The 72,089-nt window shown below is 38.4% G+C and overlaps 1 protein-coding gene and 1 non-coding gene across 4 annotated transcripts; both read left to right on the forward strand.

The window, feature by feature from the left end:
- The first annotated feature begins 10,928 nt into the window (after positions 1–10,928).
- Positions 10,929–11,032, forward strand: LOC113198252 (U6 spliceosomal RNA). Its single transcript, XR_003302818.1, has one exon. It is a non-coding gene; the product is annotated as a U6 spliceosomal RNA (small nuclear RNA).
- Positions 11,033–34,380: 23,348 nt separating this feature from the next.
- Positions 34,381–59,259, forward strand: Ybx3 (Y-box binding protein 3). 3 transcript variants are annotated; one of them, XM_026410884.2, is made up of 10 exons: positions 34,381–34,873; positions 39,135–39,198; positions 40,127–40,160; positions 42,580–42,669; positions 44,560–44,682; positions 47,595–47,801; positions 53,760–53,857; positions 55,584–55,755; positions 56,086–56,186; positions 57,346–59,259. In XM_026410884.2, exons 1-9 carry the CDS (start codon positions 34,615–34,617, stop codon positions 56,149–56,151), a joined length of 1,113 nt encoding a protein of 370 aa, XP_026266669.1. In that variant the 5' UTR covers positions 34,381–34,614; the 3' UTR covers positions 56,152–56,186; positions 57,346–59,259. The 3 variants fall into 3 exon arrangements, with proteins under 3 accessions (XP_026266669.1, XP_077654879.1, XP_026266670.1); XM_077798753.1 differs by lacking the exon at positions 47,595–47,801 and adding an exon at positions 35,014–35,049 and having other exon boundaries at positions 34,388–34,873; XM_026410885.2 differs by lacking the exon at positions 47,595–47,801 and having other exon boundaries at positions 34,389–34,873.
- The last annotated feature ends 12,830 nt before the right edge of the window (positions 59,260–72,089 follow it).

Genomic DNA, 72,089 nt, shown 5'->3' on the forward strand with positions numbered 1-72,089 from the left:
CCCCCTCAGTAACTTCTTAAGTTAAAAAAAAAAAATTAAAAGGGCTAGTCTGGGGATATGGCACAGAGATAGAGTACTCCTGAGTTCAATCCCTGATACTCAAAAATAAATAAATAAATAAATAAAAGCAAGAGGCACGCTGTGGATGAAAGAGAGTTCAGGGTTCAATCCCAACACAAAATAAAATAAATAAATAATAGATTTGCATCAAAATGAAGACACTTTTATAGCAAAAGAAGCAAAGGGACTAGGGAAGAAGAGCACGAGAAGAAGACCAACATTAAACAAGGATGAGAGGTGGGAGAGAGAAGGGAAATTGCATGGAAATGGAAGGAGACCCTCAGGGTTTTACAAAATTACATACAAGAGGAAGTGAGGGGAAAGGGGAAAATAATACAAGGGGGAGGAATGAATTACAGTAGTGGGGGTAGAGAGAGAAGAGGGGAGGGGAGGGGAGGGGAGGGGGGATAGTGGAGGATAGGAAAGGCAGCAGAATACAACAGACATGAGTTTATCAATATGTAAAGCAATGGAAGTGTAACTGATGTGATTCTGCAAGCTGTATACAGGGTAAAATGGGAGTTCATAACCCGCTTGAATCAAAATGTGAAATATGATATATCAAGAACTATGTAATGTTTTGAACAACCAACAATAAAAAAAATAGAAATTAAAAAAATAAAATAAACTGAACCTGTTTCAGCATCTAGCAGAGAAGTAAGGGATTTGTATTATGGTGATTCTTGCAAAATTCATGTTGAAACTTAATTCCCAATGCAACAGTATTAGGAAGTGTGATTTGGGGAAGTGAGTAGGCCTCAGGTGAAAACCACATAAACAAGTGCTGAGAGCCATTGCCAAGTAGGAATGACTCACTCCATGTTGCTTAGAGGAAGGACTCTCCATTGTGGAAATGGGCTTGCCTTTGGACCCAGGTCATTTGCAGTGACATTGCATGTATGCTTGAGTAAGGTGACTTTGCTCAAGGACCAGGGCGGATCCGGTTTAGGGCGGATCAGGTTTTAGGGAGTATCCTGCTCCTTCGGTTTAGAGCGGTTCCAGGTTTAACGTGTACCCTGCTGGGAATAGGGCATATCGTGCTGCCTCAGGAACGCCTGCTCCTTAAGTTCCCATTGAGTTCTCATGGGATTCAGAGAGTATTTGGAATTCAGAGCTTGGTGGAATACGTGAATTTTGCCCGGAATGTGGATTTCCCCAGAACGTGTGTAGAGTGCCAGTGTGAGTTCGGGAATAAAGAGTTGCTGTTTGAATCTACAAGGTGTGTGGTGGCTCATGATTTTGTGCCCAGCCAGACTGTGGCAAACAAGATTATAAAAGAGGTGAGATTAAAGAAGTGCAGTCTTTCCTTTCCACCACATGAGTGTACTCTGTAGAGGACGAAGCTATAAGTGCCATCTTGGAATTGAAGACTAGGTCTTTACCAGACAACAAAACTGCTGGTGCTTTGATTTTGGACTACCAACCTCTAGAACTGTGATAAACAAGTCTCTGTTTTTTTTTTTAATAAATTACCTACAAACAGAGATATGAAAAAATTGTAGTATATATGTGTATTAAGAATTTTAATGCAAAAAAATAGTACATGTATAATGGCATAATTGGGTGTGAACAAACTTTATATACAGAATTACAAAAATTTATGCTGTAAATGGGTAATAATGAGTATAATACATTCCACTATTGTCATGTATGCAACAAATAAAAAATCAATAAAAGATAATAAATAAATAAATAAATAAATAAATAAAAGAAGCAATGGGAGGGCTGGGGATGTGGCTCAAGCGGTAGCGCACTCCCCTGGCATGCATGCATGCAGCCTGGGTTCCATTCTCAGCACCACATACAAACAAAGATGTTGTGTCCGCCGAAAACTAAAAATAAATATTAAAAAAAAAATTGACAAGTGGGCTGCGGTTGTGGGCTCAGTGACAGAGCGCTCACCTAGCACGTGTGAGGCCCTGGGTTCGATCCTCAGCACCACATAAAAATAAATAAATAAAATTTAAAAAAAAATATTGTGTCCAACTAAAAGCTAAATACTTTAAAAAAAATTGGCAAGTAACTCAATTCAATAGTGAAACTGTTCCAATAATCTAAATTTAAAATGTCCAAGGATGAAAAAGGCATTTCTCAAAAAAAGTTCAAATGAACAAGACACGTGCAAGCTCACATACACACACGCACAAAAGACCTAAGCCTCACTAAACAGAAAAATGAAAATTAACATCACAATTAGATATCACTCACTTGTTAGGGTGGATTTTATTAAAAAGGTGAGAGATAAATTTTTACTAGGATGTGAAGAAAAGGGAAACTTTGTACACAATTAATGAAAATGCAAATTAGTACAGACATTATACAAAACAGTATAGAAATTCCTCAAGAAATTAAAAACAGAACTACCATATGATCCAGCAATCCCCTCTTGTGGGTATATATAAAAAGAAATGAAATCGGTATCTTAAAGAGACATCTGCACTTTCATGTTCATCCCAGCTTTATTCACAATAGCCATTGAAGGAATTAAGTGTGAAAAATGGATGGATGGATAAAGAAAACTGTGTGTGTGAGAGCGTGCACACGTGTAGGAATGAAATATTATTCAATCTTTAAAAAAAAATAAAAGCGCAAGCTGGGCATGGTGGCACACTCCTGGAATCCCAGCAACTCAGGAGGCTGAGGAAAAAAGAATACAAGTTCAAGGCAACCTCCGAGACTTAGTGAAGCCCTATCTCAAAATGAAAATAAAATAAAATTTTAATTAAAAAGAAAAAGGAATCCTGTCATTTGTGACTGCATGGATGAATCTGGGATATTATAGGAGGCAAAATAACTAAGACAAAGACAGATAAATACTACACTAACTCACTTATGTGTAGAATCTAAAAATGTTGACCTGAGAAAGAGGGTAGAATGGCATTTACCTGGGGCTAGAGTTGGGACTGGAGAGTTGCAAGACAGATGTTGATTAAAGAGTAAATATTTCAGTTAGAGGAATAAGTTTTATAGCTCTATTGTATAATATGGCAACTATGCTTAGTTATATCTTATACAATAAAACATATTGTATAATTGAAAATTGCTAGTAGATCTTAAATGTTATCACCACCCATACACAACCCTCACACACACATCAAGAGATGATTATGTGAAGTGATGAATATGTTGATTAGCTTGATTATGGTAATCATTTCACAATGTATATACAAATCAAGTCACATTGTGTATAGTAAAATACACAATTTTTATTTGTCAATTATACGTCAATAAAACTTGGGTGGGGAAAAAACCCTATAGGAGATACCAGTGATAAACACTGTAATATTTCACTAAAAGTTTTTGGGCCTTATTCTAAGGTTAAAGTTATATAGAAAGAGGAGCATGATACTTTGAAAGAAAGCTAAGTTTGTTTAGCCCTATCTTGCATAAAAAAAAATACTGTTGAGAACTCATACTCCACTTCCTAGGACGATGCTAGGAAAATAAGGTTCAAAAAGAAAATGGAAATTCTGAAGTCTCTCATATGGGAAGAAAAATCCTTTTTTTTTTTTTAAAGAGAGAGGGAGAATTTTAATATTTATTTCTTTTAGTTATCGGCGGACACAACATCTTTATTTGTATGTGGTGCTGAGGATCGAACCCGGGCGGCACGCATGCCAGGCGAGGGCGCTACCACTTAAGCCACATCCCCAGCCCAAGAAAAATCCTTAATTAAACCATATACAGTGTTTATAAAATTTTAAAGATACTGTTGCATTATACTCTCTGAAAGAGTATATAGATTATATTAAGTTTATAATTTACAGACTATGGACAATCTGGTAGAAATTAACTGACAGTCTAAGATGGAAACAGTATTTTCTTCCTTTTTATTTTTTCTTTTTGTTTGTTTTTCTTTTTCCATTTTCCTACATCTGTGATTGGCAATAATAATGAAGGCCTATTTCTTTTTTTCATTGAATGTTATTGCTCCAGGCAAGTTTTCTAAACTTAAGTACAGAGGTATCTTTAAAATAATATTTTTATGGCAATTATCCTTTTTATTCTTCAGAAAATGGTAAATGTAAGAAGCTATGGGTAGAAAGCAGGAGAATATTTTTCAACTTTGTAGATTCAAGGACCTATAATACTCAAGTAAAAGATGGCTCAAACTTAGTTGCAAAAAAAGGAAAATTGAATCAAACTGGGCCTAAATAAGATGAGCAGAAGATGACACTCGAGTGCGGAGTATCTTGAAATTTATGGCTTCAGAATTTTAATTTTTAAGTACAAGATTTTTTCTTTAAAACAATTTATAGAAGGAATTTTTCCTTTGGTGGTGTTTTTAATTGTAAATTTTAGGTTTGTTGTGTTAACTAAAGAACAAAGGCTTTGCAATGGATAATTAATAAAGAGAGAGGCATGTATATCCTTCTTCATATAATTCTGTCCTTTTTTTGTTTATTTTTCAGTTGTAGTTGGACACAATACCTTTATTTATTTTTATATGGTGCTGAGGATTGAACCCAGGGCCTTGCATGTACTAGGCGAGCGCTCTACCACTGAGCCACAACCCCAGCCCCAAATTTTGTCCTTTATTCCATGTTTCCAGTCCTCTATCTCCTCTTCTGCTCTCTCTCAGGAAAGAAGTATTCACTAATCTGCCTGCTCAGAACCAAGGGTCTTAGGATATTAACTACAACAAATGTAAGCAGTATATTTGCTCTTTCAGAATCCATGCACAATACACTCTCTTGTTATCTATTTCCTAAAAAAAAAAAAAAAAAAAAAAATCCAGCTGGGTTTATTTCCTTGAGGCAGACTGACTATTCTGTTATTCTCTTTTTTTTTTGGGGGGGGGGGGCCGGGGGGAGGTGTAAGGGGAAAGGGGCTATGTGGTACTGAAGACTGAACCCAGGGAGCTCTATCCCTGAGGTACATCCCCAGTCCTTTATTTATTTTTTTTTTTTTTTGAGAGAGTGAGAGAGGAGAGAGAGAGAGAGAGAGAGAGAGAGAATTTTTTTAATATTTATTTTTTAGTTCTCGGCGGACACAACATCTTTGTTGGTATGTGGTGCTGAGGATCGAACCCGGGCCGCACGCATGCCAGGCGAGCGCGCTACCGCTTGAGCCACATCCCCAGCCCAGGGTTGAAATATTTTATAAAACAGGGTCTCACTAAATTGCTGAGACTGGCCTTGACATTGCAACCCTTCTTTCCTGCCTCAGGATAGAAGTCACTGTAATCCTGAGTCACTGGGATTAGAGGCATGTACCACCACATCTGTCAGACTGATTATCTCTTCTCTCCATCATTCTACTAGACCAAGAAATAGGCAAGGCCAGACACAGTGGCACACACCTGTAATGGCAGTAACCAAGGATGCTGAATCAAGAGTATCACAAACTCGAGGCCACCTTGGGCAATTTAGCAAGACACTGTCTCAAAATAAAAAAGAAGTAAATAAAAAGGGTTGGGGATATAACTCAGTGGTAGAGCACTCCTGGGTTCAACCTCCAGTACCACAAAATACACACACATAACACACACACTCACACACACACACACACACTCAAGTATCTCCTTGTGTTCAGTCTTCTCAAGACAGAAATAGACGTAGAGTGTTCACTTAGGCCTTGGTATTGCAATCCTGTTCATATAGTACTGCAATACCCAGTACTTACCCAGATAATTTCCATTACAATGGAAATTTTCCATAAACACATTTAACTTATTGAAATGTTGCATATATATTGATTGTCACTTGCACTAAATACAAGTTGAAAAAGAGTTAATAAATATCGGAAAACCTAAGGAAATAATGCACAACTGATTGAATGATTTTTTTGACATAGAGTCAAAAAAGAAGTAGAAGAGAGACAGAAAATAAGAGGAAAGTTGAGGAGAGAAAAAAGTGTATGGTTTATGTGAACCATACATGTGAACAATGATGGATTTGTCAATATTCTTGAGAGAGAAACAGAATAATTAAGTAATGTCATAGAAAAAAAGTGACTAGCTGGACCAGATAGTTGAGGCGTGTAATTCCAGCAACTCCAGAGGCTGAGGAAGGAAGATTGAAAGTTCAAGGCCAGCCTCAGCAATTTAGTGAGTCCCTAAACAATTCATTGATCCCTGTCTCAAAATAAAATTTAAAAAAGCTGAGGATATAATTCAGTGGTTAAGGGCTGGGGATGTGGCTCAGGCGGTAGCGCGCCCGTCTGGCAGGTGTGCGGCCCGGGTTCGATCCTCAGCACCACATACCAACAAAGATGTTGTGTCTGCCGAGAACTAGAAAATAAATATTAAAAATTCTCTCTCTATCTCTCTCTCTCTCTCTCCCCTCTCTCACTCTCTCTTTAAAAAAATAAAAATAAAAAAAAAATAATTCAGTGGTTAAGCACCCCTGGGTTCAATCCCCAGTATCATAAATAAATAAATAGCAAGGCATGGTGGAACATGCCTGTAATCCCAGCAATTCAGGAGGCTGAGACAGGTGGATCACAAGTTCAAGGATAGCTTCAGCAATTTAGTGAGACCCTGTCTAAAAATAAAAAATGAAAAAAGTTTGGCAATGTAGTTCAGTGGTAAAGTGCCCTTGGGGAATTGGTTCAATCCCCAGTACCAATAATAATAATAATGAAAAAATAAAATCAGAAACAGGTGCCAAGTACATGGGGCAATTATGGAATTATCACAGGAAATTATGTCAAAGTGGTTTTCACCTGATGTGGTCCTTATATTTTCTGTTTTGTTTGTTTAAATGTTGGGGATTGAACTCAGGGCTTACATATGCTAGAAAAGCTGTTGGCCAAAGCCACCAAATCTTACTCTATTTTCTAAGAATACTTCCTTAAAAGACTTTTGCTCCCCTTCCATTGTAACCTAGCTTCAACTACATTTTGCTCCATTAAGGATACTCTGGAGAATTGAACAACAGCAGATGAGGTAGAGAGGGAAGATGGGAGGGGAGGGGAGGGGGGATAGTAGGGGATAGGAAAGGTAGCAGAATACAACAGTCACTAATATGCCATTATGTAAAAATGTGAGTGTGTAACTGATGTGATTCTGCAATTTGTATTTGGGGTAAAAATGGGAGTTCATAACCCAATTGAGTCAAATGTATGAAAGATGATATGTCATGAGCTTTGTAATGTTTTGAACAACCAATAAAAAATAGAAAAAAAATTAAAAATTAAATAATTAAATAAATAAATAAATAAATAAAAGGATACTCTGAAAAGGTTCCCCATCCTGTCTCATGCCCTGAACAGTCTTGCCAGAAAACAGGAAACTTTTTTCCCATCCTGACTTTGATTTTTAAGTTCAAAAGCAATTCCATTGAAGTTTACTTTCTTTTCGCCTTCTCTGAGACAGGGTTTCACTGTGTTACCCAACCTGGCTTCAGTCTCCAGCAAACAAGTGATCTTTTGGCCTTCCTGCCTTAGCCTCTCTAGTAGCTGGGAAAAAGGCATATGCCTGCACCAGGCTCTGAAGTGTGCTTTTCTTTTGTGTACTGTTCTTTTCATAATCTCTTCAAACAGGAACCATGAGGCAACAGTCGGAGTGGCAGGATCTTGGATGACTTTTTTTTTTTTTTTTTTTTTTTTTTGGTACCAGGGATTGAACCCAGTGGTTCTTAGCCACTGAACCATATTCCCAGCCAGTTTGTTTTGAATTTGAGACAGGGTCTCACTAAGTTGTTTGGGGCCTCTCTAAATTGCTAAGGCTGGCTTTGAACTTGTGATCTTCCTGCTTCAAACTCTCAAATCACTGGGATTATAGACATACCTGAATGACTATTTTAATGACATCTAAAGCCACCAAATTTCACTCTGTTTTCTAAGAATACTTCCTTAAAAATCTTTTGCTCCCCTTCCATTGTAACCTAGCTTCAACTACATTTTGCTCCATTAAGGATACTCTGGAAAGGTTCCCCATCCTGTCTCATGCCCTGAACAGTCTTGCCAGGAAACAGATGACCTGGGTGCATGGGATCCCTGGTGACTCTGCTGGAACAATAGACCTGACTTCAAATGAGCCTACAAGTGTAGCTGCTTGTTGAGGGGTAGGCTGTGAAGTACCTCCGCACATATCCTTGAGACAACAAGAGGAGTATCTCAGCTTTCCATTTCCTTGACTGAAGCTCAGTTATCTTTAGTTGTCTCTCAGCTCAATCATCAGAAAGAAGCAGGGACCTGTTCCTGATCTCACTCTAGAAAAACAGAGTGAGCAAAGAACAGTGGGTATTTTCTACTGACTTATTTGAAGGTAACTTAAGGTCATGTTACCAGAGACTCTGCCTGGATTCCAGCTGGCTGGATTTGGCTGTCTGCCTACATAAGAAATAGGGGAAAGATGGGAAAAAGGAGAAATGAACTTCATGCAGTTTGATCAGCTGGAGAGAAGCAGGTAGACTGCTTCTTTATCAGACATCTTTATCTATTTTGCTCACTAATATACCCCAAATGCCTAGAAGAGTGCTTAGGACATGGTAGACAATCACTATGTATTTGAAAATTTTATATAATGGTAATGATTAGAAATCTCACATGGATTTTTTGAGGATGAATTTAAAATAAAAAATTAATTATCTGGGTGGGGGTATAGCTAAGTGGCAGAGCATGTGTTAGGATCCCGGTTCTATCCCCAGTACTGGAAAAAAAAAAAAAAAAGAGTCTAAATTATTAACCATATGGAAAAAAAAATAGGAATGTCATTAGAATGCCCCCCCAAAAAATGTTTCTATACGTCCAAACAATAAAAATCTGGCAGGATTCAACTGTGGAAAGACATCTAAGAACAAACACAGAAACCAGATAAGATGACCCATGTGGGTGAGAGTCGTTCTTAAGACTCTTCTAATTCATAATTAAGGGAAATAAAGAGGAGTAGGGAGCCAAGCACAATCTTGAGGTGACTGCTGACAGACGGAATGCAAGCAGTCAGGCAGGCCGGCCCTGTTCCACACCCCCCACGCAAACAGAAACAGGCACACTCGTAAACAGCAGCGCTGCACCTGCTTCCGTTCAGAGAAGTTAGTATAAATAACTGGTTCAAAGAAGCAATGAAGGCGGTGTTCCAGGTGGCCGGCCTTCCCTCCTGCTCCAGAAGTTTCTGTAGGGAGTAGATCTCCTTTCCAACACTGGAGGCCGGGAAAGAGGAATCTCAAATACAGACAGAAACCGTGATCAAAAAAGGTCCAGCCTGCTGCAGTGGGGCGAGCCTGGATCACGAGTTTACAACCAGGCTCAGCAATTTAAAGGAGGCCCTGAGCAACTCAGGGAGACCCTGTTTCTAAATAAAATACAAAAAAGGGCTGAGGATGGGGCTCAGTGATTAAGCACCCCTGGGTTCAATCCTTGGCAAAAAAAAAAAAAAAAAATCACAAACCACACAGGGAAATAATGATTTCACTAAAGAGCAGATCCAAATAGATGAGTGATGAGTTAAAAAAAAAAAAAAAAAAAGCCTGAATATACAAAAAGCACCAATATTGGAAAGGAAAGAGTCAATAATTATAGGTGATAGTAAATTAATAAACAAGTTCACCAGAAAAAAAGATTACTGAAGGATTTAAAATAATGCTTGGTGGGCTGGGGATGTGGCTCAAGCGGTAGTGCGCTCGCCTGGCATGCCTGCGGCCTGGGTTCGATCCTCAGCACCACATACCAACAAAAGATGTTGTGTCTGCCAAGAACTAAAAAATAAATATTAAAAATTCTCTCTCTCTCCCTCCTCTCTCACTCTCTCTTTAAAAAAAAAATAAATAAAATAATGCTTGGTGCATACTAAATATTATGTAAGTGTTAGTTATTTAAGCAGCAGTAATTAATAGAAAATGGAAAGTTAAACCCTGTTCACAAAATCTCAGTGTGAGAACTTTAAAAGAAAATGTCATAAATATTACTGAAGGACTTAATGAAGATGTAAAACAAGTAGAATTATAAGTCAGGTTTAAAATTGAGAAAATAAATATTACAAAGATATTAATTCTCCTTGAATTCTTCTATAAATTCAGTGAAATTCTAATTCAAAATTATCCTCATACAAATTTTTTTCCATAAAATTTACAAATTCTAAAATTAATCTGAAAAGTTTAAATGGGTAACCATTGTATCCATTAAGAACCACCATCCCAATTTAAAGAACTGAGGATTCTAGATAAAACAAGTTAAAAAAAATAGTGTTAAGTGCATGGCTGCATTAGTAAAAAATAAAAAGAAAATGCTCAGAGTTTTATCAAAATAAAGTAAAACTAAGCCCGAAGGAGAAAGTAAAGCCTGATATTGGGCTCTGCCCTAAGGGTTTCTGCCAATCCAGGATAATCTTGAGCATCCATTTGTATAGCCTTAGGACAAAGGACAGACAGAAGCCAAGTAGCCACTCAAGTTGGACTCATATAAAAGTTTGAGTCAAACTGGAAACTAATTAATGGAAACTGCTTCAGTACATACGAATAAACCCAGAATACATAAAAGCTACACCCTCACTATAAGGGTGAACTACAACCTAACTAAACATATTCCTTCTCAGATTGGGGAACCACAAATTTACTATAGCTTTCGACATTGCAAATGAGGAAAAAGAAGAAAAATCATCTCCACTGAAAATTTATAACCACAAACCAACCTTTAAATATGTTTGCAATATTTAGTCCCCAAAACCTCAACCCAGAAATTTGTTTTAAAGTGATGCCTTCAGCCAGACAACTGATGAATGCTCAGAGAGTTTAAAAGGCTGTGGCAGGAGGATAGCTCATTCAAAATCAGCCTCAGCAAATTTGTGAAGCCCTGAACAATTTAGGAAGACCCCATCTCAAAATTTAAAATTAAAAAGGCCTGGGGATTTGACTCAGTGTTTAAAAGCCCCCTGGGTTCAATACCTGGTCCAAAAAATAAATAAAAAACCTAAAGTTAAGCCTTTGGTGCTCACATGGGCAGCACCTATACTAAAATTGAAATTATACAGAGATTAGCATAGCCCCTGAGCAAGAATGACATGCAAATTCATGAAGCATTTAACATTAAAAATAAATAAATAAAGGGACGCTTTCATTTGTGTGTAAGAAGCAAAAAGAAAATCTTCTGTAGAGAAAAACAACTTCAACACAGATCCCAAAGAATACACATAAATTCTCCACAAAAGAAAGTGATGGGGGAATCAAACACAAGACATAGACTCAACACATACATGCTTGCACAGAATGATAAAGCAGGTTGCCACAAGTGAAAATCAGAACCAAAACGCAAAGATCTGATACCACATAAAATAGATCATAGCCATTGCTGCTGTTGATGTTGCTTGTGCTTACTTGGAGACATGGAAACATGACAAAAGGGGAAAAGAAAGCAGAGATGCCTGCAATGCATCAATAAATGGGGATTAATCTTGTATACTTTGAGAATTCAAGTACTTAGTAATGTAATTAAGACATAGCTCTATTTCAAAGAGATCATAGTCTACCTAAAGACATAACAGTAGGGGCTGGGGATGTGGCTTTAGCCGTAGCGTGCTCGCCTGGCATGCGTGCGGCCTGGGTTTGATCCTCAGCACCACATACAAACAAAGATGTTGTATCCGCCGAAAACTAAAAAATAAGTACTAAAAAAAAAGTATCTCTCTCTCTCTCTCTCTCTCTCTCTCTTAAAAAAAAATAACAGTAAACGGGCCTAAATAACTTACATAAACTGATAATATGAGACGCCCAAAGAGGATCATGAGCCACTTTGGCCTAAAAGGCTCAGAAGCTTTTTTAAGGTGGGACTTAAATTGAACCCAGAAGAAAGAGGTTTACACAATTTCTTCAAAGTAGACAGATGTTTCAGGAAATATGAGAAATACACAAAGGTGGAAATTCTCATGGAGTCTTCAGCAAATAGGGACAGCCCCTTTTACTATCACCTAGTACAGTATGTCACAAAAAAAAAAAAAAAAAAAAGAATGACAGAAAATGGAAGGAAAAAAATTGACAACACCCGGAAATAGACTAGAAAGTGGCAAGATCACAAGTAAATGTAGTGCTGAGGCCAGTTAGTTAGCTTCTCGATTAACTGTTACTTATAAAAATAAATAAATAGTGGAAAAAATAACCATCAGCTATTCATTCAATCATGTAAATAGGAAATACGTTAGACTGGGAGTCAGAGGAGACCTTAAATTATCTTCCTAGATTTAATACTTGTCATCCTTGAAATTCAAATTATTTGTGCATCCGTTTTTATTTTTTTAAATTGGGGAAAAGGGAGAATTAGTGGATTCCACATTCATCTTTGCAAACCGGAAGGCAAAGACAGACTGTTCGTTCCTCAAGCTGTCAGAAGAGGGCGCTCACGGTGACAGTCGGCATTCCCTTCAGTAGCAGTTGATTCAATTCTCCTCCTCTCGTCCTGAGTTTCATTTCCCAAGAAATCCACAGGATGGCAATAACACTGAACTAAAAGCAAGTTCAGAGTTGAAATTCTAGGAAACATTATTCTCCATGGCCACTGTTTATAAATTTTCCTTTCCCTGTTTTTATGAAGTCATCAAGGCCACGGAAGCTGGTGGAGCAAAAGCCACACACAAAGCATGATCCTGAAGATGATGAGCCCCAGAAGAACCAAGTAGTTCTTACTGAAATACAAAAAAGTCTTCATCATTCTCATGTCACATTTATGAAAAAAAAAAAAAAATATATATATATATATATATATATATATATATATATATGATCAAGTAAGTAATCTAAGGTGCAGAGGTAGTAAGTGATCTAGCCAGAATTCAAGCTTCAGTCTTGGATCAGTGTCCAATGTTCTTTGGACAAGCTGAGAGATCTGAAAAAGACCCATTTGGCCTTCCATAGATGGTCTTCTTCACATCAACCTCCTCCTGGATGCAGGAATAAGACTATTTTACTATTTTTACTATTTTACTATTTTCTTTATACCTGAGAGGAAGCGTAAAATTTTTTATTCAGCCAGGTGTGCTGGTACACACCTGTAATTCCAGTGACTCAGAATACTGAAGCAGGAGGATCACAAAATTAAAAGAAGAAGAAGACAATTGGGAATGTAGCTCCTGATAAAGCGACCCTAGTTTCAATTCCTAGTACCAAAAAAAAAAAAAAAAAAAAAAAAGATTTGATTAAATTTTAGCACAGGATAATGTGGATAACTTTCCTTGTTAACCTGTCAATAATAAATAATAATTTGATAGCTGCAGTAATTTTACTTGTTCAGGTATATATCAGGGTTGTTCCCATTTCTTTCCTGGTACTTAAATAGCAACAAGGAGCTGGGGATGGAACTCAGTGGTAGAGCATTTGCCTATTAGGCATGAAGCCTGGATTCAATCCACATCATAATAAATAAATCAATAAGGAAATAAAGAAAGAAACTTTTTTTTCATTAGCTGCAATTTTAATTAAGGCACTTTGAGTTAGAAATAATAGAATTTCAATCAAATTGAGTTAAGGGGGGAAAAGAAGATGGCTTTTCAATGTAATTATGAGACATTTCAAAGACTCTAAAGACAAGAATCTTTTTTAAGTGATGCAGAAGATTAAAATCAAGAACCAGAAAATCATCAGGAATTACAATTCATGCAAGTTGAGCATCCTTAATCCCAAAATCTGAAATTAGAGATGATCCAGAATTCAAAAGTTTTTGAGTGTCAACACAAGTGGAAAATTCCATACCTGATTTCATATGATGAGTCACAGTGAAAACACAATTCAAATATTATATAAAATTACCTTCAGGCTGTATGAATAAGGTATATAGGAAACAGAAATAAGTTTCATGTTTTGACTTGGCTCTCTTTCCCATTGATTCTATGATCATATGTACACAGATTTCAAAATTTTAAAAAAATCCAAAATCCATTATATTTCTGGCCCAAGCATTTCTTTCTTTCTTTTTTTTTTTTTAACCAGGGATTGAACCAGGGGGACTTAACCACTGAGCTACATCTCCAGCCCTTTTTATTTTTTATTTTGAGACAGAGTTGCTTAGGGCTTCATTTAGTTGATGAGGCAGACCTTGAATTTGTAATCCTCCTTCCTCAGCCTCCCAAACAGCTAGGATTACAGGCATGCCCCACCTTACCCCACCCAAGCATTTTTGATAAGGGTAATTCAGGGGCTGGGGATGTGGTTGAAGCGATAGCGGGTTCGCCTGGCATGCATGCGGCCCAGGTTCGATCCTCAACACCACATACCAACAAAGATGTTGTGTCCGCCAAAAACTAAAAAAATAAATATTAAAAATTTTCTCTCTCTCTCCCACCTCTTTCTTAAAAAAAAAAAAGGTAACCCAACCTGTACTTCTGTGTTCTCTGGACTTTTCTCAAGACTTTTCCGGTCTGGACTTTCTAATGACCCTTCTAATGACCTGGGACTTTCTAATAAGCCACTTTCTCTTCCTCTTTAGATCCCACAGCTTCTAAATTGTCATGTTGCCAGCTCTAGTAACTGAAAGACTGACCCACATCTTTGATTCCTTTTTACTTTACTAATCTGTGAGATTTCATCTAGCCTGGCTAAATTCTAGAATAACTAAGTGAAAACAAGAGTGATGATATCAAACAAAGTACATAGATACCCAAGAAATGATTGGATAAATATTTTTCTCAAAAATTAAAAAGTTCCTGGTGCTGTGGCACACACCTGTAATCCCAGCAACTCTGGATGCTGAGACAGGAAGATTGCAAGTTCAAGACCAGCCTTAACTTAGGCCCTAAATAACTTAGTAAGAATCAGTCTCAAAAAAAAAAAAAAAAAAAAGTAAAAAGTAAAAGATTTGTTTCCTGGAAAATCAGTATGAAATTCTAAATCATTTTGCATGTCCACATCCCCCTTATATTCATGATAACACAACACCATAATGTAGGATGATGATTTTGTTGTTAGTCCAAAATTAGAAAATTTCAGATTTTTACGTATACCTACACCTCACTTGCCTTTCTTGCCTTTACTTATTTTTTTTTACCATGGTAAATAAAAACAAGAGCACCTTCCCCATTTTGTTTGTTTGTTTTGTTATTGTTTTGGTATCAGGAATGATTGAACCCAGGGGTGCTTAAACCCTGAACTCATCTCCATCTCTCTTTTTCATTTTGAAACAGGGTCTCACTAAGTTGCTGAAGCTGGCTTTGAACTTGCAATCCTCCTTCCTTAGCCTCCTGAACCAGTTGAATTATAGACATGCACCCACCATGCATGGTCATTCCCAGCTTTTTAAAAAATTATTTGAGAAGGTTCTCACTAAGCCACCAAGGCAGCCTCAAACTTGCCATCCTCTCGTGTCAGCCATCTGCATCATTGATGTTACAGATGGACCCTATCCTCCTAGCAGTTTAATCTATTTTGTATGAAATAGATTGAATTTTTAAAAATGTATGCACTGAGAGTTGGGCATGGGGATTCATGCCTGTATTCCCAATGACTTGGAAGGCTGAGGCAGGAGCATTGCAAATTCCAGGCCAGCCTAGGCAACTTAGGGAGACCCTCAACAACTTAGTGAGACCCTGTCTCAAGATTAAAAAAAAAAAAAAAAAAAGGACTGAGGACATAGTAAAGCACCCTTGGGCTCAAACTCCAGTCCCTTTGCACCCCCGCCCCCCAGCAAATGCAGTGGAAACAAGTATTTTTATTTTTATTTTTTTTTAAATATAAAAAGCATGCAATGAAATTTTGGGTTTATATTCTAACAGTTTCTTTCCTAAAAACAGGAGCTATTTATCAACAAGAACTACATTTAGGTTATTCTTACAGGAGATTTGAGGCATTGATTTAATGCTATGATGGATCTATCAACTAATACAAATGTGTGATCACAAATTCTTTTTAGATCTAGCATTGGATAGAATGCATCAAATACATAATAAACCTGATCACTTTACTAGTTGTAATTTTTTTCTGCCATCAATTTCACAAAGTCTTAATCTAATTTTTCTCTGCCTTTTTTACCATGATAGCCTTCTTTGAAAAATACTATATTTTGACTGAAATTATCCCTTTCATCTTTCTTTTCCTTTGTCCTTCCAGTATCTTATTCCCCGCCCCCCCCCTTTTTTTTCAGCACTCATTGCTTTTGGGATTCTTCTTACTCTCCAATCAACAATTGGTTCTTTCCATGCTTAACCTTGCATAGTGTGTGTTACTTATTTTCCTTTCTTTCACCAGACTGTCATTTTTTTTTTTTTCCTGAGTGAACAGTTGCTCATCATTCTTTTGGTGTCTTCTTTGCATCAAGCACACTGCTGGTGCTTCAGAGACTGTATTGAGGAAGGTCTAGTGATGTCGGAGGAAGCACTGAAGTGCAAGGTAGTAGGTAACGTTCCACAGAGAAGGGAAAGTTGGTGCACAGTTTTTTGTTTTTTGCTTTTATGTCACCAGGTAAGCATTCTGCTGCTGAGCTATTTCCCCAGCCCTGGCAGAGAGTCTTTGTGTGTGTGTGTGTGGGGGGGGGGGGGTTACAGGGATTGAACTCAGGGGCACTGGACCACTGACCCACATCTCCAGCCCTATTTTGTATTTTATTTAAAGACAGGGTCTCACTGAGTTGCTTAGTGCCTCTCCTGGCCTTTGCTGAGGCTGGCTTAAAACTCGTGATTCTCCAGTCTCAGCCTCCATTGCCCGGCCAGACACAGAGTCTTGAAGGGATGTTGAAAGCTCTCAGATTTGCAGAGGGGAAAGGTGAAGGGGATTCAGATAAATGAAATACTAAAGATGAGCCAGGAGCATGAAGTTCTTTATTGTCTCCAGCCAGTCTTGAGCATTTCCCTCATGCTCCACCCTTTACAATCTGAAACTACAGAGTTATATGATACCATATTGTATTAGTTAGTTTATGCAGTCATAACAAAATTCCGTAAAACCAGTACCTTTAAATTCCTTAAATAACAGGAATTTATTTGAAGTCTGGGAAACTCAAGGTCAAGGTTTCAGAGAATTCTTTTTTATAAAGACCTTAATCCTATGAGGTCCCCACCCTGCAGGTCTCTGAAAGCTAACTAATTTTCAAAGGCCTCAGTGCCAAATACCACTGCATTGGCACTTAGGACTTTAACATATGAATGGCGGGGTCACAGACATTCAGTCTAAAGGCCTGCCATTGTTAATTCTTGATAGGCACTTCAAGGTTATTAAAGTCATTAACCATTTTTTATAGGCTACTCCTTGGAGCTTGCGGAGAGACTAATCAGCATGGTCTTTTAAAAATAGTAAAAAAGAAGTTTCAGTTTAGCATGTTATTTTTTGTAGGGCTGACAATAAATACCACTTACAACCAAGGTCTATTTTGTCTTTTGATCAAATGCATTGTATTGACCAAGGGAATTTAATAAAATGATATTATTTTCTTAGTTATCTTGAAAGTTTATTAAGCATCCACAGTATTTTAGACTCTGCACAGACAGATCTGAAATACATTAAGATGACTGAGAAAATATAACAAATGTATAGTGGCCCATATTTCTTTGATATATTTAATACGTTTTATATTTTAATTCATGTTTAGACATGGAAAGATATTTGCACTATGCTTTTCTCCCTTATGTTGCTTTGTTTCCTATCCTGCCAGGTGATCACAAGCTTCAGTTGGCCTACTTTTTTTTTTTTTTCATCCAAAGTTTTATTCATCTTGAGAAAGAACTATGTGACAGAGACAGGAGAGTTCCTGAATCCTAGTAGAGAATTAGAGTGGTGTTCCCAGCCCATAGATCACCTGGGGTGTTCTTAAACAGTGCTTATGCCTACACCCCACCTCAGACCATTTAAGTCAGAATTTCTAAGGGTAGAGATGGGCCTTAGATAATGCAAAGTGGCAGCCCTAGTTGAGAACTTTGGGTAGGCTACACATACTTGTACATATACAGAATTTGAAACAGTAGTCCTAGAATCATGAAACTGATAGAAATAAGTCTACGAACTGATATGCTCCAGTTCGGGACCCCCAAAAGACCACTAGAGACCAAGATCGATATAAGCGGCAAAGAGGTGTTTATTGCGGTCTAGCTCAGTCCTCTGTGCACACACACAGCAACTGGTGACGCTGAGAGGCCCCGAGCCCAGGATTTGCAGCAGTTTTATACACTCTTTGGGGAAGGCAGGGAATTCACATACATCATAGCATCTCTTAGCAAATCATCACACACTGCGGGAAAATCATAAAACAACTCTAAAACATGATTAGCACATTCACTGGAGGGAACAAGTTGGGTAGGGGTGATTGGTTAGTACAAGAGAGAGATTCCTTTGAACTAATTGGTTTAAGCCATGAGGGGTGTACCTGCTAAACTTCATGGTTTCCCAACATGTTATCAACCACCATAAACTACTGGGGGTCATCTGGCATCCCAGGTATTTTCCCTGTCTCATGCTGATTGGTGGTTGCTAGGGAGTTGCTATGGGTCCTCACCTAACCTAACTGAGTCAGAGACACCTGGCAGGGCAGATCTCTCCTGTTATTTACAAACAACTCAGTAGGGTGGCTATCTGCCTAGAAGTGCTCTGTGGGTTTTTCCAAAGACAAGGGTCATGTCCCCTTCCTTGGACAGGCTTTACTCTGAGGTAGAGGCTGGTTTCCCAAAAAGAGAGTCACACCAGTTTCTCAGAATAACCATGTCCTTCAATCCCATTCTTATTTAGTTCTGTCAACCAAGCTTAGGCATCTCTGTACCCATTTTATTTTTATTTTATTATTATTATTTTTTACAAACCTAGGTTTATATCATTATTTTTATCATTTATTTATTCTAATTTGTTATACATGACGGCAGGATGCAATTCATTTCATATTACACATATAGAGCACCAGTTGGCCTACTTTCTGCTTCTAGGCCTTATGCTTCTTGGTTCACTAGGAGCCACTCCAACTCTTTGTTCTGTGCCTTGCTGTGTGATTTTATTTTATTGTAAATCCTAGTGACTCAGGAGGCTGAGGCATGAGGATCACAAGTTAGAAGCCAGCCTCAGGAATTTAGTGAGACCCTCACAACTTAGTGAGATCCTGTCTCAAAATAAAAAATAAAAAAGGGCTGGGGATGTGGCTCAGCGGCAGAGTACTTGAGGGTTTGTTGCAGGAAAGCTCAGTCCTTGTCCCCATGACAATCCAAAGAGGACAAGGTCTTGAGAAAAAGGAAAAAAGGTTTTATTGCTTTGCTAGCAAAGGAGAAACATGGGACTCCTGTCCCAAAGGCTGTGATTCTGTCCATATACAGAACAAGGAGCCTTTAAAGAGGTGATTCAAAGGGTACATTCCATTCAGTTGGACTTGTAATTCATTTGTTAATTTGGGAGATAGTCATTTCTGTTCTATTCTGGTACCATCCCCAAAGTCTGGATTACTTGGTTCCTATGGTAGGTGTGTACAAGGACAGGCAAATCTGCCAAGGATGGGAAAGAAAAATAATCCTGTTTTCCCTAAGATTAGAGAGGGGGAGAGATTAGAGAGTAGCAGTGAAGATTAAAAAAAAAAAAAAAAAAAAAGTCCATTTTTTTTTTAATAAGTTGCAGTGACAGAGCAACAAGGGCTATAATCAAAGCATAAGTAGACCACTGTTACAGGTTCAATACTTGTTACCATTAAAAATTTTTTTTTAAAAAATTGGCCTTTGGGTGCAGCCTAATGGTGATGTGCCCTGGCTTCAATCTCCAGTACCAAAAAAATAATATATAAACTTCTACAAATTTCTCATTATATCAGTTTTAGATACAATGCTTTTATCTGATCTGCCACCTGAATTCCAGTTTTTTCAATTTGTTGTCAAAAGATAGGTCCTTGTCCCCAATGCCAATCCAATAACAAAGACACAATTTTGATAAAAAGGAAAAAGAGGGTTTATTGCTTTGCTAGCAAAGGAGAAACAGAGATTCCTGGTCCAAAGGCTGTGATTCTGTCCATCTGCAGGAACAGGCGGTGGGGGGGGGGGGTGGTTAGAAGTGATTCAGAGAAAATGAGATTAGGGAGGAGAGATCATAAAGAAGAAGATCAGGGAAAAGAAGATCAGGGAAGAGAAGTTTAGGGAAAAGAAGACTGGGGGGGGGGGGAAAGCATGTAAGTTTCAAAGCTACAAGGGGTATAGTTAAAGCATCAAGTGAACCCTAATTATAGATTGTTATGCATATATTGGCTTCTTTTATTTTTGATTTTTTGGTACTGGGGATTAAACCCAGGGGTGCTTAACCACTGAGCCACATCCTAGACCCTTTTTATTTTTTTATTTTTACTTTTTTTTATAGTTGATGTACCTTTAGTTTTTATGTATTTATATGCAGTGCTGAGACTCAAACCCAGTGCCTCACACATGCTAGGCAAGTGCTCTGCCACTGAGCCACAACCCCAGCCCCTTATTTTTGTTACTGGGGATTGAACATGAGGATGCTCCATTGCTGTGTTATATCCCCAGACCAGGGATTGAACCCAGTCATGCTTAAACAGAGAGCCACACCCCCAGATACATATCTCTTATGTATATAATTATTTATTTATTTATTTATTTATTTATTTATTTATTTATTTATTTATTTATTTAAATTTAGAGACATGTCTCACTGAGTTGCTTTAGGACCTGAATAAATTGCTGAGGCTGGCTTTGAACTCACCATCCTCCTACCTCAGTTCCTGAGCTGCTGGGATTACAGGTGTATGCCGCCATGCCCAGCCCCCAGAACTTTTTATTTTATTATTTTTTTTTATCTTGAGACAGGTTTCACTAAGTGGCCCAGGCTGGCTTCAAACTAGCAATCCCCCTGCATCACCCTCCAAGAGCTAACTGGGATTAAGGCATGTGTCACCTGATCCATCTGTTTTTTTTTTTTTTCCCCCTAACCAAAGGAAAAAGAAAATAAAGAAGTTGAGAAAGTAAAGTTCCCTGGGGCACTCAAGAATCAGCGGGAAGTAATAATAGCGTGGTCTGGAGGCAAAGGACCTTCCTAAAGCTCTGTGTCTCTTTTAAAGTGTTAACCTAAAAAATGTTTGGGGAGTTACACTGATGACTCAAAGTCTTCTTTTTTTTTTTTAGAGTGAGAGAGAGAATTTTTTTAATTTTTTTTATTTTTTAGTTCTCGGCAAACACAACATCTTCGCATGCCAGGCCAGCGCACTACCGCTTGAGCCACACCCCCCAGCCCAAAATATTTTTTTTTTTTTTAGTTATACATGGGCATAATACCTTTATTTTGTTTATTTATTTATTTGTTATGTGGTGCTGAGGATCGAACCCAGGGTCTCACACGTGAGAGGCGAATGCTCTACCGCTGAGCCGCAACCCCAGCCCCTTCAAAGTCTTGAAACTAATCTTGTGATCAACTGTCAAGTATTCAAATCAATGAGTGCAAGTTAGATCTACAGTGTAGGGTTTAAAACCTAGGAGAAACTAAATTAACTGTTAGGAGACATCAAACTCAATATGTCATCCTACTAGACTAGCAAAAAGATTAATAATTTTATATTATAACTCAACACTGTTTTACCTCATTCTCACTATTAATCTTACATCTCTATAAATATGCTCCTATTCTGTTGGCCTCTTCTCAGGGTTCATCGGAAAAAAAAAAAAAAAAAAAAACAACTGTTTAGCCAGAGATGTTTTTAAGATAGGAATTATCTGAGAAGAATTAGTGCCTGGACATAGAGGTGATATTTTCCCTGAGTTTCTCAAGAGCTGAATATATAAACTGAGCTCAAAGGATTTTTTTCTTTAGGTACTGAGTACCAAACCTAAGGGCATTCTATCACTGAGCTACATCCTCAGATTTTTTTGTTTGTTTGTTTGCTTGCTTTGTTTTACTATTTATTCTAAGATAGTGTTTCATTAAGTTGATGAAGCTGGCCTCGAATTTGCAATCCTCCTGCCTCAGCCTCCTGATCTCTGGGATCACAGAAGAGGGCCATGATGGCTAGTTTATTTTTCGTTTTGAAACAGGGTCTCTCTCGGTTGCCCAGTGTGGAAAGCAGGCTGTGCCCTACTCAGTTACTGCACAATGTATGGAACAACAGTTTTCAGGCTTTGCCTAAACCTCCACTTTGTAAAGCCATAGTTTGCCAAAAGCTACTCCACTCTAAGTACAACTGCCAAGGTTGTAATGACTCTACACCTTATTTGTACAAATAACCACCATGTGCCTAGCACAATAAGGCACAAACTGACAAATTAATCATGCTAATAAAAATAACCAGTTGTGAATTTACTGAATTAATCAGAAGCACATAGATTCATGGGTGTATATCAAACTCATACTGGAAAAATCAGGTCCATGAGTTGATTCCACACACCGGACTACCTAATAAAGCCCATGAAAATGGGGAGCACCCTCAGCCTAGAAACAGTAGCACCCTGGCTGTCACCTGGTTCTTGTCACAAGCCTGACCCAGAAAAAGCGCCACAGCGGACAACCTCGGAATCTCTGCCATCAGGCTTCAGTAGAGCATGGTTTTTCCTGACCATGATGACCACACACAGTCCACTCCAAGCTGACATTTCAAGCTGACACTCTGAAACTGCCATCCATCTGGATCTTGGCCTAGAATAAATTCCTGAGCTTCAACAGCTCTGCACCCTGAAGGAATTCTTCACTGTTTCCTAATCTTGTCTGATCACCTACAGTGACTTTTCATTCACATCTGCTCTCTGACTTTGCTTTCAATTCACACTGTGGCTTCCTTAACCCTTTCTTAATCTTTCTGTAACCTATGAGTGTTGTAGATATTAGGAATTAAGCAAAATAATTTGTGTTTTCCTAGCTTATAACTAAAGGTCACGCACAAGTATTTGGAGAATGGTCACAGATAAAACGGGTATAGTTGGTATAGTCGTGAATTTATTGCTTTTTAATAAATTCGGACATGGTGGGAAGACACAAACACATTTGGTCTGTGTTAACCTGCCACCAGTGAGCTCCTCCATATTGAAACAGAGGTTTAATTTTTTTTGTCTGTTTGTGGTGCTTGGGATCAATGCATGCTAGACTGCATGCTAGGCAGGCACTCTACCACTAACCCCTGCCAGAAGTTTAATTTTTTTTTTTTGTACCAGGGATTGAACCCAGGAGCACTTGGCCACTAAACCACATCCTCAACCCTTTTTTATATTTTATTTTATTTAGAGATAGGGTCTCACTGAGTTGCTTAGGGCTTCACTGAGTTGCCAAAACTGGCCTGAAACTTGTGATTCTCCAGACTCAGCCTTGTAGGTTGCTGGAATTAAAGGTATGCATGCCTGGCTCACAAATTGATTTTGCTTCAGTGGTAGGAGTTAAAATCTATACAGGCCTCTTATATAGACTGCACAAGTGTTTTTGGTAATTCCAGGGGGGGAAAATGGCACATTTAAAGGATATCAATCATAGCCCATGTATTCAGGAGTAAAAAAGAGTCATATAATGTATCAGTGAAGGCCCCGACCAAAAAAATAAAAGAAGAAAAAAAATTTTTTAAATGGTATGATTAAAGGCAATTAATTAATAATTAATTTAACTTTGAAATTATTTCAAAGGTGTAGGTAGAGGTGAAGAGAAATCAACTAGGAATAGTGCAGCTCTCCCAGGGCTAATAAGAACAGGGAAGCTTCTAAAGACCATATGCTTGGGAAGGCAAGGAGAAAGAATGGTTACCAGAACCCAGCCCAAAGACAGAAACTACAAGGGAAGGCCACTAGACAGGATCTGCTGCCTTCAGTAAAGTGACCCAGTTAATTCCTAGGGAGGGATCCCAATTCACTCTGCTTTCCTTCTCTGATTTCCTGCCAGTGCCTCCCAATGGCTGGACCCAACTAGAAACTAGAAGGCAAAGAAGTCTATAAAAACTGTCCCAAATGGTTAGACCCTGGAGGCCCAGGAGAAAGGGGGGAGAATGGATCTAAAACATACATACACACACACACACACACACACACACACACACAATCTGCCTGCTTTATTTTCTTTAAGTTAATCTTCTTTTGGAATTCATTCCACCAAGGTGGTAAGATATTCAAGCTGTCATTAATGCCACTCTGTCTCTCCATCCATGTCTATCATATCTAAGACTAGTAAGAACAAATGGTTTAGTCTAACTGAAGTCACATGTACTGCAGAGATGGGCAGTGTCCAGCTTATAGCTGTGCCCATGTCCATTGGTTCCATGTCTTTACATAATATTCATAGGAATCTTTACAAGGGCCAGGGTGCTGCTCAAATGTGTCCACCTTAAAGATATCAACCACATTTTAAAGTCCTTCCAGGGGCACAGAAGGAGCAGGTCACAGATCCACTTATCCTTAGTAACCTGTTGTCCCTTTCCCAGGCCTCAGAACCTCCTTGCCTTGGATTTTGCTATTACACATCTCCTCTCTAAAGATACTAATGTTGCTGCTTCTTCATTCTAAACACCCTAACATAGTTTAGTGGCTTTGGATTTTCACAACATAAAGAGAAGTCTTCTTAAAACAGCTTCTGCTTTCAGCCCTGCAAACTACTGTCAAAATCTTGGCTTCCTTTTTGGAAGAGAGGAAAAAAAAGAAAAACCACAGAAACAAACTCAGTCAGAATTTTCTCCTGTTCTTCTATTGCAGCATAAATAACATGCAATTTAATTTACATAAATCAAATTGAAAATTTAAATGGAACTGGAATAGCATAGCAAAAGCAGAAATTGAGGTTGATTCTGCCATGTAAGATAGAAACAAGAAAAAAATATATATGAAAAAAAATCAGTGTATAAAAAGATAGTAAAACAGCTACCGTTTTGCCATTTATCTCACTTCACATATGTCCTTTGCCCTCCTTTTTGCTTCCATGTGTCTGAGCCTAGGAGGTTGACAGAAATGGGAGGTGGGAAGATGAAGGTACCACATAATGATATAGCTTCTTCTGTAATTTTCAAACAAATTTGCCTCCAAATGAGTGCTTGATTACTGTACTTTCTGGAGTTAGGAGGTTCGAATCATCTATACATAGATACTAACATCCTGAGAAAGTGTCAGTACAGAGTTGAAGAGATGGTCCTGGCTCTGAGCCTTGACAGAGCAGAGTTTGAATTCCTATTCTATGATATACTAGTTTTAAGACATTAGGCAAGTCACATGACTCTTCTGAGTTTGGGTTGTCTCATTGTAAATTTAGTACAATGATACTAATCTTGCAGAGATAGTATCAGGATTGGGAAATGATAAACTTAAGCCCCATCTTTAGTATCTAGACCACGGTAGATATCAGATAAATGATGCTTCCACTAATAATCAACGAATTGGTCGGTCTTCACTACCACCAAAAGCAGCATATGAGAAAAGGGTCTGATAATATGATGGATTAAAACTGATTTGGCCCTGATTTACCCAATAGCATGTGAACCAATATATACTTATGTACAGTCTTGATATCAATATTATTGAGATCCAAATAAAGGAAAAATATTTTAAAAAACTGATTTGGACTAAAAATTAACAACAATGAAATGACAGGACCAACTGAAGAGTAAGTGTCTCCCCAGGAGATATATCTGTCCTTTTCAGCTTTTCAGGGAGGATGGGAGGATCCTCTGATTTCAGTACCTACTGTCAGTGTAAGTGTGGTCCCACCTGGACCTAGAGACTTCAAGAATTCCAACTCAGTCTTTTCTTGACAGATGTCTATCACACTCAGCACAGTGGCCTATTTCTGTAGGTAGGTACATCTCGCTTAAGAGTTTCAGCCATAATAGAGGTCAGGCAAGTGCTAAGTAATCTCATGGGACCAGAATACACTGAGAGCAGAAACTGAGACAAAGGTGTGTCCAGTTATACCTGTCGAGCAGTCATAGTGAATCTTATCCTATTGAGCAGTGAATCTTATTTACTAAGCTATAAAGCAAAGTTGAGTGGTGGAGGCTGAAGACTCTTTCTGTTAAATTTGGATAACAAAATAGCAATGAAGCACATCCTATGGGCATTTCACAGGGAGTCAAGTCTATATCCAATCACCAACCAATTCCCTGCCCACAAAGACTGTGGCTACCTCAAAGAGACACCTCAAAATCATTTTGTCTCATGGTTGAGTTTCTCACCCTCCCACATGTGAATGCTACTAAAATGAGAATAGTCTTGTCCAATTTAACTTGTGTTCTTCTCTTTTACTCTTATTAGTTATAATGAAATATCTCCTGAGCACCGGTATATATTTTGCAATTCAAATAAGATGACATTCTTTTATATTTTTATGTTCTTAGGTCTGTACCCCCCCCCCCATAAGCCTAATGACTCCTGCTAAATTCAAGGTTCCAAATTTTTGTATTAAGAAAGTATTTCATTTCACAGTAGTTATAGAATATCATTTCTTTATTCAGTACTGGAAATTGAACCCAGGGCATTCTACCACTGAACTACATCCCCTTTTGTTTTAGTTTTTATTTTGTGGTAGGGCATCATTAAATTGTTTGAGCTGGCCTTAAATTTGTGATCCTCCTGCCTCAGCATCCTGAGGAGCTGGGATTATAGTTAGGCACCACTGTATCAAGTTTAGAATATGAATCTTTGTGTGTGTGTGTGTGTGTGTGTGTGTGGTGCTGAGGATTGAACCCAAGAGTACTTAATCACTGAGCCACATTTCCAGCCCTTTTTAATTTTGAAATAGGGTCTTGATAAATTGATTAGATCCTTGCTAAATTGCTGAATCTGCCTTTGAACTTGTGATGTTCCTGCCTCAGCCTCTTGAGCTGCTGGAATTACAGACAAGAGTCACTATACCAGGCTGAAATTACTCTTTTATTGACTACTACTTTTCATTTTAAATGCCACAGACAGTCAAAGAGAAGGAAAAACTCCTTTGAGAGTCAAGGCATTGCTAATCTCTATAACTTGTCCAAACAAGAATACAAATAAAGTAAAAAATTATGCTACTAAAATCATTTTTGAAAATATATTTCATGTCTCAAAGTAAAACAGCATTAGGTCAATGTGTTTCTGGAAATTTGCAAGAAGCTCATCTCAAACTATAAATTGTAGAATATAATTTAATAAGGACATAGGTGTTAAGGTTTGAATGTGTACCACAGAATTTACATTTGACACCTAATCATCAGGGTGAATAGGATTACTATCTTTATAAAAGAGGCTTGAGGGATGTTGTGAGCCTTTTGCCCTTCTACCTTGGGAGGACAGACAAAAGGCACAAACTATGAGAAAATGGCCCTCATCTAACTCACATCTGCTGTCTCCCCAGCCTCCAGACCTATGAGAAATACATTTCTCATGCTTATACATGGCCTAGTCTAGAATAACTTATTATAGCAGCCCAAACAAAGTAAGACAATAATATAAAGATACCAGGCTGCTCATTTTTGCTCAGACTCTGCTCTCTACCACCCTTCCCTGATTAAAAGACCAACAGTGGGCTGGGGATGTGGCTCAAGTGGTAGCACGCTTTCCTGGCATGCGTGCGGCCCGGGTTCTATCCTCAGCACCACATACAAAAAAACAAAGATGTTGTGTCTGCCTATAACTAAAAAATAAATATTAAAAAATTCTCAAAAAATTACATAATTAAAAAAAATAAATAAGTAAAAATTAAAAAAAAAAAGACCAACAGTAATGTGTGCAAGGGGTTTAGGCAAAGGTAGAATAAAAGGGAAAAACTAGAGTTTGCTTACAATAAGATTTCTGGAGTTTTAAACACTTGGAAGAAGTGAAAATTACTCTCCTCATTCATGTTTGGTGCATAATATAAAAATAAATATATGTTTAGATCTATATTAGCAAATACTGCTATTTTGTGAATTTTAAAAGATTGAACCCAAAGCCATATACCCAGCCCCTGACCTTTCTTTTGAAACAGGGTCTCACTAAGTTACTTAGGATCTCCCTAAACTGCTGAAGCTAGCCTGAAACTTGTGATCTTCCTGCATCAGCCTCTTGAATCACTGGGATTACAGGTGTGCACCACCATGCCAGGCTATTTTGTGGTAATTTTCTGTTGTGTGCATTTATATAGTCTTTTTTTCCTTCTACATCATGACCTTATGGAAATCAAAACTCTGATGGTGTTTTGAGTGATCTTTCTCTCTTACAAATTTATGAGAAGCCAGTTGCCTTCACAAATTTTTTCAATTTCAATTCCAAAGTTTCCACGTTGTGGGAGCATCAGAATCCAATTAAACAGGTTGGGTGCAATGATGTGCATCTGTAATACCAACTACTCAGGAAACTGAGGCAGGAGGATTACAAATTCAAGGTCAACCTGGGGATATTAGCCAGATCTAGTCTCAAAATAAAAATTAAATAGGACTGGGGCTGGGGAGGTAACTTAGGGTAGAGCACCTGTGGGCTCAATTCCCCCGGCCACACAGACATACACACAAAAATCCAATTAAACAGAAGTTTCCAAATATGAGTACTAAAAAGATAACTGTGTGAACAGTTACGCTAATGGGATCCAAAGGAAGTCTGATTAAGAGGAAGAGTTCAATTTAAAGAGAAGAAAAAGGAAGTAGTTAAGAAGCAAAAACTGACGAAGAAATACATTGTATTTTTCCCTTTTTTTGGAGGGGGGGAAGGCGGGTAAGAGTGCACTTCCAAGAATTATCCTATTTGCCAAAAAAAAAAAAGACATTATATTGTCTAGACAAAATCTATATTAGATATATTATATAAGGTATAATTCATAAACAAGTAAGGCCATAGGGAAGTAATGAAGAAGATTAAACAAAGAAAACAGACTAAAAGGGAGGGGGGAATAATATGGACAGAGAGAGGCAGAAGAAAGCTTTTTCAGGAAGAGGATATATTTTATTCATTGTTTCAGAAAGTTCCAAAATTCTCTGAAAGAAAATTGCATACAGCTGTTTTGTTTCCTCTCCAGAGGTCTTAATTGGAAAGATCTGAACATCTTTAGTGGCCAGAGAGCCTTGCTCTACTTCTAAAATGAGTTCAGAGTGTTTATAGATTCTCTGTATGGTTTTAACATTTTGCCAGATTCCAATTCCTATGTACTTGGTCAAAGAGGAGAGTTAAAATAGCATTATACTCAACGTAACAGCATTCGAAGTTTCCTGTCAGAATCTCGTGGAACATAGCACTAGATTGAGTGTAAGTAGGCTCAGATTTTGACTCTAGCTTTGTTAGTAAATACAGCAATTAGGAAGTGACCTTGATTCCTTCTTCTCCAAATTCATGGGATTGAAATGGATAATTTATAAGGTTTCTTTTCAATTCTTATTTATCAGATACAAGTTCCACCAAAATTGTACTAATATGCTAGTAAAAACTTGTCTAGCTAGGTGCTGTGGGGCATGTCTATAATCCCAGGGGCTCAAGAGGGCTGAGGCAGGAAGGTAGAAATTCAAGGCCAGCCTCAACACCTCAGTGAGGCCCTAAGCAATTTCCTGAGATCCTGTCACAAAGTAAAAAATAAAAAGGGATGGGAATGTGGCTTGGTGGTAAAGTGCCTCTGGGTTCAACCTCAAGTCCCTAGTACTCCCCCCCCCCCAAAAAAAAAAAAAGAAAAAAAAAGTGTTATTCTAGGCCTTATCACAGTGAACACTTAGAGAATTGGTCAGGTTAAACTTCTAGTTGTCTTGAAGACTTGTGCTACTCAACGTGGTAGACACTGACTATGCTGAACTCTTTCTCTCTCTCTCCCTCCTTCCCTCCTTCCTTTCTTCCTTCCTTCCTTCCCTGGAGATTAAACTCACGGGTAAGCGTACTTGACCACTGAGCCACTTCCTCAGTCCTGGGAGCTTTACCACTGAGATACATCTCCTGTCTTTTTTATTTATTTATTTATTTTTAATTTTGAGACAGGGTCTCGCTAATCTTGCAAATTTGCTATCTGGCCTTGAATTTGTGATCTGCCTGCCTCAGCTTCTGGAGCCACTGGGATTTCAGGTGTGCACCACTGAGCCTGGTTCTTTTTACTTTTTATTATGACTGCTAGAAATTTTAAAATTACATATATAGTTAAATTTGGATCCCTCTCCCCCAGTGGGGATTGAACCCAGGGGTATGACAAAGCTACATTCCCAGCCCATTTTATGTTGAGACTGTCTTACTAAGTTGCTTGGGGCCTTGCTAAATTGCTGAGTCTGGCCTCAAACTTGCAGTCCTGCTGCTCCAACCTCCCCAGACCCTGGGGTTACAGACATGTGTTGCCATGCCCCACTATGTTTAATTTTGGGGACTTGTATTATATTTCAGTTAGGACAGTGGTGGTCCAGATCATAAGCTCATTCCATTCCTGCCTTTTTCTTTTCCTTTTTTTTTTTTTTTTTTTTTTTGTTGCTCAGGATTTAACCCTCGGGCACTTTAACTCTGAGCTACATCCCAATGCTTTTTATTTTGACACATGGTCTCTTTAAATTGCTTAGGGTTTTGCTAAATTGCTGACACTGCCCTTGAACTTTCCATCTTCCTGCCACAGCCTCCAGAGTAGCTGGGATTATAGATATGGGCTACCAAGCCTGGCATTCCTATCTTGTTCTACATAAAGTCCTAATACCTAATGAGAATGATCTAATTGTACTAAATGCAATTATTAGTGAATGTCAAACAGAGCAAAATAATCAAGGTGCCCTTTTCCTTGAATATTGGTGAAACTCTCTCCTTCTGCCTCAGTCTGAGTCCCCGGGATTACAGGCATGTGCCATCATGATTGGTTTCTTGTACTTGTGTTTTTTTTTTTTTTTTTCTTCCAAGCGAGTTCCATTCTGCTTTGTTTTTGCATCAATTTGGTTTAGATGAATACGGCACTGTTTTTAAGTTTCATATATGATGATATATCAATGAGTCCTCACTTCAATCTCTAGACCCTTGAACGGTTTAAAGTCTCCTTAATCTCTTTAGTCAATTAATAGCATTTTCTTGCCAGGTGTGGTAGAGATACATACCTATAATCCCAGGCACTTGGGAGGCTGATGCAGGAGGATTGCAAGTTTGAAGCCAGCCTCAGTAATTCAGCAAGGTCCTGAGAACTTAGCGAAACATCTCAAAAAATAAAAAGGTCTGGGGATATAGCTCAATGACAAAGTGCCCCTTGGGTTCAATCCCCAGTACCCACTAAAATAAATAAATAATAAAAATAAGAAATTTTTAAAAACCCACATTTTCTTCCCTAGGGCAATATGTAGGACAGTCTCTTCAGAGGCAGAAACTACATTTCCAAGAATTTTCTTTTTTGTAAAATTTCAGGTTGGAATATATTGATAAGATGTACTGGTTCAAAATTTAGAAAGCAGAGCTGGGCATGGTAATGTAAACCTGTAATTCTAGCAGCAGGGATGGCTGAGGCAGGAGGATTGCAAGTTTGAGGTCAGCCTCATCAATTTAGCAAGGCCCTAAGCAACAGAGAGAGACCCTGTTTCAAAATAAAATTATTTAAAAAAATAAATAAATAAATAAGGAGGGCCGGGGTTGTGGCTCTGTGGTTAAGCACCCTGGGTTCAACCCCGGTACCAAAAAAAGATTTAGAAGACAGAAGAGGAGGACATCATTCTTTTCCAGATTGAGTTTCAGGAGGATACATGGGCAGATGGAGGTTAAAATCTGCTTCTCAATGAATTTCTTGAGAAGCTCCTACAACTGTGTTGCCAACTGAGACGGTGAAGGTGTGGACCATAAAGGCAATGAACTTCAGGGCTTCTGTCTTGCATGAACCCTATCTGAGACTCTGAGAGTAACCCTAGCAATTTTGTTCTTATAATTTACCTTATTATTATTATATTTTAGGAGGGCTCTCTAAAGAAGTCTCTCCAAATTGCATTTACTTTAAGTGACATTAAACGTGGATCTAACCCTCAGTGCTTGAGAGCTTATGATTCCAGTGGCTGCAGGAGAAATTATGAGAACCACTGGGACTACAGTTTGAGATCTTCAGTGAAGTGTCTCTGGTTTTCCCTCCTTCTGCCCTTCCAACAGTTGTACAAGCTTTTACCTCCTTCATACTAGGAATAGAGTGGCTTTTGTTTTCATGACCAAATTAGTCATTGCTTAAAAATGATTGCTGTCATCAATTAGATGATTCTTCTTTTTCTTCTTCTTCTTCTTTTTCGGTTCAGTTAATCTCAAATTTAAGAAATAATTATATTTTCTTATAATACAAAGGATAGTGAGAAAATTTTAACATCATATGGAAACAAACAAACAAAAACAATCTTAGAGTATGCTCCATTTTATTCAAAGTTGGATCCTCATAACAGTACTTGGGCACTCCGTGTGTGCTTAGTAAATATGGGAGTGAGCGCATGAGTTAATAAGTGAGGGAAGGAATAGATGTAATTATGTCCATCTGTACCCAAGTTGCTTCCTAGTTATGATTATTAAAACAACATAGATCTTGTTTGTTTTCATTAATTCTCTCTAGATTTATTTAGCACGGTACCAAGAACTCCCAGCTGCTTTTTTTGGATGAAAATGATGACTAGTTTCGGGAGCTATTCCAGCACAAATTCTAGGAAATCTCACAGTGCAACTGTAATTACTTTAGGGTCTTCCAGAGGTTGGAGACCACACCTGTTAATTATGAATTATTTTCCAAGAGTGAATACATTAAAAAAAATAAATTTGATGATTCGGTCAGTTTGAAGAGTTCACTTCTTACCTCTAGTTTTGTAAGAGGAATTGAACCTGGGGCGCTTTACCACTGAACTACATCCCTAGTCCTTTTATTTATTTATTTATTTTATACAGAGTCTTGCTAAGTTGCTGAAGCTGGCCTAGAATTTGCTATCCTCCTGCCTCAGTATCCTCAATTGCTGGGATTACAGGAGGGCACCACTGTATTTGGCTCTCATTTTCTTTTCCCCTTGTAATTCAATTCTGAATGACATACAGAAGGAAAAGCTTTTTTTTTTTTTTTTTTTTTTTTTTATAAAAAATGTCAATGACCTGAGGGCTGGGGATATGGATATAATTCAGTTGGTAGCTTGCTCTCATGTACAAGGTCCTGGGTTCAATCTACAGCACTGCCAAAAATAAATAAATAAATAAAACCCCAAAGTTCTATATTCTGCTATTTTTTTTCTAAGAATTTATTTTCTTTAATATGTATTTGTGATGGCTGGAATAACAAAGTAAGAATGCAGGACACTTTCATATTGATAATGAATATGAAGATAAGTAAATAAGTTTAGGAGAATTGGTTACTCTCCCCCACAACATGGGGATAAACCCAGGATCTTGCAAATGCTAGACAAGTTCTCTACCATTGACCTACATCTCCAGTTCATTGTTAGTTTTCATTTTGCAAACATTAAACTATATTTAAGCTACATTCTAAGTACTGTGCTAACTAGTGGAGACACAAATATGAACTATACCTACCCTCCTGATGTGGGGCAGACAGCCATATAACTGATGAATTCCAGGGGAAAAAACAGGGGGGGGGGGGTTCGAGGGAACTGAGAGTTTAGAAGAGGAGAGTTTGTTGGACCAGACTCGGGAGTAACATATGATAATCTCATCTACTTGTCATAACTCTTTAAGAACCTCTCATAAAGAAGGAAGCTGACCATGAGACCTTGAATACCTTATATAATTTCCTTAATAAAGAGCTGAGCCAGAACTAATGGGGGCTCTGCCTGAACCCTAGAAGCCAAATAGTCTCGGATTCCAGGTCACAGTCTCTTCTGGCCATGTGTTTAGCATCATTCAGCTCATTCTTTAGAGGCCACGTGGGCTCTTCAAACTGGGAATAATGTTTATTGGGTGATCTGTTTCTTTGTACCTCTCATCCTACAGGCTAAGAAAGCTCAGTTACTTAAGCTTTCACCAGCTCGCTGAAGCAATCAGAGCAGAAAGCAGGATGTGGATCTATTAAACTTTTTTCAAGTACATTAATAAGTACATATTAACAACCCTATACCTGTGGCCTTTGAATTAGTATAAAAACCGAAGAATTTGCATTAATTCTCTGAGGTCTGGACCTCAATTTTACCACCTGTGGGCTATGGATTAAATTATATGCAAATTACCTTTCAACACCTAAGTGCCAAACAGTCTTAAGATTTTATTGTTCCTGTTCTTAACTGCTGTAGCAAGAATAATTTCAAGTGTTTGATAAATATTGGATGAGTACATGTAAAGGGTTTAAAAAACGTGTGGTTTGAGTGAAGCGCAGAGTAATTTGGATGCCCTATTTTATCTCTCTTAAAGGTCAATTTCAGGTGTAAAATGTCCTGGGGGAGGATAGACTCTTTGCCCTGCTCCGACAAAGGCACAGCAGCGCGGGTTCCGCTGGAAACCCCAAATTACAATTCAAACTTCACATTCACCCTTGCTTTTCTCTACTCTCCAACCCCGCCGCCGCGCTCCAGCTCCAGGCGGATTGGTGAGTTGGAAAGTGCACCAGGCGCCTTTAAATGCTAATGAGAAGAGATGCCCAATTCTAGAGCCAAGTTTCCCCACCCTCTTCCCTCCCCGCCCTTCCCTCGCTGGCCGGTGCGCCGCCTAGAAAAACTTGTGCGGGGCCATTTTTGGGGCAGTAAGATCCAGCGAGGAGCCCCAGCGCGAGCGCGCAGCCTGAGAGCTCGAGCCGCCTCCGCCGCGAGACGCCCCCTCGGCCGCCGCCGCCTGCGCCGCGAGATCCGCACCGGCCTCCCTGAGAGCGAGCCCGGCCGTCGCGACCACCAGCCGCGCCAACCGCCGACCAACCGCCACCGAGGTGCCCGAGTGAGAGCAGAGGAGGCGGCATGAGCGAGGCGGGCGAGGCCACCAGCACCACCACCACCACCCTCCCGCAGGCTCCGGCGGAGGCGGCCGCCGCGGCGCCCCAGGACCCCGCGCCCAAGAGCCCTGTGGGCAGCGGTGCGCCCCAGGCCGTGGCTCCCGCGCCCGCCGCCCTCGTCGCAGGAAACCCCGGTGGGGACGCGGCCCCGGCAGCCACGGGCACCGCGGCCCCCGCCTCTTCAGCCACCGCCGGCAGCGAAGACGCGGAGAAAAAAGTTCTCGGTGAGTCAGCGTGGGATGGTCGGTGCTGCTCCAAGTGGGGAGGCCGGCGGCCGGCCCCCGAGCAGGAGTGGGCAGCTCCCGCAGAGTTCCCACCCAGTCAGGAGAGGCTGACAACACCGGGTCCCCTCGCCCCGGTGCAGGTTGCCGCTGGCTCCCCGCCCTGCAGGCGCTGCCAGGTGAGCGCGCCGCGCCCTGCGCTCCACGCGACCCTTTTGCACCTTCCTCCTGATTCCGAACGGCCAAGTTGGGGTCGTAACTTCTGTCACACAAGCGGGCACTGCCACTCATTCTTGTAGTGGAGAATGCCTTTATCCAAAAAGAAAAGGAGAGTCCATGTGGGGAAAGAGACCCGGGGTAGGGATCCTTGTGGATGTAGTGATGCGACAAACACGTGGGCCCTGGACAGTTCTTGCTTAGTATATGGGAAAGGACAGCATTTCCTTTGGGGACGCAGAAGGCGCAGAAAGAGACGCGGAGAGGAAAGTGGAAAGACTGCCGGGCAGGCTCAGGTGTCTGTCCCCGACGCCCTTCCCACATGGGCTTGGGAAAGACGCCATGCTTCAGTCGGCCACATGCCGGCAAAGAGATGTTGCAATCCTCTCTGGGAAACTTGGGTCTTGGTCTCGCGTCCTCCTCCCCCTTGTGTGCCCACTGATGCAAAGAGCCTTTCAGTGTTCACCAATCGCTACCCGTTTCCCTCTTCCTGGACTGTGGGAACGCACGTGGTGTAGCAGCTGAAAAAACTTCGTCGGAAGTGGGGTATGACGTCTGTTCAAGACACGGTTACCTTGGGACTTGTGACTTAGGAAGGGAAACAGGAAGATGAGAAGTTCAGATCTGGGGGGCAGAGACTTAGAAAGGGTTTTTGTGGTGGTTATTGGTTTTGTCATATATTTCAGTGTTCTCATCTTTTGAGAAACGCCCTGAGTGAGGCTTTAAACAGGCTTGCAAAGCAGGTGGGTGGTGAATAAGCTCACTTGAAGGGTGTGTGCGCACAGCATTCACCCTTTGAAACCGGAAAGTTAACAGATGGTGTAGGATGCTTCAGAAAAGTTTTTCCTTGTTTTGGGTGGGGCATGTTTGTGTGATTTCTCTGAGCCTTGCCTCCCAATTAGAGAGTAGAGGCAATAATGCAAAGAAAGATAACAGGATTTAGTGTTCTCCACCTTGGGGACCACTTTTCTTTTTCCAAGAATTTTTGGTCAGTTTCTGCCAAACAGCATGCAAAGTATAACCTGTGTGAGTTAAGAAATTAAATAACCCTCTTTTTATGCTGGACTTAAAAAAAAACTTAAATCTATTAATATTATAATTATGATATTGTTTCCACTGAGTATTTTTTGAAACACCTCCAATGCAAAATTTGTGGGAGAGACACTCATGTCATCCAGAGCATTGTTATGTTTTTAATAATATGCTATTTTCAACAGAAGCTTTTGCATTTTTTTCATTTAATCCTGTACCTTTCTTAAATAAGGAAAGCAGATATTATCCTTAAAGATAAAGAAAGCGTATCAATTTCCAACTACTGTTCTGTTCCTACCAGATCGCCTGGTGAGGACTCTGAAGTCTTTTATCTTCCCCCAGCTAGATCCAAACTGTCTCAAAATGAAGGACAGCCTTCCACATGACACTTCAACACTGTTTGTCTCTGTCCAGTGTGTTCTGCCATCTTCTGTCCTTTGCCAAGCAAACACATGGATGCCCAAAATGTGCTAGACACAGTGCTGACTGAAATGGATATCTGTTCTTGGATTCTCTAATTCTAGTTTTTCACTGGCCTTAACTTCAGTTCGTAGAGAACTTCAGTTCGTAGAGCACATAGTCCTGGGAAAATATTTACATGGATAGAATAAAACTTTCTCTTTTTTTTTTTTTTTTTTTTTTTTGTACTTGGGATTTTAAAACCACAGGTACTTATTCCCACCCCTTTTTATTTTTTGACTTAGGGTCTCATTAAATTGCTTAGGGCCTCTTTCTCTTTTTTGCCAGGCATTTAACCACATCTCCTTCCCTTTTTTTAATTGATTTTTAAAAAATAAATGATAGCGGAATGCATTACAATTCTTATTACACTTATACAGCACAGTTTTTCATATCTCTGGCTGTGTATAAAGTATGTTGATACCAGTTCATGTCTTCATACATGTACTTTGGATAATGATGTCTATCACATTCCACCATCCTTGCTAATCCCCTGCACCCTCCTTTTCCTTCCCACCCTTCTGCCCTATCTAGATAGAATTCATCTATTCCTCCCATGCTCCCCCTCCCTACACCTCCCCTCCTTCCCTTTTTAAATACAGTATTTAGAGAAGGGGTCTCACTAAATTGCTGAGGCTGGCTTTGTGCTTTCTGATCTTCCTGCCTCAGCCTCCTGAGCTGCTGGTATTACAGGTATGCCACTGCATCTAACAAGCCTTTCTGATAGCTGAGGCTGTCTGTCCTCAAACTTGCAGTCCTCCTGCCTGAGCCTCCTAGTGCCTGGAATTATAGGGTTAGGCCACCATGCCAGGCTGAAATAAAGCTTCCTAGTGAACATTATGAAAGCCTTATAGTAACTTCATTTACATTCTCCCTCAAGGTTGCCCTGCTTTGTAACACTCTTCCCTTGCATATATGAAGTATGTTTATAATTATGGTTTTAAGAAAGAGTGAACTATTTTGTTTGATTAAAGTCCTTGGAAATAGTGATAGAATTTGGATTTTTGTGGGTGGGGGTGCTTGGGATTGACTTTACAAATGAGCTACATCCCCAGCCATTTTTGAGATAGGATTTGCTAAGTTGCTGAGGCTTGCATAGAACTTGTGATCCTCCTGCCTCAGCCTCCCAGGTTGCTGAGATTGCAGGCATGTGCCATCACTCCTGGCTGAATTAGGAATCCTTAATCTTTATTTTTCTAGGTTGTTAATTTTTGAGCAAATGAAAAACCCTGCCCACAACATAACATAGCAAGTTCTAATTACTATTTTAGTTTTGAATTTTAAAAACTGAAGCCTTATTATTTATTTTATAGTACAGCAGCTTGGATTAATGTTAATTATGACTTCCATTCTCTACTTTTATTTTAAATAGTAATCTTCTGTCAGGTTCTGTTTCATTGAATCTAGATAATTCTTTATGCATTTCCTGAATTTACACATAGGTATTTCCTTAGAGGCATTAAATTTGACATTCACAACTGATTCCAAGAACACTATTTAAAATAGTTAAAGTAAATATCTACAAAATACAGTTACATGAAGTTAATAATTTGTTTAGATCTTTTTCTCTTAAATCTAAAATTTGTCATTCTATAGAAATGGTCTTGCTCATGACAGAATGTAGAGTCAATAATCAAGTTAAAGGAGGATTTTATAGAAAATGTCAAGTTTAATTCCCACCTACTGAAGAGAGTAGGGTAAACAATGAAACAGCCAGAATTCTTCACTGTGGTTTGAAAAGCCTGTTACATCATGTCTCAGGGTGGTAAGTACAGAACTGGATTGAGACAGCATCAGTTCTATTAATACTCTTGACTCCTGGTAGGCCCCCATTTGACTAGAAGATGACTGTTTTATAGACTGCCTATTAACAATAAGCTAGGGGGTTTCTTTTTTTTTTTTTTAAAGAGAGAGTGAGAGGAGAGACTGAGAGAGACAGAGATAGGGGGTTTCTTATTCAGGTTTATTTAGTGTTTCAAGTCTGAAAATGGTGTGGTGAGGTCATTCATTTATCTACACTCCCCCTCAAGGTTGCTCCTCTTTCACACTTACTAAATTTTTCTGCATTAATACTTGGAATTTGAATCTCTTTTTTTTTTTAAATTTTAATATTTATTGTTTAGTTTTCGGTGGACACAACATCTTTGTTGGTATGTGGTGCTGAGGATCGAACCCGGGCTGCACGCATGCCAGGCGAGTGCGCTACCGCTTGAGCCACATCCCCAGCCCCTGGAATTTGAATCTTAAGCAGCACTTTTTTCTCCCAACATTTTCTTAATTTTTAATTACTGCAGAATTTAATTACTGTGTAGAATTGTGACCACTCTGGCTTACAACTTTAATGAAAAGTTGAACAAAGAAGAAAGGTTTAGTTTTCTGAAAAGTAACTCCTTATGATATCTTGCTCCATTTTCTTTTCCTAATTTATTTTGGAATTAAGCTGTTAACGGTTTACTTAGGTATGTTTAGGTTTTGTATAATGTTATCAAGATCTTAGTGATATAAGCTTTATCTCTTTGTAGGTCAGATATAATTTATCTGCTTAATTCCATTTTAGCCACCAAAGTCCTTGGCACTGTCAAATGGTTCAACGTCAGAAATGGATATGGATTTATAAATCGGTATGTATGTGTACATCTGTGTTTTAAATTTACACTTATGTTGTAGCACCTGCAGTTATAAATCCTTTACCATACTTTTAATGGGTTGTATACATTTTTAAGGTATAAGCACTATATTCTCATTTTTAAGCAACTGGTCATTGAATTTTAATCAAAATATGTCTAGAACACTAACATAACTGATTTCAAAGTGTCTAATTATTAGTAGAAAAACATCAGAAATTGGAAGAATAAATGAGTCTATCCATAATTTCACAGACGGAGAAATGAAGTCTGAGACTGGTCAAGCAACTTTCCTTAGGTCATACACTAGTCAGTAATTGAGCTGGATCTGTACCCGGGTCTGGTCCAGGTCCTCAGAGGAAACCAGTTTTCTTTAAAGTATGGTAACTCATAACCATACAGGAAAGAGGATACACCAAGCTCTTGAGAATTAAGATGTTTTAATAGAACATTGTAGTTTTCTCTGCTTCCCTCCCTCTTTAAACGAATTCTTTTAGTTTCTTCCTTGTCTGTTTTGGTGAGGTAGGGTGGGGTGGAGTGGTGGGAAGGTTGTTTTAAGTTTCAGTGTAAGGAGAGCCTAGTTCACAGCTGTGCCCTGTCCTTTTGACTGTCTTGCTTTGCTTTTGCTGGGAGGAAAATCTGGGGCTCTGGTTACATACCATGTGATTTAGGAAGAGATGAGAGGAAAGGGATGTTTCTGTATGTTGAGTCCTGTGTTTGGCTCTAGCACTGTGGTAATGTGGAAAAGTAGGATGGGTATTTTGGCAGTTAGTTTTTAATGAGGATGGATTCTAGGTGTCAAAATTTAGAGGATACACAAAAATTTATGTTGTAAAGGTCTTGGGATCTGAAGTTATGATACATTGTTCTTTAGGTTTATCCACATATTTAGTACCTCTAATGGTGAGTTTTTGTCTCCCAACAGAAATGACACCAAAGAAGATGTATTTGTACATCAGGTAAGAGGAATTGTAAATATAATGTTTGTTGTATAAGGAAGGGTATTTATAAACTGCTGCTGTTTCTCTGAAGCGAGTCCTACAACTTATTGTATTCTAAACTCTTTCTGTGTTTGAGACATTTTAAGAGTGCAGAGAAACTCTCCTGTCCCATCATTAATTATTTTTCAGTTTTAATTTTGCAGATGAATGGAGTAATTTAGTTGAACCAGTTTTTTAAAGCCTGCACCCTTAGCAAAAACCGTTCTGTTTCTGTATTAGCATCCTATTCTCCTTATAGGGCGGGTTCTCTTCAATCATCTGGCTTTTGCATGGGTGTTGGTTAAAGCTCCTATAACTTGAGGTAAACAGCACAGTGAATCAGATGGTTGGAGTGTGTGTGTGTGAGAAAACTTCCGATTCCCCAAGACAGTTCTCCTATTAATATAAGCATGCTTAGCACATGTCCAAGTCAGAAGATCCACCTTCTCTTATGAAGGAAATATAGAAAATGGCTAAGGTATATACAAGTTGGGCATCTGTTATAGCTGTCTTTCTTTCTTTACATTATTAGACTAGGATATTGTTTATCCTATTATATGTCCTAGAATACTTGCTTTAAAATACAGAGAAGTTGTACCTATGTTGGCTATTCTTTTTGTATGTTTAGCCTTCAGTGAATTGGCTGAAATAAGTGTTTTTCATGTAGTATGGCAGTAGGTACCAAATGCCAGTGCATTTACCTGTAGGTCTCAAGAGCATCTGGTTTTCTGTATTTTTTGTGTTCCTATTTAGGTTTGTGTGTGTGTTGGGATGGAATTTGCGTGTGGAGATAGCAGTATCTGAAAAGCTCTCTGGTTGTGGTTTTTCCATCCTTTATATTTCTGCTTGATTGGATATATTTTCATTTTTACATAGATAATTTGAGTAGATTTTTTTTTTTTTTTTGGATGATACAGTAACTTTTAAATAATAGCATACTGAAAATAAAGTGTTGCTTGTAATATCTGGAGGTTCATAGACATTCCGGGGTAAGAGCTCCATTCAGTGACTGTTAGAGTAAAGGAGTTTCTCTGTGCTGGTGGCCGGCTTATTTGCCTGTGAGTGTATGACCTGATTCCAGCCCCATGAGGTTGTGTGGTGAGTCACCTCTGTGTTGAGGCCTGCCCAGTTTAACAGGAAAAAGGGAACAAGCCGGTAGGGAGGGGCTGTTTTTGGAATGGCTGAACATTCGTGCTGCCTGCGCAGATATCCTGTCCTGAGCTGCCTTTTTTCCTCTGTGGGTGAGGTCTCTGCCCTATTGGCTCAATCTTTTTTTCCCCCCTCTGCCTCCTACTCAGAGTAGGGGAAGGGCCGGATTACACATGCCTAATCGCTTTATAAAATAAGGTTGACCTAGTTCCATGCAAACTCCAGAGCCCCTTTAACTGTTTAGGGATACCGGCCAAAGAAATGGAAATTTGTTGCAAGAGAAATATTCTCTCCCTTTCATTGATTGAAAAAGGGAAAGGGGCCTTTTCATAAGCAGATATTTAGGCAGAATAGCATCTTCATTAAGCTTTTAATGAGTTATTGGAAAACCTTTAGGGAGTAATTATCAAGTGAATGAAGTGATGGGAAAAATATTCAATGAATTTCATACAGGTACAGTAGAGGGATCTGAATTTTCTCTACTGCCTTCTCCCCATCAGGGCTGTTAGCTTTGTGGCTTCAGATAAATCACTTAATTGTCAGCCCAGCATTTCCTTATCCACAAAATGGGATGGCAGGGGAGATGCGAGATTATCACTAATATTTTGATTCCTGAAGTAATTGTATTTACCAGGTGGTGCATGCCTGTAATCTCAGCAACGTGGGGAGACTGAGGCAGGAGGATTGCTAGTTCAAGGCTAGCCATAGCAACTTTGTGAGGTTGTAGCTTAATGGTAAAGAACCCCTGAGTTCAAACTCCTCCCCGAAAAAGGAATATTTATCTCCTTGGCATTTCTTTTTATTGTTTTTTTCTGTTCTTCATCACCCACCACATGTTCACATTTTATACGTTCTTTTAACGTTTACAATTTTGTCTAGTCTACAGAGCATCTGTACCTAAAATGTGTGCTTGTGTGTATGAAGCTGCACTTCGACTTTTGAAGCTTAATGGTTTGACGTAACTAATCTATCCAATATGATGATCAGAGCAAAACAAGTTTGTAATAACTATGTATTTCTCTTTAATCCACTTGCCAAGATGAATTTTGAAGAACAATAAACCAAGAAAGTAATGGACTGTAGTTTTGTAAGGTTTTTGTTGTTTTGGAGGTTCAGAGTAGTAGAAGAATGATAATAGTAATAATAGGACAACAGTTGCTTCAATCAAGTTCAATATGTAAATTTGATTGTGATGAACTTGCTTTAATATTGAAATACATCTTAAATGCAATGTTTGTTTTTTTGATAGACTGCCATCAAGAAGAATAACCCACGGAAATATCTGCGTAGTGTAGGAGATGGAGAAACTGTGGAGTTTGATGTGGTTGAAGGAGAAAAGGTGAGAAATTGTGGTTGCATTACAAACTATACTGGCAACTAGCTTTGTGGCATAAAAAATGGCCTTTGGATTTCCTATGAATATTTGTTGGATTTTTTTGTATGAGAGGAGTAAGTGACTTTTAAGCAGAAATAATAGTAGCAGCTGGGCATAGTGTTGCATGCCTATAATACCAGTTACTTGGGAGGCTGAGGCAGGAGGATCATGAGTTAAAAGCCAGCCTCAGCAATTTAGGGAGGCTCTAAGCAACTTAGTGAGACTCTGTATTGAAACAAAGAAAAAAAGGCCTGGGGATGTGGCACAGTGGTTAAGCACTCCTGGGTTCAATCCCTGGTACCAAGAAAATAAAAATGAATGAAAGGAATAATAGTAGTACATTCTTATTTTTTAATTAAAAAATTTTTTTTTGGTGATAATGGGTGTGAAACCCAGGAGTGCTCTATCATTAATCTGTGTTTCCAGCTCTTTTTATTTTTTGTTTTTTTGAGACAGAATCTTGCTAAGTTGCTCAGGCTGAGCTCAAATTTGTGATTATCCTGACTCAGGCTCTCGTGTACCTGGGATTATAGGCTTGAGCTACTGAGCCTGGCTTAAGTAGAAATATTTTTCATTATTAAATGTCATTACATCTCTCTTCACCTGTCTAACATTCTTCAGAAAATTAAATAAGACATTTTTAAAATTTTATTTAATAAATGATAAACACTGATTGTGAAAGAAGCTAATTTCCCCCAATTTGTAAAATGCCCGTTTGATTTTGGAACCAAATATTTATAATTTGTCACATGGCATTAAAAATAGAGAGAAATTGCCTGGCACAGTGGTGCACGCCTATAATCCGAACTGCTTGGGAGGCTGAGGTAGGAGGATCACAAATTCAAAGCCAACCTTAGCAACTCAGTTAGAGAGACCTTGTCTCGACAAAATAAAAATGGCTGGGGATGGCTGGAGATGTGGCTCAGTGGTTAAGCACCCTTGGGTTCAATCCCTGGTACTAAAAAAAAAAAAAAGAAAGAAAAAATGCTTTAGGGCAGAAAATTTATAAGGCTAAAGTTTTTGGATTGATTTGTAGGCACTACTATATATTTTATTCTCAATAAAAGAAGACTCACATTGAATATAATCACTCTTCTTTCTTTGGGTCTCAAGAAAACTGAGGTGTTTTGATAGCCATGTTTTTTTCAGAGGCTGTCAATCCAGAAAGCCTATGGGCCATCTTGAAGAATTTTTTATGCCATTATTTATTTAATTACAATACTACTAAATGTTCCTCATGTTTTGATTTTAATCAGTAGTCTTTTTGTAAATTTGCTGTGGCAGGGAATCATAGCAGCTGAATGAATGATAAACTGATTGACTAACTCCCATGCACCTGCCCTTTCCACATGCATATAAAGTCTGATAGGCTATTTTTAATGTCCTTTGTCACAATTTTACTTTTATATTTTTGAAGCATTATTTTATACTTCGGCTCCTGAGATAAGAATGCTCATCTATTTCAAGCACAATAGGAAGGTATAAAGAGGAATTGCTTGTGTGGAGACTGTTTTACTTAATCAAAGACCCTTTCTTCTTGTTGGTGCCAAGGTGGGAGAAGTTTTACTTTCAGTAACTTAGTGCTGACTTGGTGTGGCACATCACTTCAATCCTGTCTACTTGGGAGACTGAGGCAGAGGATCAAGTTCAAGGCCAGTCTTGACAACTTAGTAAGACACCCTGTCTTGGAATAAAATTAAATAACTCAGTGCTACACAGAGCTAAATGAGAGGGATTCTCTTGGTACTTCTTGGGGTAACCTAAGTTTCAGCATTTTAGGAAGATTATATTATCTCATTTCTTTACCATTAAGGAATATTTATTTGGAGGTTGTCTGTTCATTTTCTTCCTCAGGGTGCTGAAGCAGCCAATGTGACTGGCCCAGATGGAGTTCCTGTAGAAGGGAGTCGATATGCTGCTGATCGGCGCCGTTATAGACGTGGCTACTATGGCAGACGCCGTGGACCTCCCCGTAATGTATGTTGAGTCTGTTTCTAATTAGTGATTGGAAATTTTTTCAGCCAGTTGTGGTGGCACACCCCTATAATCCCAGTGACTTGGAAGGCTAAGGCAGGAGGATTTCAAGTTCTAGGCCAGCCTGGGCAACTTAGTGAGACCCTGTCTCAAAAGTAGAATTAAAAAGATGGGGATGTAGCTCAGTAGTGGAGTTCCCCTGGGTTCAAATCCCAGTATCACAAAAACAAAACAAAACCACTTAATGAAATGGAAACAAATGTCTTATATTCTCCTGGAGGCAAGACAAGTGATTGCGCCGCTTGGAAACTTGCCAGTTAGCAGTTTTGTCAGGATGTATTTGGCTGCAAGTAACAGACATTTTTGTAATAAAGAGATTTAAAAAGTAGGCAGTGCCAAGATAATAAAGGCTTTGTCTTCATTTGTTTCTTTCCTCTGGCCAAACCTAGTCACGTGGCATTTGTTGGCATAGGGGATAGGATTGCCACCTATATCTTAAAATCTGTTGTTCCTTACTTGAAACTGACACTGTTGACCTCAAAGAAAATCAGTATTTGGTTAGCAAGGAAGAATGATGAATAGTTAGAGAATAGGCAGTCAAAAGTGCTGGCCACAAAATGTGATTTTTCTCAGTTAAACTCTTTTATTTAGTGAAACATTTTGCTACTATTTTAAAGTGAAGAAGCAATGAGGTTTTTGGTTCTTTAGATTGGTCCCTGTCTACGGAGGCTGAATTTAAAGGGGTCCTCTCAAGGCTTGCATAAGGGAACCCTTATAAGGTTGTAAAGACCTTATTAGATTTGAGTTCATTATGAATTGATAAAAATCTAGATAATTTTATTATCTCACATTATCTTTTTTTAGAGTAAGAACCAAGGTTCAGCACCATAGAATAAAACTCAGGATGTTTTGTGAGCACAGGATGGGCTACCTATATCTTGCAAAGAAACTTCTGAAAAATATCAGTAGAACAAAACCTGAGGATTGAGAATTGACATACCTTCTACTAAATGCTTTTTTTTCTTTTTCTATCATATTCACACCCTGGCTAAGTTGATTTTTTTCCCCCCCTCATGTTTGTTAGGGTGTTTCACTTGTTCTATATTTTTCTTTTATTTTGTACTTCATTTTTAAGAATTAGCCAGATTGTTGTGGTAGGAATGAGCTATAGTAGCAGTTTACTTCCTCATGTTAACTTACAAGTTCATTTCATATACAGAACTCTAGCTGTGATTAATATGACTCCTAGTTGATTCAGAAGTAAAAGTGCCAGAAAAATTGTCAAGTAAAAATTTTTTTAAGACTTTTTCCTCCATAAGCTAGAAAAAATACTTAGAAATAAAAATTTCGAAATTCTTCCAAGTGTTTATAAATGGAAGTTTTCTGTTGTAATATCTAAATATGGACAACTTGTTCATTGTTTGTCGAGTATGGTCAACACAGGTGGCTTTATTATTATTGTAAAGTTCTTTTTAATTTTTTAATGGTGATGTGATATAGTAATTTTAAATATAATCAAAAATGTAAAATGGTTCCCTTTATTAATAGGGGTCTGTTTAGAAATGGTAATGACTCATTACTATTTGTTAAAATATTTTAAAACTAATATTTCTAAAAATATAAAGCAGTCCCTTGGTTTTTAAACTTTTGGTTTTGGGATCTATTTATGCACTTAGATTTTTTTTTTTTTTTTTTAGGATCCTAGGGTTAAAGTGTGTTTATATCAATACTGTTAGCCATGTGTGGTGCTGCATGCCTGTAATTCCAGTGACTTGGGAGGCTGAGGCATGAGGCTCACAAGTTCAAGACCAGCCTCAGCAACTTAGTGAGGCCCTCCCTGAGCAACTTAGCGAGACCCTTTCTCAAAATAAAAAAAGGTTTTGGGGTGTATGTAGCTCCCCGTGGCAAAGCACTCTTGGGTTCAATTCCCCAGTACCCCCGACATACACACACACACAAAATCATATTAGAAATTAAATTTAAAATAACTCATTATACATTAATGTAACATTTTTTTATTATGATTGGAGTGGTTTTGCCTTACACATTTACAGATCCTTTTTATAGTTTAATAGATTGGTGAACTCTCATTTATTCTGTATTTGTCTGCCTATAGATTGCATGTCATTGTAACCTGTGAAACCCAGTCACTTATGAGAGATTAATGGAGAAAAGAAAAATAGCACCTTAGTATGAGGATATTTTGATTTTGCTGACTTTGGAAGGTTTCAAAGACCCCACCACATTTTGAGAAGCATCTTAGGAAATATTCCTCTTAGGTTACATAGGCTCATGCTGGAAGCAGTGGCGCATGCCTGTAATCCTGGTGACTTGGGAGATTTAGGCAGGAATGCAAATTTAAGGCAACCCCTGGCAATTTAAGACGATGCTGTCTCAAGCTTTAAAAGGTTGCAGGGGCACTGGGGATATAGCTAAGTGTCCCTGTATTCAATATCCAGTACTGCAAAAGAAAGTATTCTCATAATATCACAAAAATATAGATTTTCTTGATGTTCTCTTTTGTCCCAATGGATGGTAAATGTTGGAAGAGACACATTTAAATGAGCCAATTATTACAAATTGTGTAGATGTCCTTTGGGTGGTTGGTCAGCTGGTTACCCATTCTGATTAGAGGACTGACTATGAAATTTGTTACAGATTTATTGCTCTTGCTTTTCTGCTTGGTGTTTCATCTGCATAGATCTACTTTAACCTTAATGTAATTTATCCCAGGGAATCCCATGATAACTTGGGCTAAATGCATTTTGTCTGTATATTGAAAGGGATTATTGTATTGCTTTGGGAATATATTTTTTTTTCCTTCTGCTTTTGGTGTTAATCATCCTAAGTGTGGTGTTCTTTGGTCCTTCCCTTGCTGAAACTTCCTCTGAACCTCTGTTTCTTTGCTTCGCTAGTACGCTGGGGAGGAGGAGGAGGAAGGGAGCGGCAGCAGTGAAGGATTTGACCCCCCTGCCACTGACGGGCAGTTCTCTGGGGCCCGGAGTCAGCTGCGCCGCCCCCAGTACCGCCCTCAGTACCGGCAGCGGCGGTTCCCGCCTTACCACGTGGGACAGACCTTTGACCGTCGCTCACGGGTCTTTCCCCATCCCAACAGAATGCAGGTAAAATTGCACCGGGAACTTCTCAGCAGTCCTCACCCTTCCATCCTTCTTTGCCTCTTCCTCCTCCTCCTCCGCCTCCAACACCAAGAGCTGGAAATAAAACCTTGCTTGTGGCTTCCTGATGCTACCAAAGCTGAGGCAAGGCCCTCATTGGGCTTTTTCAGAGCATTGATTCTAGAAACATCTCTAAAAGCACAACCACATGAGCTATGCATGTAATAGAAAGGTAGGGTAGCATTTCTGGTTTATAGGAAAAATAAGAGAAAGTAGCGATACAGGTAGTATATTTACAAGCTCGCACTCCAAAAGTACATAAGACCTGAATTTGAATCTTACCACTGCTGCTTATGATCTGTGATGTTTCAAGAATGCTATGTTTTTACAGACCAAGTCGTATAAAGCATGCAACATTATGCCTGCAATAGAAAACACTTATAAAATACCAAATTTATATGAGGTGATGCTGATTTTAAGAAAACTAACAAAATAGAAATTGTTGAATGTTTATTCTCTCTTTTTAAAAACTACACAATATTATTAGTAGGAATGTTATGAATTCACTGTTCTTAAACCAACTTTGCATTTTCCAGGAAGTAGGAAAACCAGGGGTAGAGTGTCATTTTTATCATTAGCTACTTTTTCCTCCTTTGTGTCCTAGGGTTTTCCTCTCCCTGCCTTTCGAAAATGTTTTGACTGAACATTATGTTCTGTCTGGTCTTTGCAACTCCTATCCCATCGTGCATGACTATGTTCTTTCTACATTGCTTCTTGTTTTTTTCCCTTCTACTCCTCAACAGCTGCCCCTGACAAATGTGCTAAAAATAACAAGCAGACTTACATATACGGAGACCTTGGGTACATGAGACATAGTAGGTTTCTTTAGGGCAACTCTGGGCTTCTAGGAAATTAGGACAGGAAAAATTGAGATTGTGAGATTATAATATCTATATTTTTGATGTGTTATTATTATTGCCATTATATACACACATACATATCCTATTTTATGAGAGTATAGTATATATATTTTCCATTCATTGTAAAAAGAGTATATTGAGGGGCTAGGGATACAGCTCAGTTGGTAGAGTGCTTGCCTTGCATGCACAAGGCCCTGGGTTCAATCCCCAGCACCTCAAAAAAAAGTATATTTAACCTTAGGAATTAAAGATTCCAGCAAAGTGACTCCTTAATGCTCTGTAGAACATTGCAGATGCTAGTTGAACATATGTGCTTGTTCTCAATAATCTAGCTGCATGTGCTTGTTTTTAATGCAGACTGACCTTTTCACCCATTCCATTTTGGAAGTAGAAGCCATCTTAGATGTCCTCAACAATTTTCCCTTTTTACCTCTTTGCTATACATTGCAACCAAGTTTGGGTACTAAGTGACATTAATAAGTTTCCTAAAGCCAAATCAAGAGCAACAAATGAAAATTCCCAAGTTCCTTATAATTATGCCATTTCAAGGTTGTCACTGTAATATGCTAAAAGTATAGGTTGATATGTAGGATGTTAAAAGCTATTGATAAATAGAAAGTTTAGACAACATTCCTTTCTGTATACAATACTATTTAAATTTATTGGGTGCAATGAGGGGAAATGATGCTATCCAGGTCAGTAACAATTGTGTTAGGCTTCAGAACACAAAATAGCATGATGTATAAATAACTAAAATGATTTCATTTTTAAAGACAATAACTTAATTTGGAAATTAAGTAGACTCATTGAGCTAATACCAACTATTATCATCTAAGAAAATATTTGAAGGAAAGGGAGTGACATTATTTGGCATCTACCAAGTGGAATCAATTCTTACTCTGTCCTCTGTACCTTATTAAAATTGACATCTAGCTTTATGAAATTGGCAGTGGTTTCCATATATACATAGATTATATATAATTTTTTTGCAAATGAAAAGATTTGAATATTTTTGAAAAAACTGACATTTTTATCCAAGTTTATCCAAGGTGATGTTGTTAAGAGGTGGTAGAAGTTGATTTAAATTGTTCATGCTTTCCTTTTCTCTCATTCCACTAGACTCTTATGCTTTAAATATTAATTGATGTTTTTGTCAAAGTTTTTGAAGAAGGAGCAGTTTGTCTTATTCAGGAAACTAAAGGCAGGCTTGTGGTTGGTGTGAGTGGTAGGTATGAGATCTTAGGGGAAACTGGGCACCTTGATAGAGCACAGTAAAGGGCTTTTGTCTTACTTGAAATATGATGAGAAGCCAGAAGAGGGATCTGATCAGAAAAGAAAGAAAAATGCTTGGGTAGTTATTGGACTGTTTCATGGAGACCAGACTATGGGAGACTACAGCAGAAGTCAGCCACTGTGATTTCCCAAAGCACAGATAGTAGTGGGTTGGGTTAGAGGCTGGCAGTGGAAGGTGGGAGTGAGTGGTCAGGATTGGGACATGTTTTAAAAATAAATGTGACAGCATTTAATGATGGCATAAATGTGTGTTATAAGAAACAAACAATACCTTTGTTTTTTGTTTTTTTGTTTTTTTACCTGAACAAATGTAGGGATATTGAAAAAGGTTGGATTTGGGGGGAAAGATGAAAAAATTTTGGAGATCTTTCCCCTGTGTTACAATTTACATTTAATCTGGGCATGGTGGTGCACACTTACAATCCCAGTGGCTCAGGAGGCTGAGGCAGGAGGATCACAAGTTCAAAGCCAGCCTCAGCAAAATCGAGGTGTTAAGCAACCCAGACCTTGTGTAGTTTTAGTATTAAGGTTGACAAAGTCTCTGGAGCTCTCTGAGTGGTGTTTGAAAAGACCTAAGGAAACCTTTCAGTTACCAAAGAAGATCATGCGCCAAGCTAGAGGTCCCCTCTGAAGGGCAGACATGGGACTGCAGGTATAATTTGGAGTCATAAAATGCTTGAAGCTATAGAGCAAGATGAGATTAACTATGAGTGCAGGTGAGAAAATGATCTTGGGACTGATTCTGGAACATAGTAATAAAGATTAGGAAGATGAGGGATATTATCTGGCAAAGGACATTGGGAAGGAACCTCAGAGCAAGTATTTTAGGAAGGATATGTGTTTAGATGCTGTTGATCAGTAGAGGGAATTATTAGGTTTGGAGGTCCGAGGTATGGGGAGGGCAAAGTTTGATTGGACTGAGATAGTAAATGGAAAGAAGTTTATGCTTCTGGAGTGGTTACTGTGGGTGGCAGTGGTACTAATGGGGGATGTTTTGTCTTTAATATATTTGTCTATAAAGGAGCTCAAAGAAATGGGTAGTGACTCCAGGAGGATGAGATCAGGACAAGAATTTTGTGTTTCACAATTTCATATTTTACAATGGTGAGTTCCCCCTGGTGTGTTACCCCATATACCTCACCAGCAACTTGGTTCTAAAGCCATTAGGTGGGGCTAATAAAGAGATTACCTATTTTACACACCCACCCACCTATGCACTTATTACGTATATTCGAATGTACACAGGTAACTACATTTCTTTAGTTCTTTTCACTAAAAGGTTCTGAAAGTAGGAATGCTCTTAACAGCATTGAGCATACCTGGGCCCAAGTTTTATTTATTTATTTTTCCTCCTAATTACCACCACTCTTAAATAGAAGTTTCTTTGGTGATACAACTGATTTCAGAACTAGGAGAGAGAAAATAAAACACAAGCCTGGAACATCTTGTGCCAGAAAGCAAGGAAGTTTTTCAAAGAATGTTGGAGGCATGTCAAGAGGACATGAGCCAACCTGAAGGGATTCCTATTGGCCAGTAATGATAGTAACAGAATATAACTCATTGAATAAACTGGAAAACTATGAGTCCATACAGATAAATAATAAATGAACATATTGAAAATTTTGAAGACCAAGATTTTATAGACTGAAAATATATCCTTTTAAAATAATTAATAATGGGAACAGGCTTCATGCAGTGGTGCACACTTATAATCCCAGCAACTTGGAAGACTCAAGCAGAAGGATCATAGGTTCAAAGCCAGCCTCAGCAACTCAGTGAGACCCTAAGCAACTTACCAAGACCCTGTTTCAAAATAAAGTACGAAAAGGGCTAGGGATGTTACTCAGTGGTTAAGCACCTTGGGATCAATCCCTGGTACCAAAAAAAGAAAAGAGGAGGAACAGGTCAACTTTTAGCAGAAGATCCTGGCAGATGCTACCTTAGCAAAAGGAACATTGTCAGTAATGGTACAAATTGAAGCCATCTGCCACCTAATGGGATACAATGAGAAGAATGCTGTGTCACCTCTGACTCTCTGGTCTCAGATGCATGAACTAAGTCTAGTCATTATGAAACACCACACAACCCAAATTGTGGGATCTTTTACAAAATATTTAAACTTGTCAAGATCATGAAAAACAAGTAAAGATTGACAAAATGTTCCAGACAAAAAAAGACAAATTCAACACATGCTTCTAAACAGGTAGGGGTTTTTGTTTCCTATTAGGGATATTACTTGAGACAAATGGGTAAAACTTTAATGGGTCCCGAGAATTAGATTCTGTACTTCAACTTTTTCCCGTAAGTATGTGATTATTTCAAAATTTAAAAAGTGGAAAAAAGGTAGATGGTACTTCAGTGCATTGTATACCTTGAAAAGGGACATTTATAGAGTAAAGAAGGAAAAAATTTACATAGTGAAGGGAGAGAAGGAGAGGATGAATAGAATTAGCATACTCTAGCTGAGAATATAGAGGATTTGGTTTAGATACAAGCCTGAACCACTTATCCTATGTAATAGGAGAGGAGAAAATAAATACACATGGAACAATGCAGAAATTTTCTTCTTAAATATTTCTTTTTTCCTAGTGAAATACGGAGGTTGGTATTTGCCTTTGAAGTGTAGAAGGGATGTAATTTGTCAGATAAGATTGATTTGTATGCTTATATTGTAAAGAATCTCAGAGCTGCCAGGCATGGTGGTGCATGCATGTAACTCCTGTAACTCGGGTGACTGTGGCAGGAGGATCACAAGTTTGAGGCTAGATGGGCAATTTAGGAAGACCCTGTCTCTGAAGGGTTTGGGATGTGGCTCAGTGGTAAAACAGTCTTGGGTTCAATCACCAGGACTCTTCACCCACCAAAAAAAAAAAAAAAAAAAGACTCAGAGCATCAGTGGGTTATTGTTTGTTGTTTTGTTTTTATTTCTTTCCTCCTTCTAGAGGGTATACAGAATGTTAATTTTATTTCCCCAGATTAAAATAAATTAGAAGAAGGTATTTTTCTCTTTAGTTATACTTAACACAGATGGTAAAACTGAAGAAATCATCGGGGAAAGCATGGTTTTAAGGTTTGGTTTTATAGTGCTGGCATGGAACTGAGGGTCTTGCACATGCTAGGTAGCCTCTCTACCACTGAAATATACCTCCAGACCATGGGATAAGATTTGGATGAACCTTTATAGAAACCTTTAGTGGTACTGGGAAAACCAGCTTGTGGAGTTTGTAGATCTGAGTTTGAAACAATTGAAAAAAAGTCTCACTGCTCAAGTGTGGCATTCCATTTCCCTTTATTATATATTTTTTTAAAGATAGAGAATTTTAATATTTATTTTAGTTTTTTTTCGGCTGACACAACATCTTTGTTTGTATGTGGTGCTGAGGATCGAACCCGGGCCGCACGCATGCCAGGCGAGTGCGCTGCCACTTGAGCCACATCCCCAGCCCCATTCCATTTCCCTTTATAAAATAAGATTTTATTAAAGACTTGAGTGTATCAGGTTTCAAAATGTAAATAAAGCTGCCCAGAGATAGGAAAGGATTCAGAGCTTTATTAAAGCTCTCAGGACTGAATCCTTTCCTATCACAAACCTCTAAAAATAAAAAAAATAAAAAAAAAAAAAGTTCAGTAAAACTGCCCAGTTTTGCAGTTAAGCATTTTTCTTTTTTACTTTAAAAAATGTTTACGAACTACAGTGTGGCTCTATTCTCTGTGCATGACACTTATTTTCCGCTGTCATTGCCCTCTCTAGGCTGGTGAGATTGGAGAGATGAAGGATGGAGTCCCCGAGGGAGCACAGCTTCCGGGACCAGTTCATAGAAATCCAACTTATCGCCCAAGGTACCGTAGGTACGTAACATTTTCCACAATAATGATGACAGACTTGTGAGTGACAGTAGAATGGATGCGGGCACAATGGGTTTGTTCTGTGGATTAATTACATATTTGGAAGATGTGGCTGTTTTGAACACATGCCTGAGTTGTTTGACTCAGTCATGTGTTTTCCTATGGTGATGTGAAATTTTCCTCTTCTGAATACCTAGAATGTTTAGTTATCCCTGTACCAAACCACTATTTGTATTCTGCAACTTTCATGGGATATAAATTAATACTTAATGAAATTAAGTTAAATGAGAAACAGAAATTAATTGGTGAGCAAGTCAATGGTAGTGTTACAAGTGAAAAAGAATTGAGTGTTTGAGTATTTCTGGTGGGATTAAATTGGGCTGTGGATCATTGCCTAAATTTAAATTGCATTGTTTTATTTAGTAGTTGTATGCCATTGGGCAAGTTCCTGGACTCTGTTAAATTGTTGCTACCAGATCTGTAATTTGCATATTAAGAAGTGTACAGTGACCAGTAAGATTAAATGTACTGTTTCATCTATGATAATTAGTATGGTACTCTCAACAAATAAAGGATATTATTACTAGTATTAATATTAGTGAAGGACTGTTATTTGTACTAGAAGTGTTTCCAATTTCATAGTTTTCAGATTTTGGACTATTTGGAAACTTACAAGTTCCAGCATCGATAATCTGAAAATCTGAAATGTTCCAAAGTCTGAGTGTTGTTTCAGCACTCGATAAGTTTGAGTTTGGGATTTTGGGATTAAGGGTACTCAATTTGTACCTTGAAGTTTGTTGGTAAGGATTTATTTAGTGAAAGAAAAGTAAGTGCCGGACATGGTGGTTTATATTTATAATCACAGTGGCTTAGGAGGCTGAGGCAAAAGAACTGCAGGTTCAAAGCCGGCCTCAGTGATTTAGTGAGGCTGTAAGCAACAAGAGCTGGGATGTGGCTTAGTGGTTAAGTGCCCTTTGGTTCAATCCCTGGCACTGCCTCCTCTCTCCCCCTCCCCCCAAAAAAGAGCAAGTATATTATATTGGGAAAGAATGAATTTATACTAGGCTATGTCTCCTTTCTCAAAAGATTACAGTTTTAGGCATAATCATAATACTAAAAAGTTTCAAAAAGTCTCTTCATAGTGTCCCAGCTAGAGTAATCCCTAACTGCCTGATCTTGGGAAAGTCATGTTTGGCCTTTTTTTGGTCTATAATAAAAGCAGCAGCACTTCCAAATGGTTCAAGCAAATACTTATCTCTTCACCTGTTGGTTTTCTAATTATAAATTTAGCTCACAGAATTAACATTGAAATTAAATATTCAATGTGAAAATATACTAGCACAGGCTTTGGCAGACAGTAATGTTTTCTGCCTGTGTTTAATTTCCTTAGTTCCCACTAGACTATGCATGAAGGACTGATCAGATCCCTCTTCTTTTTCCATTTTCCTATCCTTAGTGCCTATCAAATGTACCTGATAGAATCACAGTAGAAATTCAGTGTATGTTTGTTCACTCAAACATGTATTCAAATGAAAGAGGAAAATAATAGAGAAATAAGTTGTTTATTTTTTCTTAACTACAAGTTTGTTCCATTTGCTGTATTGGCCTGTGAATGATTCTAGCAGTAAGTACTAATCACTTCACTTTCTACCTTTAACAATAAGCCCTATGTTCTTGAGAATCCCTGTCTTGTGGCACTTGTTCCTTTTGCTTTGTATTCCTGCTCTAGGGGACCTCCTCGCCCACGACCTGCCCCAGCTGTTGGAGAGGCTGAAGATAAAGAGAATCAACAAGCAGCCAATGGTCCAAACCAGCCATCTGCTCGCCGTGGATACCGGCGTCCCTATAACTATCGACGTCGCCCCCGTCCTCCAAATGCTCCTTCACAAGATGGCAAAGAGGTAAAAGCCAGCCCATCAGGGATATTGCTGCATCATTGTTAATTAATTATGTCAAACTTTAGCATGTAAGAATGGGGCTCTCATGTTAAGGGAAGCTGCCTTTAAGCATGAGTTGAAAGCAGTTGTATGTACACAGTAGATATTATGGAGCACTAGTGGTGCTTAATGGCCAGTTGAAAGCCACCCTTCTCTAGTGCTAATCTTTTGGCTCACATACATATGAATAGTTAAATTTTGCATGGTTATTTTCTTAAATGTGCCAGGACCCTTTAAACTTCCCATAGCATCAGGGTGGATTCATTTTAGTTTACAGTTTGTTTTGTGTTGTAGACCAAGGCAGGTGAAGCACCAACTGAGAACCCTGCTCCAGCCACCGAGCAGAGCAGTGCTGAGTGACACCCAGCTCCCCAGGCACCTTCACCACCAGCAGGGTAAGAGCATGGGCAGCCCAGTCTTGAGTTGGTATTTTCTTTTAAATAGCACTGATTTCTCAGTAGTAGCAGAAATTTAAACTAGTTCTGTGATTCATCTGTGCCAACCCCTGTCTCCATTGGGATTCTGGGGAAAATTGTTTTGGTGGTTCACTATCTCTGGGATTGACCTTATTTGGATAAGTTTTGGGGGTGTATACATGGAGACAGTTGATATTCAACTTTTTTCTAGACAGCTTTTAACTGTTAATACCTCTTTAAGAAAACTGATTCCGTGGCACTTAGGGGCCAATTTGATAATTTTCAAGCCCCTGACATGGGCTTGGTTTTTTTCTTTTTTTTTTTCCTTTGGTAACCATTATTTATTTTGAGGCAGTACAGTGTATTTTGTAACATCCAAAGGATTTACATATTCAGCACATACTGTTTTGCAGCCAGAGTTTGCTAGGAGATCTTGAATTTTGAGTGGCTTATGGATCCTCTGCTTTAGTGATGTCTGTGATGTTTGTCACCTGGAGTTTTATATATTTCTTGCTTGTTGCCCTTTTCATTAGTTTTTAGTTAAAAGGGATATAATGAAATCTGATGTTATTTATTAAGACATTGTTAAAATTTTATAAATAAAATTATGGGGTTTTTATAAATTCCTTCTTTAAGGTCACTTGCTTTTTTTTTTTAATTCTTTTTTAGTTGTTGATAGACCTTTATTTTATTTATCAACTGTTTTGAAATGGCTTTAGCCTTTTATTAAATAGTATTATTTGTAGACATTGTTTCTAAAGAAATAATCCAAAATGTGGCAGGAAACAACTTTCTACTATGTACAATTTGACATTGGGTACAAGGCTAATTAATGATGATAGATATGTATTAGGAGGTATGTTGCAGCCACTAAAATATTATAATATGAAGAGTTATGGATGTTAAACTATTTGTTAAGGCCTCATGGTGGTAATTCTATAATTTTTTTACTATTCTGCTTTTATGATTTCTAAGTATTTTATTAACAAGTAACAGTTTACAAATCTGTTTAAGATGTATACATCTTGTTTGGAACCTTTGACATGTTTTTAGAATTATGAAAAATCATTTTTGCCTTTTGATTGTTTAACTTGATCATTTTTGACACTTTTATAAGTTTGATTTTAATGTTTTCCAGGTGACCTAAAGAATAATGACCATTCAAAAGTAAAGCAAAAAGCACACCCACAACCTTACCAACACCAAAGAAACATCTAAGCAATAAAGTGGAAGACTAACCAAGATTTGGACATTAGAATGTTTACTGTTATTCTTTGAGAAACTAACAACTGCGAAATGAAAATGTCAGCATATTTTTCCAGCAAGCTGCCATTCCGGGAATGTCTGCACAGAGTACGAGAGAGCAACCTCCCCAGTTTCAGCAACCACTAGGTTTATATTTTTTTCCTGGTTTTTACTGTTTTGGTAATATGAATTGAAAGAAGAAATATTAATACCACATGGGGAGAACCCCAACCAAAGAAATCTGAAATATATAGTAAATGCTTTTTTTTTTTCCTTTTTTGTTCATTTTGGATGCTGGTGCTAAACTTACAAGTGTCATGATTTAAAAAGAAATTTTATGCCCTTCTTATTTATTTCTAGGATGAGGGGAGGATAACATTTTTGCTTTCTTATGTGACTCTCTTTGAAAATGTGCAGTATGAATTCCTCAAAAATAAAATTTTTACCCTTCAAAGGAAAAGATGTGTAACTGGAGTATATTTTCCTATGTCAGTATGTTTTCCTCTCCTTCTCCCCCTCTTCATTCACCTAACTTGGTTAATAATGGCAAATTCAAAGCCAATTATAGGTGAATTAGTGCTATTTAATAAATATTAGTTGAGTTTGAGATCATAGAAAATTAGATTTCTTTTGAAATGTACAGCTGAGAATTGGTAAGTTCATGTTCAAGTTGGGTAGTAGGCATGAATCATTTGTGTTTGTTTTTTTTTTTTTTAGAGGGGGATACTAGAGATTGAACCCAGGGGCACATCCCTAGCCTTATTTTTCAATTACACAAATTTCTGCCCCCGGGGGGCAGTGCTTCAGGTTGAGAATCATTACAGTGTGTGTCAGACTATGTGGTTACTTCTCAGACTTGCTATACCTTCAGATTCTTTGCTCCTTAGCCACATGTTGAGCCATAGTTGGACCAGTGCTTTGAGAAAATAAGGAAAGATGGAATTTAATGTCAGATGCCAGTATGTACTAGTAAGAAAAATGAAACCTGGTGATGGGGATAGAATGGTATAATATTGGGATTTGTTTATTTAGGTTAGGGTTATTCTCTATAATATAAATGGGTTTCTGAGCTGAGGAGTAAATTGGTAAATTTGCCTTTTTTGTATTATCTGGAGCAAAGAACATTCCAGGCAAAGTGAGCATAGTTTGAGAAATGGCAGCAGGTGAATTGTATTGTTCAAGAACCATGTGTTACCTTCCAAGTTTAAAAAGAAATATTCCAAAAAGAAAACTGGTAGTACACAGGAGGCAAAAAACACAAAGGTATAGAAATGTATTCTGTGAGAAAAATATATCCTCTGAGTTCAGTTCCCTCAAGGCAACCAGTTAATCTGTTTCTTAAACTTTAGCTACCCCATTTATGTGAGTCTTTATGTGTGTCAGTTTGCAAACTACTGCAAATTTTGGAAAAGGAGATGAGTTTAAATTGTGCTTACCTTGACTTAAAAACAATCATTAGATATCTATTTTCAAAGTCCATACAATAGTTGTGTGTGATACAATCATTTTTCTAAATTTCTCTTTTGTTTCTGCTCATTTTAAAGCAATTTTAGTATACAGTATTTAAAATATAAATGTACCATTACAACTTCCTGGCACACTGTTTTCTCACCAAACATATTTTCTGTTGTTAGCATGTGTATAGTTCTCATTTGTACTTGCTATGTAATATTTCTGTTATACTGCTCTTAATAATTGTGCTAATCTATTGTTGAATATTGAAGGTTTTAAAATTGCAATTGAAAACTTCCATCCATTTCAGTGTTAGAGCTATTCTGTTTCTATAGAAAATGAAACAATGTGATGAGTTTGGCAAAAGAATCTTAAGCTTTGACAGTAAATACCAGTCTAATTCTTAAACACAAATTGAATGTGATGTAAGTAATCATGGGTCTACAGTAAATAAGACTAGGGAAGCAGACCACCTGTGTGGAAGCATAGCCAGACATCAACTAGAAACCTGTCATACTTCACTATGGTTGGTGTTTTGAAGCCAGCAAGTTATGCTTATTTTTGGTGTCATAATACCTATTAGTAACACCACATAATTGAAAAACCAACCATGAGCCAAGAATGATGCTGGGTGCTTTTATGCTCCAGGGATCTCAATTGTAATGGTAATGTAGGAGTTGTTAGGTTTATTGTAAAGAAACCATTATTGAAAGTTCTTTTGCTCTCAGTGGTATTTAGGATAAATAAAGGTTAATGTTTTGCTTGGGATTTTTGAACAAGTAGCTGACATATGTTCAAGCTTCTGAGAATTAGCAGTGGTTTCAGTTGAAAGGGAAAATAAAAATTTCTTGCCCTCAGAGAAATGTGTGTACTATAGCATACATGTTTAATAAAACTCACTAGAAATATGTGCTGTTATATAAATCTGAAAATTAGATGATCTTGTCAATACCAGTGATCAGCTTTGTGATTTCCCCAAAAGGCTTTGTGAAAGCATTTTATTTTATCTGAGAAGCTAGTTCCAGAACTACCCAGATTTTCAGAATAATAAATGGGAGGCTATAATGGGACTGAGATCCATGCTGGTCCCATGACACAGGGAGCTTAGTTAGCAGATTGCTCCTTGTACTTCCATAGGACAATATTGTATCAAAAAGGATGTTGAGTGGAAGCATGTGATATAAAAGTCTAGAAATCACCACTTTTATTACCTTAATGTCATCCTTTCATGCATTGATCTAAGTCATGAAGTCTTACATAGGGTTCTAGGCAAATTTGTGCGAGTTCCCGGACTAAGCACTTCTCATCAGTTAAGAATAGCATTTTTAATGTTTTTCCCCTGGGGCTGGAGTTGTGGCTCAGTGGTAGAGCACTTTGCCTCATATGTGTGAGGCACTGGGTTCGATTCCTAGCACCACATATAAATAAGCAAATAAAATAAAGGTCCATCAACAATTAAAAAAAATTTTTTTAAATGTTTTTCCCCTGCTTTCTACATTTTTTATTGATGCATTCTAATTGTACCTAAGGATGGGATTTGTTGTTATATATTTATTCACATAATGTGAAAATATATTTTGACCATTATCACTCTCAGCATTTCTCCCCACCCTCCAAGAACAGGATTTCTTGAGCAACAGAAACATTAGGAATAATTCATGTATATGTATCACTCTGAGAAATTCCTAAATTATTTTCTAGAGTGTCTTTTAGGAGCTAAATTGTGTCCCCCACAAAATTCATGTGTTGGGAGTCCTGACCCACAGTCCTCAGTACCTCAGAATATAGCTATTTTTGGAAATAGGCATTTCTAGGAGGTGATCAAGTAAAAATTAGGCCATGAGGGTAGGGCCTAATCCAATATGATTGGTGTCCTTTTAAGAAGAAACATCCTGCGTAGAGAGCAAGTGGGCAGCCATTGGCAGGCCACTGGGAGGAGCCTCAAGAAACCAAACCTGCCAAATCCTTGATCTTGGACTTCCAGCCTCTAGAACTGAGAAGTAAATTTCTATTGTTTAAGCCACCCAGTATGTGGCATTTTGTTATGACAGTGCTAGAAAACATAGCAGGTGTATTTTTTTACATTCACAACAGCAATGTATGAGAGACACAGTTGCTTCACATTCCTATTAGCATTTGACATTGTCACTTTAAATTTTGTACATTTTAACTCAATTCTGTGATGATACATTTAATTTTCATTTCCCCAATGGCTAGTGGTGTTGAACATATTTTCATGCACTTGTTTGACATCTGGTGAGATGTCTGTTCATATCTTTTATCAATTTTTCAGTTAAGCTTTTTATTGTTTTTACTATTAGAGAGTTCTTCATGTAATCTGGATGGAGTCCTTTGTTAAATATGTGTAAATATTTTTCTCTACATTGGCAGCTTGTCTCCATCCTTTTGACCACAGCAAGTTTTTGGTTTTATTGAAGTCTAATTTAGTGATTCTTTTTTCTTTTGTGGATTGTTTTTGGTATCATGGCTAGCAACTGTTTATGTAGTCTAGGTCTTAGAGATTTTCTTTTGTATTCCTGAGATAATTTTTGTAACAATGACATTTAGGTTGTGCTTCCATTTTTTTTTTTTTTAACCTATGGATGTCCAATTGTTCCAGCACCATTTTTTGAAACTACTTAGTTGTTTTTATTGCTTCTTTGCCTTTGCTCAACTAGATCTGTCCATACTTGTGTAAGCCTTGCTGGGGTTAGTATTATGTTCTGTTGGTACAAAACTTCCCATCACTTTGAAGGAAATGTGTTAATAAATTTATGATCAATTTGGAGAGAGTTGACAATTGTCCAATCCATGAAAAAAGTACCCCAACAGTACTGGCTAGTCACTTATTCAGATCTTTTATTTCTTTCAGTATCATTTTTCAGTAAGTCAGTCCTATACACATTTTTAAAAAAATATTTAATTTACATTTTAGTTTTCGGCAGACACAACATCTTTGTATGTGGTGCTGAGGATTGAACCTGGGCCGCACCCATGCCAGGTGAGCGCGCTACCGCTTGAGCCACATCCCCAGCGCCCCTCCCATACACATTTTATTAGACTTATACCGATGTATAATCCCCAGATCTTTTTTTTTTTTTCTTCGAGACAGTGTCTGTCTTGCTAAGTTGATGAGGGTCCCACTATGTTGTGGAGGCTGGCATTCAACTCGGCAATTCTACTTCAGCCTCCCAAGTTCATGAGATTACAGGTTTGCACCATTGTGTCTGGCTGATCCATGATCTTGATACTGTTGGTTGTGGGGGAAGACCAAAGAAACCTGGGGGGCTGGGGATGTGGCTCAAGCAGTAGCGCGCTCGCCTGGCATGCGTGCTGCCCGGGTTCGATCCTCAGCACCACATACAAAGATGTTGTGTCCGCTGAAAACTAAAAAATAAATATTAAAAAATCTCTCTCTCTCTCTCTCTCTCTCTCTCTCTCTCTCTCTCTCTCTCTCTCAAAAAAAAAAAAAAAAAAAAAAAAGAAAGAAACCTGGGGCCATATTCTGAGGGAGTTTATTAAAAGACTAGTTTGAGCCAGCCAGGTACAAGATCTTAGCACCTCCCTTACTTTGAAACTTGCCTTGTAGACTCATGTAGATCTAATCTAAATCAAGATTATTTTAAAAGTTTAATAAACTGGAGCAAAATGAAGGATTATAAACTTTGTGAAAAAAGTCAATTTTGTTACTAATTTATGAATTTTGCAATCTCTTACAAAGTTGTTTTTTTTTTGTAAATGAAAAATGCATTAAGTACCCTTTCAAAAATCTCAGAGATAAATTTTCTGAAATTAATAGAGAAGAGCCAGGTGTACTATTTTTCTCACCATACGAATGGTCCTAGTGCTTTTAAATAAAGTATTTTAATTTCAGACAATATAGTTACCATTCAGAGGAGTCATCTGTCCTTTTAATCATTCTAACTTAAAAGTCAATTTTAAAAAGGGGGCATGCCCCCTGATTCGTGTGTGTGTGTGTGTGTGTGTGTGTGTGTAATAAATAAAAATATTTATTTTGTTTGACCGTGCTGAGGATTGAACCCAGGGATACTTAGCCACTAGGCTGTATCTCCAGCCCTTTTTATTTTTTATTTTGAGACAGAGTCTTGCTAAGTTTCTGATTTCAAACTTACAACCCTCTTGCCTCAACTTCCCAAGTAACTAGAATTAGAGGCATGCACTACTATGTGCCCAGCTCACATTTTTGACTTATTAACATATATGACTGCATTCATAGCATATGTTATAAAACATAACAAGGAGAAATTAAAGACCACATAGTTTTCAGAAAATGTTTATTAGTATAATTTATAAGATAATATCATTAATGTGATTTTTAAATTTTTCATTATTTATAAAAGTATTATCAATAATTGGGGATATGTGATTTTAAAGTCTGTTTAGTTCAATTTGATATTTGCTGTCAATACTATAATAACTGAAAAAATAGGTCCAAGTGGAAGAAAAGTATTTTGTTTTGCATATGTATTATGAGTATAATATACATGAATATGTAACATTTATATATAAATATAAATATTTATGAATTATTTATTATATGAACATATATAGATACAGGTGATATGGATATACATAGATATAACATTTCAATCTCATCAACTAATTATGTAAATTTTTAAAAAATTTGTCTTGGTATCAAAACAGTTCATGTTAGTTACTTACATATTGTCACATGATATGTACATTCAAAGTAAATGTAATAGTAAATGTAATTTCAAAGTAAATAAAATAAAACTTTATTTTAAAGTTAAATTTTTACAAGGCATAGTAGCACACACCTGCAATCTCAGCAACTTGGGAGGCTGAGACAGGAAGATCACAAGTTCAAGGTCAGCAACTTAGTGAGACCTTGTCACAAAAAATCAGAAGGAGGGCTGGGGATGTGGCTCAAGTGGTAGCGCGCTCGCCTGGCATGCGTGCGACCCGGGTTCGATCCTCAGCACCACATACAAACAAAGATGTTGTGTCCGCTGAAAACTAAGAAATAAATATTAAAAAAAATTCCCTCTCTCTCTCTCTCTCTCTCTCTCTCTCTCTCTCTCTCTCTCTCTCTCTCTCTCTCCTCTCTCACTCTCTCTTTAAAAAAAAAAAATCAGAAGGGCTGCAGATGCAGCTCAATGGTAGGACACCCCTGGGTTCAATGCCAAGCACTAAAATATTTAAAAAGTAAATAAATGAAAAGTTAATTTTTTTAAAGTGCTTACTTTTAAGTTATTAAGTGTGGAAATATGAAAAAATTCATAGGTGAGGAAGATCATTTCAGTAACAAAATAAGATTACGGTAACATTTCCATAAATCCATTTTTCAAACCCTCATAGCAAATCTTTTTTTTTTTTTCAGAATTCTTTATTTTTTGGTTTTGAACCCAAGAGTGTTTAATCACTGAGCTACACCCCAGCCCTTTTTATTTATTTGTTTAATCTTATTTATTTATTTACTTACTTTTGGTACTGGAGATTTAACTCAGCAGTATTTTAACACTGAGCTATATCCTAAGCTCTTTTTTTTTTTTTTTTTTTTTTTTTTTGAGACAGGGCCCACTAAGATGCTTAGGGCCTTGCTAAGTTGCTGAGGTTGGCTTTGAGTTTACAATCCTCCTGCCTCAGTCTCCTAAGTTGCTGGGTTTACAGGCATGCACCACCACACCTAGCCCACCAGCTTCTACTTACTCTGCTTCTCTAGAGATTGCAGATTACATACTGTACCATTCTTCCTTCTTTTCCTTCTTTCTCTCTTTCCTTCCTTTCTTCCTTCTTTTGCAGTGCCAGGGATCAAACCTAGGACGTTGTACACACTAAACAAGCACTCTACCACTGACCTATACCACCAGACCTCATTTTATTTTGAGACGGCCAAGTTCCCCAGGCTGACCTTGAACTTGTGATCCTCCTGCTTCAGTCACCAGAGTAGTTGGGGTTACAGGATACACCACATGGTTTCCATTTTTGAAATTATGATATAGTTTAAAAATATAAAAAGAGACATCCTGAACCTGGCATTCAATGGACAGAAGGCTCAACAGAGTATCTGGGGATTCTTGCCATGGTGCATCATCTTACTTCAATTATGGTAAAATGACAGACAACTCCAGCTGTGGGACATTTGGCCAAATATCTGATCATTGTCAGGTCATGAACTTAGGTAAGGGAAGACTGAGGTCTATCATAGACTTCAGGTAACTAAGGGGAAGGAACAATTAAGTGCAACTTGTATTTCTAATGAGATCATAGAGGTAGCAAAAGGACATAGGTGGAAGAACTGGGGCAATTCCAGTACTGTCTTTGTGTTAGCTAATGGTATTGCACCAAAGTTAACATCATGGTCTGCTCACTAGGCTGGTTGTGTAAGATGTCAACATTGGAGCAGTGAGCTGAGGGATATATAGATGCCATTCAGTGTGCTTGCAACTTCTCTGGAAGTATAAACTGAGGCCAGGTAAAAGAAAAATATACAAAAGTACGGAAAATGATATAACAAACATTCATGTATTGCAACTCATTTTGTTAAACCTTGACATTTTGCCATATTTTATCCATTATTTTAAAATAATAATGTGTTATAGATAAATAATGCATTATAGATAACTTGGGCACCTGATCTTCCCCTTTGCTATTCCATTTGTTTCCCTCTTCACTCACTGGTACTGTTCTCATCTAGATGTTTACTTTATGTGTGTTTTAATGCTATTTCATGTTAATTCATTGCTTGACTTTGGGGATAAAACATGGAGGTAGGAATACACTTAATACATCTGAATTGTACACAATAATTGTTAAAGAGGATTGAACCCAGGGCCTTGTGCACGTGAGGCAAGCACTCTACCAACTGAGCTATATCCCCAGCCCACTTATTTTTTCTTTAGTACCCTTTATATACCTGGTACCAACTACTCTCACCCATAACCCTTTATGGTCATATGTTTACATGGCTTTTAACTCTTGTTTTTTTTTTTTTTGTACTGGGGATTGAACTCAGGGGTACTCAACCACTGAGCCACATCCCCAGCCCTATTTTTGTACTTTTTAAATTTAGAGACAGGGTCTCACTGAATTGCTAAGCACTTTGTCATTGCTGAGGCTGGGTTTGAACTCCCGATCCTCCTGACCCAGTCTCCAGAGCTGCTGGGATTACAGGTGTGCAAAATTGTGTCCCATCTCATGGCTTTAACTCTTAAATAAGGAGCCCCTTGACCCCAAAGATTCAGACATCTTTTTTGGGTATGTTAATCTAATAAGGTTTCTATATGCTCAATGTCTGTGGAAGGGAGGAAGGAGATAAGGAGGTTGGAATTGAGGAAAGGAAGACCTTTAAGACTAAACACTCATAGGCTTTTCACAGGGTGAACAATGAGGGTCACAGGACCTTTGAAGGAACCTGTGGGTGAGTGAGTAAGATGATGACGGCCATGGGAGGTAAATTGGCAACACAGGAAGAGTCAGAAGAAGGATGAGTCCAGTCATCCTCAAAGAAGTTGACCTGTAGGGATAGTTTTAATAATATGTGCAAAGGAACTTCAGAGAGCACAGTGCAGTGGGTTGAGAGAGGACTTTGCCAAATCAAGATCTGCTGAAAACCTTAAGTTTTGGTAAAATGGTTTCCGTGCGGGAATTAGCTCGATGACAGTTGACCCCAACTCTATTTCCTAGATATCCCTTGAAGAAAGTATTTAGGGAAGATCCTCAGGAACATGACCACCACCAGCAGCCACAGTATTTATCAAGTGCTTGCTTTATCTTGTTCATTTTGAAACAACACTGTGAGGTCTGTGGTATTACCTTCCTCAACTATAGAACGAAGACAGCCAGGCTTAGGATAGTTAAGCAGCATTCCCAACTCTCACCTTCCTCCATGGGCCACTTATACGAGCCAACTTGCTAGAACCAAACAACATGCCAGAACATTTTAGAATAACATGCGAGAACCAGTCTGATTCCCCAGGATCATCAGAACTGCTTTCTGAGAGTCTGAACACCATTGCTTGAAATGGACTTCCCAGTGACTCACTGCCCACTGCCACTTGCTTAAGACCCAGAAGTTCCACCAATACCATCCTGCTATGTGGAAGTCACAGGTGTCCTGCTGCCTTCTGACAGTGCAGGTATGGGTTAATGATAAAAGAGGATAAAATGCATGAAATAATGGATCAAATAGAGGGAGATATAGTAAGAAGAGACACAGGGAGAGAGAGAAAAAAAATGCCTTCTGTTTAGGAAGCATAACACTCCCTGTAATGTCCTGAGAATCCGTTTCAGTCTTCTAGTCAACATACTTTCATTCAACCTGGGCTCAGATGTTATGATGGAAGAGGAGAAAGATATGGATAATAAGAACATTTGTTTTGTTTATTGGGAAAACATAAAACCATGATAATTGTACAGGGGGCTATCAAAACAATTAAAATTCTGGGTATATATAGTTTCCTAACTAGAGGGATTCTTGAGGTAAGATTCTATTGCCTCCAACAAAATGTCTTCTCTGTAGTGCTAGCAGAAGGGGGCCCTCCTGGGCCCTCCCAGGGTGCTTTCTCCCTGGCAGGGAGGGGATTAGTTGCTTGCTGAGCCATAGGAAGCCTAACACAACATTCAGACAGCATGTGCTTTCTTTGTTTGAAAGTGCATCTCCCTCCTTTGACTGCTCTGATGAGACTGAGGAGGTTTCTTCACTACCAGTCTCCTGGCTTTGCATCTGCCTAGACAAAGAAGATGAATTAGGGGCATACAATGTCAGCAGCAATGGACTCAATATCTAGTCATTCATTGATATCTAATTTAATTTTTATCAAAAATAGCCAATTATAAATGATAAACTTCAGTACTCATTAATCATAACACACCACACACACACACACACACACACACACACACACACATTATCATTAGTTCTTCTCTTTGCTCCTCCCCTCTCTTGCCTGTCTCAGTGCTCCTTGGCATTTCCCTCATACCTCCTCCCCAGCTCCTTTCCTTGCTGTCCTCCTTCTCCTATTGCTCATCTGCTTGGACCCTGGGGTCCACCTCTACTTCACAGCAGATAGAATAACTCCATGCTGTCCAACCTGTACCCTCACCGTGCCAATCCCTTGCCCTGTAGTGAGGCAGCTCTCTGCTCATCTCAACAATTTCACTGTCCTCAAGCCTAGGAGGCATTTCTAGGAACTGGTCAATGTCTCCATTTTCTGGTGGTTTCCACTTGGGCAAGTCCTGACAAGTTTCATATTCTTGATGAACTGATCTGATCCATATAGGGAAAGACACTGCTGGACAGCTGGAGATCCTCCTCCTGAGGGGAATCAGAGAGCAAAGGGTCATCGTCTTTGTCATCTTTCTGATTGTCTAGAAATGCCTTCAGATTTTTCATTAGATCATCCAGGTCCCAGAGGGTCTGGTTTATCCTCTCCTGTGGGTACTTGTCCATCCTCTGGTAGTCTATACTCCAGAACCCCATTAGCTACCAAGTCTTCACAGTGTCAGCTCAGAATTATTGCTTCTTCCTCAAGCTTCTCTGTATTGTCCTGAATTGGATTTCATTTCTTCATGGGTCTCTTTATACTTTTGGTTCCCCATTCCCCTTGGACAGGGGGGAGGAAGTGGCAAGAAGAATCCTCAGAAGTCAACACTTCACAGGGTATGGGATCCTCACCGTCAATGCTGTCCTCCTAGGGGAAATAGCCTACAGAGAGCCTCTGGTTGGATTTGGATTCTGAAACTGCTCCATGTCAGGGCAGTTTTCTGCTGGAGGATGAGTCTTCCATGGAGTCCAAGGCCTCAAATGCCCAGTGTCCCTCCACACTGGAAACTTCAAAAGAAAAACATTCGTAGGTGATACTGGGAAGAGACTCATTTACTTTAGCAAATAATACTTATTCCTTTTTCCATTCACAACTATCCCACTAAGGCAGAAGTACATCCTATGTTTCAACTCTCCAGCCAAGGGCAGAAGAGGCAGTTCTTTCTCTTTAAAAAAACTTATTCTATTGTATAATAACCTTGTGCACTGAGCATCTCCACCTGATACAGCTCATGCTTTGTCTTATTACTGCAGTTGGAAGAAGAGCTCATCATAAAAAATAGTTGTATAAGCTTTGAAAAAATACAGGGAAGTAGGAAGAAGAAGATAATTACCCTTATCCCAACATCCAGGATGAATGATAACCATCAGAAAAAGACTTTAGTAAATTTCTATATCTTTTCTTTCTTTATATCTATCTATCTATCTATCTATCTATCTATCTATCTATCTATCTATGGATCATACATAAATGGGCTCATCCATATATATGTAGATGTCACATCAAAGAAAGTGGCATTATTAAATTTTATGTCACAGACTACAAGAAATATTTATATGGCTATTCTCCAATTCTTAACCACTTTCTCATTAACTCTTTTGGTGATGATCTATTAGTGACCATTAGTTCAGGTAATCTATGACACTTAGATTATTAAGACCATTAACTTATTAATGATTATCTTATTAATGATGGTAAACCCCCTTATCTACAAATTTCTACCTGTCTTTACATAGTCATATAGGTTGGATTATTGGATCAAAGATTAAAAGTATATTAAATTTATGGTAATTGATACTTAGTTACTTTCTAGAAAGAATACAGCTATTTAAATACCTATCTTCCCATCATCTGATGGCATCTCTAATCCAGCATTTCCCATGATGCTTCAGCAAGTCATTGGGGAAGAGAATACACACGTGATGGCTTTCTCTGTCTCTGTCTCTGTCTCTGTCTCTCTGTCTCTCTCTGTCTCTCTCTGTCTCTCTCTCTCTGTCTGTCTCTCTCTCTCTCTCTCTCTCACACACACACACACACACACACACACATACACACACACTCACATTGCATATTCTGTCACTCCTAGCTCTTGTGACTGCCTGCAGGAAAGAGATTCCACCAACTCCTGATGCATAAATGGGTTATCTGAAGTCTATTAGGTCCTGAATCTGGTAACAAACAAGGCAACTGTCAGAAGTCTGTGTTTTGAGACTGTTGGCTACTATGGCAACAGAGGACAAGTTAGAGCCAGAAGTGTGGAAGGAGAAAAAGGAGATAGAAAACCAAAGGACCTATCCCCTTGCTTTAGTTGTTTTTTTTTTGTGTCACTGTGACCAAAGTATATGACAAGAACAATTTAGAGAAGAAAAAGTTTATTTGGGGCTCACATTTTCAGAATGGGGGGAAGGTCCTAGAGGAGGAGAGATATCAATAGATAGAGAGGGGGGGGGTTCAGGAGCAGAGATAAGAAGGGGCCATAGGAAGAACAGCACTTCCAGGGCCAACCCCCAGTGACCCACTTCCTCAAAACGTGTCCCACCTTCTTACAATTACTACCCAGTCATTCATTCAAACTAGCATGGACTCACTGGGCTTTAGCTTTCACAATCTACTCCTTTGACCTCTGATTAATCTTGCATTAACAACAGGAGCTTCTAGTAGGACACCTTACATCCAAACCATAACATTTTGCCCATGTCTCCTAAATAGCTCATATCATTCTCAATGAGCAAGATGCATTCAGTTTCTCTCCAAGAATCTCATAGTCTCCACAGCCCTGGCACTGCCTGAAAGTCCAGTCCAAGTCCAAGTCTCCTCCAAGATTCAAGACAAACTCTTGGTTGTGATCCCCTGTAAAAATCAAAAACAGGTTTCATGTATTCAAACTACAGTGGCACAGAATAATTATTCTCATTTCAAAATGAAGGACTAGGGCACAGAAGAAAAACTGGGGCCAAAATAAGACCAAGAGTCCCCCTGAGTCCACCTAACAGTGACCAAGACACATGACTATGAGGTATTATTTCCTAAGGGCTTGGTTGCAGTGCTAATGGGCTTTCTATTAGCCTGGTGGTCTCTCCAGCTCCCTGCTGTGCTCAGCTGACAGTCCATGTTACTGGAATCTCTTAATACCAGGGTCTCTGTCCCAGCTTCACTTTCGCCTTTGCAACTTCAAGCATTGGTTTCTCAGGGGCAGCCCACAGGGACTTGGACCTGGCAACACTTTGCCTGACCTCCAGGTCTTCCTTTGAAATATTAGTGGAAGGCTTCATGACCCCTGAGATATTTGTCAAAAAACAGGCCTGGGTTTAAGCACACGTGAAAACACACACACACCTCTTACATAATAGTAGGACAAAGCCAAGAAATAGCTATCTGACCTAAAAGAACCTCAGCTCATTGGGATCTGTCAGTTTCATAAGATCTTTCCCAATTTTTCGTCTCTATTTCCAGTCAAAAATATAGTATTTAAAGTGTGTCATAACTCCCTTACATTTTTCACTATTGACTGGACTTAAATATCTATTTTTTGTTCAATAAGATTGTTGAAGGTGACTCTGTTTTAGAGTTTCAATGGCATGATTCAAGAAAGCCCACAGGCTCCCCCAGCTGCTATGAATGATCATGTCTCCAAGAATTTGGCCAAGAATTTGTTTCTGAGATGTGCAACCAATTTAGTTCTAAGAGAAACAAATAGTAATAAGGTTCAGTGCATCTATAAAAAGAGTCAAATCTTTTGCTTAAAAAACAAACATGCACAACTATAATTCATACTTCAATCAGAAGGAAATACAAACCACAGATCAGTGATACATTCATTCATCCATTTCACAAATATTTATGGAGAGGCTATTATGTTCCAGATATTGTTTTAGGTTCTGGGTATACATTTGTGAACAAAACAAGATCCTGTACTTATGGAGTTAGGGAAGAGAGATGATAAATAAACACGTAATTGTATAGAATGTCTAGGGATAAGTCCTAAAGGAGAAACAGAAAAGCTAGGGGTTGCTGGATGTGTCCAGATGGAGTTGGGTGGGGTGTTCAGGAAAGGCTTCGCTGATAAGATAACATTTGAGCAGAGACCTGAAGGAAGCAGGGGAGTTAGCTGTGCAGAAGTCTGGAGCATTCCAGGGAGAGCAAATGACATGTACACTGGTCTGGGAACATGTTTAAACTTTTTGAAAGACACTGGGAAGCCAAGGAGATGCAGGCAAAGAAACACCAAAGATCTTGTTTGATGCAAGAAGGCAATTTTATGCTATGCAAAGTGTTCAGATCATCCGGTAAAAGCACACTTTATTTTAGAACACACCTGACAAATTACATGCTGGATTTTCTCTTTCTGAACTCTATTCAGCCCCCTGCACTGTTAATG

This window comes from Urocitellus parryii, chromosome 5 (genome assembly GCF_045843805.1).
Source record: "Urocitellus parryii isolate mUroPar1 chromosome 5, mUroPar1.hap1, whole genome shotgun sequence".
NCBI classification, from domain to species: Eukaryota; Metazoa; Chordata; class Mammalia; order Rodentia; family Sciuridae; genus Urocitellus; species Urocitellus parryii.

Coding starts and splice junctions, on each gene's coding strand:
- Ybx3 (XM_026410884.2), top strand. CDS start 34,615: ATGAGCGAGGCGGGCGAGGCCACCAGCACCACCACCACCACCCTCCCG. Junction 34,874..39,134: donor CGCGGAGAAAAAAGTTCTCG/GTGAGTCAGCGT, acceptor ATTCCATTTTAG/CCACCAAAGTCCTTGGCACT. Junction 47,802..53,759: donor CCCATCCCAACAGAATGCAG/GTAAAATTGCAC, acceptor TGCCCTCTCTAG/GCTGGTGAGATTGGAGAGAT.